Source organism: Hypanus sabinus, unplaced genomic scaffold (genome assembly GCF_030144855.1).
Source record: "Hypanus sabinus isolate sHypSab1 unplaced genomic scaffold, sHypSab1.hap1 scaffold_852, whole genome shotgun sequence".
Lineage (NCBI taxonomy): Eukaryota > Metazoa > Chordata > Chondrichthyes > Myliobatiformes > Dasyatidae > Hypanus > Hypanus sabinus.
In genome coordinates, this window is record NW_026781705.1 from 84,696 (window position 1) to 152,500 (window position 67,805).

Below are 67,805 nucleotides of genomic sequence, written 5' to 3' on the forward strand. Positions count from 1 at the left end.
CAGGGAAGTTATGGTAGGGTTTGGGAGCGAGGAAAGTTTGCCTGTCGACCTCTGTTTTGAGACTGGCGATGAAGATCTACCGCAGAACACTTATCTGAAGTATGTGTCCGAGATGCGAAGGGAGCTGAAAAAGGCTGATGAATTAGCTGAGGTCTCGGCTCCCAGGCAGAATCAAAGAAATAACAGGAGGTATGATCAAAAAGTTAGGTTCTCCTCACGCATGCATGCAGAATGAGTACTCATAAATATCTGGGGCGACCTGGGAAGCATAAGTTGTTTGGCCGCTGGGAGTTGCGCCCTATGTAATGGAGACTGGGGTGTCAAACGTACCAGTGTTATGCACGATACCAGAGCATGGGAATGGATTCTGAAACGGAACATCTGGGGCAAGAGTTGCCTCAACTGGACCCTACACTTAGTAAGAGGACTCTGCGGCAACGTGGAGAGATTGAATGTCTCAGAGGATGAGGAAAAGGGGTTGTGGTATCTGCTGCCTTTCGCCAAGTCCCCAAAATGTGAGGAGGAGATTCCTAATCTTTCCCACACTGAGGCAGGTGACCTGGTCGGGGGTGGAGGTTGTGACATTAGCAGTGCTCAGACAGGCTTGCAGCTGGACCAGGAAGGGGGTGTGGGCTCCACAGTAACTGGGGATGAAACTGAGCAGGGGGATCCGGTTTGCAGGAAGGCACGAGTGATAGACTGGGGGAAGCCTCGTCATGTACACCAGAGGTATCCCTAGGAGTGTATGAAACTGAAGGATTAGTTGATGGAACAAAGGGGTCTCAAAGAATCAGGAGACCCCCCCAGGTAGGCTTGTCTATGTAGCATCAGGGGAACAGAGTGCTACGAATATCCCACGAGGGAGATATGTCACTACCCTTTACAAGTGGACTGGAGTTGCTGACATCAGGAAATTCTACTGAAAACGGTGTTATTATTCTGAGATGACAAGTTACTTCCAAGTCATGAGGACATGACTATTTTGGTGGGGGGAGATTGTAATGCCACGGTTCTTACTTTTACTGTTATGCTGTATGTCTTTCATATTGGCTGTTCTGTAAAAGCAGCTTGTTTTCAGCTTGTTTGGCTTGTGGTTGAACATAAGAGATGAGGGGACATGTGCGCCATCCGATTCGGATGGTTGAGTTAAGGAGATGATTCTCTGGTGAGGGACACTAAGGTTGGGCTTGGGTTTTGTTCTGCGGGGGATGGGGAGAGAAGACGCTGCAGAGAACCGGTCGAAGCATAGGATCCGGTGGGAGAGCCGCTTGTTCGAGATGGGTTGCGAGCGACGTGCGGAAGGTGGTGTGAGCTTTCAGCTTGACCGAGGACCCAGCGCGTGAGTGACAGAGAAGTTCCAGATGAGCTCCAACTTGTGCACATTTGACTGCTTAATTTGGATTGGGCAGTTTCCGTTTGTTACTCTTTACTAACCTTCCAGTTAAGTCGAGATTCATAAGCATAATTCCTTTAATCGTATGCAGCGTGCAGTCTGTTATTTGTAACCGGATAGAAAATTACACAGCATCCACACAACCCGGGGTCGGAGGTGGGTTCGAGCCGTCTCAATCTCACCGGTTCGGCGGGAATTGAGTGTGCTCTCCTTAGACTTCCGCAGCCAAGGAAACGGTGGCGTTTCACCCGTATATCAGTGCATGTGGCCAGACACATGAAGATCAGAACTTAACCGGAACAGGGAATTAAAGTGGCAGGAACTGAAACGTCGACGATAAGCAGGAGCGGTTCCTCACCCGCCTGTCGTTTGTCCAAACCACAGGCGGCGTTTCTTTAAACGTTCCATCGAGTACACAGAAATAACAGATGTACCACTCCATTACTGTTTCCTCTGGACGGAGTGACAAAAAACTGTGTGAACATGGAACATCGATATTTACAGCACATTACAGGCCCTTCGGCCCACAGCAGAGAGACCTACTCTAGAGACTGCCAAGAATTTCGCCAGCGCTCAGCCCGCTATTTTGCTCAGCTCCATGTTCCTGGATCACAGTGGACGGGCCTCATCCAGGACCAGGACTTAATGGTGGCGAGGGCCGAATCGTTCAGAAAATCAGGGAGAAATGTTCCCTTAAAAATGCTGAAAGTCGTGGAGTGGCAGAGAATATAAAAAGAGTTGTGAAGGTTGGTGGAATCTTGCTGACTAATAGAAATTGAAGAGCATGAAGACCAGGCCAATAACACCGTGCTGAATTCGGAAGGGGTGTGGGGAGCACATGCAGAGGAAATAATTGAGATGCAGAAAGGAATTTCTTTCCATTGGCAGAGGGACGGAACTTCAGAGAAACCCGCGTGGAGAAGATTCCAATATTGGAAAAGTACAGCGGAGACATGGAAACTGTGAGAATGGAATACAGCTTCAAACGAGGAGTATGACGGTGGGGAATGGATGTAGGAGGCGGGGCTGAGGAGAACCACAGAGTGAATACAATGGACAGAAATGAACTGACTCATACTTCCAAACTGAAGACAGGATACAAAAGAAAGGACACAGAGAGAATTTTCCCCAGGTGAGGGGTTAGGAAACGGGATGATTTAGAACTGTGACGGGAAGAATACCCTTCAGCAAATGTCGAGTCCGTTTGCAACGTTTTAACCGAGGTTCCGCGGAGGCTCAGTCTTTGAAATACTTCATAATATTCATTTGTTTATATAAATCGATTTGGTTAGATGCGGAAACAGAAAAAAAAAACTTCTTCGTGGGAAAATATTAGCCGTGATAATGTCTCATTAAGGAATCGCTTCTGCTTGTATTTCATATGTCCATCCGGATTTCCGCGAATTTTCCCAGTGTGATCCCTGTTCCCCAGTTATTACCCAGGAGACTATGCTCTATTTGCCCCGTTTCGTACTCCTGGAATGCATCATTTACGTGTCCTTTATCACTTGGCTTGCAGAATTTCAGTGGGTGAGTTTTTGTCGGGAAGCGGATCTCGCCCAGCTTTTCACTGAGCCAATGCCCAAAAATGGAAGGAAAAGACAGGCCACTGAGCGGACGGGTGTTACTGCGCAATTCTCACCTCAGGCAGCTGAAGGATGGATGTCCGCGGTGGAGGGAGGCCCATGCGGGAATGACTGAAAGAGCGCTGAACTCTGGGATCATGGGACTGATCTGGACGGGACTTTGGAGTGATTTCCATACAAGTGCATAAATTCTGAACCCAGCGTTCTCGATTAAGCTGTGCCATTAGTCATGTAAACATCTGTCTTCAATTTATCCCCCAAACTCCTTTTACAGTTTGTGGCTCTTAAATTCATTTTTCTCCCTTCTTCACCGATTCCACATCGCTCCCATTATCACTTCATTTCTTGAATATTGAGATCAGTTCTCTTTATATCAGTGTGGGAATATCATGCGGGAAAATTCCGGTTAACAAAATTGATGTATATACAGCCCGGATGGTTGTCCATCTAAGCGAATAATGAGTTAGTGTTGTCGTGTGACAGGGCCGTCATGTCTCAGAAATATGACTGTGATTTTAAAGGAATAATCTCGGCGATTTAACGAAGCAGGAAGGTAGAGGGAGTTTGGATGGGCTTCAGTAATGTTTCTCAGAAGGCTCCAATGGCAGATACAGAGACGCCAAGATGAGTTGGCAAACTAGTTACAATATTAGCGTGGTAAATGGATGCAAATGATAGTGTGCGTGTGTCTCTCTCTTCCCGGACGCCGGCAATAGGCGGCGAGTGTAGATTTGCTGCTGGATCCTTCATTGTTTGCAAAACAGTATGTGAAACAAAATGTGACTTAATGTACTTTGTGAAATAAGATTCTGGGACCTTTGTAGGGTCGCTTTTCGTTGTAACCTTGCAATGCTGGGTCATACCTCTCCGAATGCAGTGGGACAAGTGGACAGTACAAGGGGTTTTTGTTATACTTGCTTTGTCCAACAAGGCTTTGAGCGATGGTAGATCAAAATTCACCGGATTGTTTCTGGACTGTGGGGAAGGGAAAAAACTATAAGGAGAAGTTTGATTGATTGATATAGAAAATAAATTGAAGGGTTCTTTTATAAGTTTACACAATTATGAGGAGGTGTATATTGTACGGATAGCCAACAACTTTGGCTTTTCCTACGCCAGTAGCAGCTAAAACTACAGGCACATGCAGACACAGATCTGAATACATTTTGTTTTCGCCCAGTGCTGCGTGGTTATGTCTGCAGCAGATGTGATAAACAAATAATGGAAACGTGTCCGGATGGCGCTTGGTTAACGAAGGTAGCGAGGGATACCGGCTGTATTATGGCTCTGGGGATTAGCTTAGTTCTCCATCGTCGAGCTGGGGCAGAATCTGTGCAATATTCATCCCCCGCTACAATCTACAAGATGGTGGCTCTGTCACAGCGTTGACCGCAGTGGCTCTCCACTGTCAGTGTAAAAGTCACTGCGATTGCTCCAAATGAGCCCTGAGTGTCAACGCAGCTGCGAAGCGGAAGGAGTGAATGAAATCCCGGATACCGGGATTGTTGAGGACGTCACGCTGTCAAGGGCGCTCCTGCACGGAAATGGAGTTGAGTGTTATTTTATTCCAATTCAATTTAATAGCGAGACCCATTATACTTAAACGCATAAAACCGAGATGCACATCGCGACCCAATGACGGATCCCAAAGCGGAGAATTAGTTGTTGATGAACTTTTGACCTTTAGGAACATGTGCTTTGCTGTAACTGTGTTTTTTAATCAATATTAAAAACCAAGTCCAAGGGGGTTTTAACACCCGCCGCATTTCTTGTCTAAACTGAGCCTGGGTCGCTGTGTAAATGCAGGTGTTGGTGCAGGAGCTCAGGTACATGAGCATGCAGCCGGCTTCAGTGGCGACATAGGCGGCAGAGTCGGTGTAATCGCCGTGGTTATGCGCGGTTCCTGCGAGTCGGGTGGTCAGAAAGCTCACGGCGGCCGTCAGCCACAACAGAATGAATCTGCCGGACACACTGAAGAGTAAAATGATGGATTTCCGGCGGCCTTCCATCTCCGGATCTTTCTGCGCCTGACTGCTGTGAACCCGCAGTCCGCGGCTCACCTCACTGTCAGGCAGTTAAACAGAGAAAAAGGTATTATAACCGTTAAAATACTCTGCCGAAAGGAGAATGTGACTCCCACAAGAGACTTCATGAACCATGAGCTCGGCTGACAGCCCCATTGAATACCGTTAACTACATACACAGGTTTATACTGAAATAGACACGGGACGCTCTGTAAATGCATCAGGAACGGCACGGTTATAATGCCGGCAACAGCTGTCCTCACTGTGCAATATTTCGCTCGAAGCTTCCGACAGCAGATCGGGACAAAGCGATCGCCGGTGAACAGGACAGTGAACCAGACCGAGGTTTGCAGGCTGATCAACGTGAAGTACACGACGTCCTTACAAGCGGATGTGTAGGTCAGGAAGGAGAATGGAAACTGGCACATGACGACATGATACCCGATTACACAGAACGTCATCACCAGGAGATCTGCCATTGCCATGGCAACCATGTAGTGGGATATACATTTGGAAAGGCCGCAATTCCCTCGGGAGCGGACCGCCATTGTCAATAGGTTCGCTAGGGAAAGAATCACAAATCGTGAGTTACAAACAGGGAGAGGAGCAGTGTTTGCGAAGTCCAATGTGAAAATACTATTCCGACAGTGATCGGTAAAATTACTGGCGATATATGTTCCAAGCCGGAATATTTTAAAAAATATTTCAATAGAGACTGGAAACTCCTCATTCAGTGAAGTAAAACGGTTCGCAGCCGAACTGCGCATTTGCTCCGGGTTAAGTTGCTGATGACATGCTCTCGGTTTCACCTTGGCGATGTAACCGAGAGGGGCAGAACCTCTGCTCATTCGCCACCATAACCCAGAAAAGCAGAGATCACCACCTTCTCCCATACCTCCCTTGCGCCCTACATCCCCTACCCGTGGGATCGTCATTTCAATGTCTCTTACCCTCGAAACCACATTCAGGCACCAGCTGTCGGGAATGAGAGCCGGGACAGAGCTGAACCCGGCAGCTGCAGGAGGGCCGGCTGATGTGAACTCGACAGACTCCACTCAACGGAGCTGTCATGATTATTGAGCCAGTACTGCCCCGGACTAAGTGGGGTCGTGCTACTCTCGGTCACCAGGCCCAGGGTGAAACTGATGCACTCGTTCCCTGCGTTTAGACAATGAATGAGCACGGGGCCCGTTGAGCAGAAATGGACTTCACTGACTCGTCCAGTGTCGCCTGTACACAAACTGACGGAAACTCAATAGTTTCAGAAATGTCGATCAGTAAATAAGCTCCTCCTCTGGGATATATATCTGCCCTCTTGATCGCATTCGTTATCATCTTGCAGGTGAATTATTTCAAATCCCCAGCTGGACATGCTTGTGATAGCTATATTTAATATAATTCCCAACTGGTACAGGTAAGACATCTTATCAAAGGTTTGATCGAAAAGCCTAAAGTGGCGGGGCGCGGGGGAGTGGGGGGTGGGGGAGAGAGAGAGAGAGAGAGAGAGAGAGAGAGAGAGAGAAAGAGCAGAATTTATCTTGAAACTCCACTCTCAATTATGACAGACTGGAGGGTGCTGGTACAATCCACAATGATCCAACAATTCGTACTCTTCTTCAAAAATAAGTTATATCACAAGATTTATTTCAATCCGTAACTATGCGTGGTTGCCAATTTACTCCTGCCAGCGGGGAGGATTGGAGAGAGAGACAGAGAGAAAGAAAGGGAGTGCACAAACAGTAACAGCTATTGTCTTGCAAACCTTCCTTTACGATTTTGATCAGTCGATGCGTTGTTGTTGTGGCCATTCAAGTGAGACCCCTCCGTCCTTTAGCTGGACCGTTCTGTGATGGACTCGTCACCCAGGCAAGGGTGGACGCACACACAAGCCCCAACCGGCCTCGCTGTAAACACTGTGAGTTAAAATTTACCTATCCTTCGTCCGGTCTCCGATGTCCCACCCTGTCTCGTGGGTTTCTGATGCTCACTAGCTTGTCTCCTGGTGCGTCTGACGGGTGTCACCCCAGACCTCCCTTTTATCACCCACTCACGGGGTTTCAAGTGTCAATCAGTTTTGAATGACTTAGCCCATTAAACCAGCCCACTCCAGTTGTCCCCTGAGGGATTTCAATGAATTGCATAGTATCAAGTAAACAATCCTTCTCCAAAAGACAATAGCAGTAAATCAATGGCTCCTCTCCTCTTTTGTCAGTGGGAGACGTTCCACCTTGTGTAACTCTTATCTGTCTCTCTTTCTCTTTCTCTTTCATGAGCTGTTATCAGTAACAGCCGCCCTGGCAGGTTTTCTTTTGTCTCTCTTACTTCCTTGTCAGCAACATCGGAATCGTAGCGATTTGCGATTCTCCAAAGGGGGCAACTCTGCACCCTTCTGCCCATCAGAGTTGTTCATCCTACGTTACAATATATGTCACAAATCTCCACTTAGTATTGATCTGAGGTAAAACCTGTATAGAAAACAGCGGAAAGAAAAAAAAACAAAAAAATGAAAAAAAAACTATGTACAAGAAGGGAGTGATTTTTCTTTTAACAACATATTCATTGATTTCTAAGAATAAAACCTGGCCTATGAGACATTATGTAGTTAACCCATTTTACCTAGTATGAATCAAATTGTTTCAGCTTACGATAAAAAGATGCTGTTATTTTATCCATTTTGAAAATATCTATTGTAATTTCCATTCATGCATTTAAAGTTGGGCTCCCCTGTGATAACCATTTCCTAGTAAGAGTCTTTCTACCAGCCACCAACAGTATATTCATTAAATATTCATCTCTATTAAACCATTCTTGAGGTATAGACCCATATACCCAAAATTTATGGTCTTTCTCTCTAAGGGTCTTTCACATTTAACGATGTCTTGTAGGGCATTGCGTATCCCCCTCCAATAGTCTTTGATACGAGGACAGTCCCAAGAATATGATAAAGATTTGCATTTTGATTTCCACAATTTCACCAGCGAACAGGGAGGTTACTATCATAATGGAATTTCTAAGAGGGTATAATAAAATATCTTATCATGTGATTTCCATCCGAACTCCCTCCATTTCTGTGAACTGCTACTCTTCCATTGATAATAATGGACATATTATTGTCCATTCTTCCTCAGATATAATTATCCCTCATTCATTCTCCCATTCTGCTTTAATGTATGAAGACGACTGTGCTTTATTTCACAAAAACTTATACAAGTTTGAAATGATTCTGCTACCGTTAACTGAATTATATGCTTTTCTAAATAGCTCTATCAAGCATGTACTTGCCCCGGTTACATTTTTAAGCGTCCTATTAACATATTGTCGCATAAGTAAATATCGATAAAAATCTTGTTTTTCTAATGTGTTTCTCTTTAAGCGTTTCGAATCTGAACAGTGTTGCTTCTTTCATTATGTTGCAAGGAACTGTTATTCCTTTAGCTGCCCAGTCCTTAAACCTAGCATCCAGTTTATTTGGCGTAAAATCCGAGTCATATGCACACCATTTAATAATTGCAATATTTCCCTCTAGATTATATTTTTTGATAGTAGTTTTCTATATTTTAAGAGTCAATTTCACCCATGAGTTATCAATAGTATTTATGTACCTTTGCAGGTTGTTAGCAGCCAAAATTGCTTGTATGGGGATGGGAAGTACCCGCTCCTCAAAGTTTTTCCACTGAGCGTCATATGATGGTTTGCACCAAGATTTCACAGTTCTCAACTGTGCTACAAAATAATAATCTCTAAGAGAAGATAGGCTCCATCCCCTTTTCCTTTGTTAATTTCAAAGTTTTAAGAAAACCTTTAGGCCTTTTACCCTGCCAAATATTCCTTGATAACATCTCGTTCCATTCATTGAATTGATTTTGATTCATCTCTATTGGTAGTGTATGAAAGAGATATAACAGGCTGAGCAATATATTCATTGTAATAGACTCAATCCTTGAACTGAGACTAAAAAAATAGAAATCAGGTTCCATCTTGCCATATCTTCCTTAATTTGTTTTATATAAAGGCTAATAATTACATTCTGACAATTTTGCCAAATTTTTTGGCATAATGATGCCCAAATATTTGAAAGACTCTGTTTGCCATGCCCGAGGTATCGACTTTCAATTTCTTTTGGTGGGCTATAGTTATATGAAAGTAATTGGGTTTTAACTATGTTGATCTTCTATCCTGATAATTGATCATATTGTTCAAAGGATTGCATCAATTTAAGTAAAGAATATGTTGGTTGCCCTAGATAGATCAAAATGTCGTCAGCTTAACAAGCCAATTTATGCTCTGTCACTTTAATACTATTTCCCCTGATATCTTCATTTTGCCTGATGTATTGAGATAATGGTTCCAGACACAATGCGAAGAGTAGCGGTGACCATGCACAACCCTGTCTCGTGCCCCTTTCTAGAGTAATACTATTTGATAAATATCCATTGATTTTAATCCATGTCATACAGTTATGTCTTCAGCAGGACAGTAACATCTGGTGAGCTGTTATGTCCGCTTGGGACAATCCACGCCGACAAAAAAATAAAAACTAAAAACAATAATGTACAAAATACAGGACTGCACTTGATCAAGCTCAACGGTGAACAGCTGACTGCAGCGATCGCAGAATGGGTTGTACAAATCACCACCTGAATTTCGTACAGACGGGAAACTTCAAGCATGCATTCTTAGCAATGCATATTATTGAATAATTAGGGTACGCTCTGACATCATCTCTTTGGTCAGCTAATTGTGCAGAGGAAACAACGTCATCATCATGGCCAACGAAGGGCGCGGATTAGTAATGACGCGGTCAGCATGGCTAGAAATGATATCATCAACATCTCAGCTCAATGATGGTTTAAGAAGCAGTGATAGCCTCAGCGTGGCAAGTGGCAAGTGTTAATGAAAGCGCAGCGCAGACCATTCTGCTTATGTAAAGGGAGAATCTATATGAACAATAAACCAGGCCCCGTTCAAACATATCAACACTACTGTCAACGTGCCTGCTTTGTGTCAGATGACGTGCTAACCCAGTCCAGGTGGTGGCGCTGCAGTCGCACAGAGAGATGAGGGCGAGTGCGCCTCCTGGTGAGCTTGGGAGCATTCATCAGACTGTTTCACATCAATTCCCACTTACAGAGACATCTTTGTTCTGCTCTTTTTCTCTTATTACAGCAATATCTACAAATCTTTTGAAAATCTCTCAGAAAATATTGTCTTATTTTTCTTGCACATAAGCATGTAGATGGACGTTTCCCGTAAATCTGCAAGTGCCTGAATATAAAGGGTTAACGGCATCGCTTATTGCCTGCAATGAATCTGATTAGGATTGTACAGCAACTCTCCTTTGTTGTTGATACACAGCATGGTTCAAACAGCAGAAACATGAATATTTATTGGAAGCATTCTTAGGTCCCATTCTCCGCAGCCACTGAATACAAGGTGCATCTCTTTTCATAATTTATACTCTTTATCCAGTGAACGATGGCCGGATTTGTCTTCGTGCAGACAGACCAAATGAAAGAGCGTAAGAAGCCTTGCAAATAAATCAATGACACCAAACGTCATTTAGATTTACGGAAAGAAAACAAAATGTGCCGAGAAAGAAAACATTCGGATAGCTAGGTCGCAGGGTGCAGACGTTCTGGTCCCCGGGGTATTCAGAAAAACAGAACTAGGGGAGAAATTACAGCGCCGTTGACGATGACCTCTGGGTACGCACTCGCCACAGGAGTAGTTACAGAATGCTGGAGGGTGACAAATGTTGTTCCTTTGTTTAACGCTCCAGAATTCTGAGAGGAAGTACTTACTGAAACTTCGAGAAACCTCCACTGATATTTAATAAACCTCTATGATCGGCAGACTGTTTTGCCCTCAAAAGGAAGGGACTGAGAGCAAATGGAGATCATTGAGCCTGGTGGTCGATGGGCAGTCGTGTTGCGCGGGGTCTGTTCTGGGTACCCTGCCCTTTTTGGCTTTAATACAAAAGCTTTTTGCGAAAGTGGAAGGTTTGCTTTTCACGATTGTGGCTGACCCGAAGACTGTTCGTTTTATGATTAATGTAATTGGTTGTCGTAGCTTAGAGCGGACCATGAATAGGAAGTGAAGCTGGGCTGAGAAGTGGAAGTCGACGTTCAATCCGGAAAAGTGTGAAGCAGTGCGCCGTGGTGGGCCGAAATACAAGGAGAAGTCTGGGATTATTGACAGGATTCTTCGCGGTGAGGAGGTACATACGGGACTTGGTGACCACCTGCACGGATCAAAGTTACCGCGCAAGTTGATAATGAGGCTCAGCAGGTGTTAAACCTCCTCATTCTGGGGACGAGGTGATAATGCAACAGCACCACAAATTCTGTTTAGACCACACTGGCAGAAACGAGTTCAGTTCTGGCCCCACATTATTAAAGAATCCCAATAGATAGGCATTAACTTGGAATAGATGATTAGGAGGATTTGTTCTTGCTTAGCCAGACGGCGGCGAATCTTGTGCATACACTTCCCCTCTCGGCTGTGGAGGACAAGTTATAGATGCAGTATTTAAAGCAGAACTTGTCAGGTTCTTGGTTAGTCAGGGCTTCAAAGGTTTTGGGGAGAAGGAACGGAATGGTATTGCGAGCGATGTCAAGTCATCAATGATAGCATGTTGGAGCAGAATAGGCCGTATGGCCTCATATGATAGAAAGGGTTTGGAAGCCTTAAATAGGATGCAGAAAGTATTTACGAGGAGCAGGTCTTATCAGGGAAAAATGAGCGCCCTCGGTTTTTTCCACGATAAGTGTTATTGATAATTGAACAGCGAGCCATTATCGAGGGCGTTAGTGGATAATGTGAGGGATATAGTAGTAAGCTAATTGGAGGAAATTGGGGAGGGGATGTCAGAAGTACGATTTTTTGTTTACACAGAGAATGTTGCGGGCTTGGCACATGCTGATGTACGTGGCTGAAAGATTACGGGAGTTTCGGCGACACCTGCATGAAAGTAAAATAGAGGATTATACAGAGAAGTCGTTTGTTTTATATTGGAGTAGGTTCCAGTGACGGTGGGACCGGTGCAGAAGAGACGGACTAACGTCCCAGCGGGAAGGTATGTTGGTGCTGCATGCAAGGTAGGGGTGGGGTTGGAATTTTAATAACCAGGGGAATGGGAACCAGACTGCCAGATCACGGAGAACTCGCCTAGTGAGGCATTCCGGGTGGAACTGGGCGGAGTAATGGGAAAGCTCCGCCCACGTTAACGGGGCTACAATGCAGACCACACAACTGTCCGAAGGTTTTCGAGGAATAAATTAGCAGAGATTGCAAACTGTTGCAAGAAAAAAAAAAGGTGATATAACTTTCCAGATTTTGACTGGAAATTCTATAAGTAGAGTTTGTCAGATGTGTTCTGGATAGTTTAGTTAATAACTGTAAGACCCAAACGTGAGGGGGTGCGAGAGAGAGAGAGAGAGAGAGAGAGAGAGAGAGAGAGAGAGAGAGAGAGAGAGAGAGAGAGAGAGAGAGAGAGAGACAGACAGACAGACAGACAGACAGACAGACAGACAGACAGACAGACAGAGATATGTTGTTTACATTGACGCGATCAAATGCCCGTGTATACTGAACCCTTGTGTTCCCTATCGCCCAATGAAAGCACCTCTGTCAACCTCGGAATTATACAGCCTGCGACTCGTTCCTCACAACTCAACATGGATGCAAACTCCCAAGAGTTTCATGATCAGAAGCGGACGACTGCTTAATTCAGAAACGCTTCTTCCCCTTACAATTACATTATTCCTCCGAACAGGGACAGGTCCTATCGATGGCCTGAATGCTTTTCTCTCTGGCTGATTGTCAGACCAAATCCAATTTAAAAAATACAAAGCTAACCCAAGGCCTGCGTCACCATTCAAATGTCGGAACTATGCAAACTTAAATCCTTCTTCTCCAGTTCCCGGTAACCCATCTTTCGAATATTTATCAATTTCCACTCGGCCTCCAGCTCCGTCAGGGGCAGAGATTTCCAGACATTCACCTGCCACTGAGAGAAGACATTTCCATTTACCCACCTTCTCAAAGATGGAGCATTTATTTGGTAATTATGTCGCTTTGTTAGTGACTGTCCCACGTGCGGAAACAATTTAGTATTACACGGAGAGCAGTACAGTGAGGGATCAGATCGTTCGGCCCATCGTGCCTGTGCTGGCCTTGTGGCCAGACCCACCCACCTGCTCATGATCCATATGCCTGCACTTGCTGTGTGCTCATGCCTCTAAGCCACCAATAAGGCATCTGCTTCCATCACCCGCCGAGGGACTATTGCTCCAGCTACAATCCAATCACAGTGATAAAACTTTATCCGGCACATCTCCTTTTCACTCCCTGCGCTCACCTAATATTTAGCACTGTCCTTGTCCAGAACCTGTCATAGGAACTGTTTGAGAAAGATCAGAACGGTAGTCCTCCTAAATTCTGGGTAGACAAACCCTAGCTGTGTCGGTTGCAGTTGGGACCCGGATTACTGTTCAGGCCCTGCATTGGAGTGAGTGTTCAGACCCAGTATGTGGGTTAGTATTCGTCCCCTGCATTTGCGTTAGTATTCTGACCTGACATTCGCGCTGTGTTCAGATTCTGCATGAGTATCGCCTTCATAAGAATACCATACTTCCGCCTGGTGAATCGTCTTGCAATGTCTATGAACAGTATTTTAAATCAGAACAAGAATCAGGCACACTTTCATTGGCATATGTCGTGAGATTTGCTAGTTTGCAGAAGCAATGCACTGCATTCGTTAATTATTTAAGAAAAAGTATAAAATATCATGAATATATAAATTAAGTGAAACAGGCTGGAGACCATATGCCCTCGAGACCATATGCCCTCTGCACTTTCCCCTCGAACTTTCGCTGCTCTCTCCTTTTCATCAGCTACAATTCCTTTGCCATTCAGGCCAATATGTCGGTCACAATCGAAACTTGGTCTACAGGGCGCCAGATGATATGACTGGACTGTAGTAAAAAGGAGTAAATCCATTCAGCTTTCATTTCATTTTGCTGAGCCGGTGTGCCGTGTCAATGGAACCATCAACAGCTTAACTCCTGCCGAAAACAACGATTCAGTTAGAAACATAGAAAGACAGAAAACATAGAGCTCAATACAGGCTCTTCGTCCCACGAAGCAGTGCCGAGCATGTTCCTATCTTAGAACGACCTAGGCTTTACCTTTGGCCCTCTATTTTTCTAAGCTCCATGCAGCCATTCAGGAGTCTGTTTAAAATCTCTATTACTTCCGCCTCCAACACCGCCGCCGGCAGCCCATTCCACGTACTCACCACTCTCTGCATAAAAAAAACTTACCCCTGACATTTCCTCGGTACCTACCTTCCAATCATCTTAAAACTGTGCCCTCTCGTGCTAACCATTTCAGCCCTGGGGAAAAGCAGCTGACTATCCACACGATCAATGCCTCTCATCACCTTGTACACCTCTATCAGGTCACCTCTCATCCTCCAACATTCCAAGGAGAAAACGCCAATTTCACTCTACCTATTCTCATAAGGCATGCTCCCCAATCCAGGCAATATACAAATACATCTCCTCTTCACCCTTTCTATGGTTTCCACGTCCTTATTGCAGTGAGGCGACCAGAACTGAGCACAGTACTACACGTGGGGTCTGACCAGGGTCCAATATAGCTGCAACATTACCTCTCGGCTCTTAAATTCAACCCCACGACTGATGAAGGCCAATGCACCCTACGCCTTCTCAACCACAGAGTCAACCTGCGCATCTGCTTTGAGCGTCCTATGGACTCGGACCCCAATATCCCTCTGATCCTCCACGCAGCCAATAGTCTTACCATTAAAGCTACATTCTGCCATCATATTTGACCTACCAAAATGAACCACTTCACAGTTATCTGTGCTGAACTCCATCTGCCACTTCACAGCCCTGTTTTGCAACCTATCAACGTCCCATTGTTACCTCTGACAGCCCTCCACATCATCCACAACACACCCAACCTTTGTGTCATCAGCATATTTACTAACCCATCACTTCTTCATCCGGGTCATTATAAAAATCACAAAGGGTAGGGGTCCCAGAACAGATCGCTGAGGCACACCACAGGTCACTGACCTCTATGCCGAATATGACCCGTCTACAACCACTCTTTGCCTTCCGTGTGCAAGCCAGTTCTGGATCCACAAAGCAATGTTCCCTCGGATCCAATGCCTCCTTACTTTCTCAATAAACCTTGCATGACGTACCTTATCAAATGCCTTGCTGAAATCCATATACCCTACCTCTACTGCTCTACCTTCATCAAAGTGTTTCGTCACATCCTCACAAATTGCAATCAGACAAGTAAGGCACGACCTGCCTTTCACAAAGCAATGCTGACTATTCCTAACCGTATTACGTCTCTCCAAATGAAGTTCTTCTCCATCAACTTACCAAACACTGAAGTAAGACTCTCTGGCCTATAATTTCCTGGGCTATTCGACTTCCTTCCTTGAAAAAGGGAACAACATCCGCAACCTTCCAATCCTCCACAACCTCTCCCATCCTCATTGATAACGCAAAGATCATTGCCAGAGGCTCAGCAATAACCCTCTCGCTTCCCAGAGTCGTATATAGTACACCCCGTCTGGTCCCGGTGATTTATCCTACTTGATGCTTTCTAAATGCACATCTTCCTCCTTAATATCTACATTCTCAAAATTTTGAGTCCACTGAAATTCATCCCTAAATCGCCAAGATCCTCCTCCGTAGTGAATATTGAAGCAAAGCATTCATTAAGTACCTCTGCCATCTCCTCCGGTTCCACACGCCCTTTTCCACTGTCACACTTGATTGGTCCTATTCGCTCACATCTTATCCTCTTGCGCTTCACTTACTTGTAGAATGCCTTGGGGTTTTCCTTAATCCTGTCTGGCAAGGCCTCCTCATCGCTCCTCTGGCTCTCCTAATTCCATTCTAAAGCTCCTTCCTGCTCGCCTGATAATGTTCCAGATTCCTATCATTACCTCGTTTTTAGAACCTTTCGAAAGCGATTCCTTTCTTCTGCTTGACGAGGTTTACAACCGAATTTGTACACTACGGATCTTATACCCTACCATCCTTTCCCTGTCTCATCGGAACGTATCGGAAATAACCCCTGAGCATTTGCCACATTTCTTCCATACGTTTCCCTGAGAACAAATGTTTCGAATTTATGCTTCCAAGTTACTGCCTTATGGCCTCATATTTCCCCTTTTCTACTCGAACTCTCCACTGACAGAAAATGAGAGAAACACCCTTTTACTGGGCACCTCAGAAACACGGCTGGTTACCTCCTCGTTAACAAGACAATGGACTCAGCGTTGAGGAAGCCGCCTTTCGCCAGCTCCGTACGTCCTGCGTGAACATGACTTGGGACCCACCAGATCGGGAAAGCCGGTATGTTTCAACCAGCTGCACCCCAATTTCTGCCAATACAGTGTAAGTGCTGTCCCCTTGTAACTACCTGTAGTCAAGGAATAACAGATCGTCCGCTACATACAATTATAATAAAGTCAAATTTATGAATGTCAACTGAACGAAACAGTTATTCAAGAAGAAAAAAAACAAATAAATAAATAAAATAAAATTGTCCATTATAATTAAAGCAGTCAAATGTGCACAAAGTTTTAGCTCAGATCATCCAAACGCCGGCGGCGTCCTTGTACTCACGGCGCCGAAAGAACTTTCCGTCTAGGACCCCGTAGAGACGCGCATTCCTCTGGGATCGAGTCCTGCCGCTGCTTCCCTCGGCCTTCCTCTCTTTTCGTCTCCCGCCGAAGAAGCCCTCGTCTCGTTTAGTGTCCGTTACAAAACCTCCCCGCCCAGGTTTCTTAACAACTGTCCACCTACTGATTGACTGAGCAGACATTTCTGAGAGAGGTACCTGGAGGAATGAAGAGACAAGCAGCAAGCGCTGAGGACAACCCTGCCATCCCGAGAGAGCAGCACCTGTCTCTGTCACACTCGGAGACCGAGCCGCACTTCCCGGTCCCCGGGCCGGATCACTGCGGCCCGTCATCGGAAAAGGCGGAGCTGAATGGACCGCCGAGCGAGAACGTGTCGGGAAGAATGAGCGAGCCTAAAACATGGAAGAAGGACAAGGCCGTTCCGTCCTCTCTCCTCTTCTTTCCTCCTCTACCAGCTCACGTGACAAGTTTATGAATACTACTTCCATGCCAGATGGATAGACTGGTTGAGTGGTGCCGCACAGCAAGACAGCAAGAGGAAGGAATTGGTCGTGGACTTCACAAAGGAGAATTCAGGGGAACAGACACCCGTCCCCCTCGAAGTGGTGAGCAGCATTAAGCTACTCGGCGCGAGCATCTGAGAGAATCTCTGCTTGGACTCACATATTTATAATTTCACGGAGAAAGCCACATCAGCGGCTGCATGATATCAGGAGCTGGAAGTGATCTGGCGTGTCACGAAGGACGGTGACATTTCTACAGACGCAGGGTGGTGGACGGTGTCGCCAGAGATCGCTGAGGATAGTAGACACAATCACATCCGTCAGCGGCACTGGCCTCCACATCAAGGAGTCGAAGCACACTGCAGTACAAACGCAGGCCTTTCGGCCCAGATAGTCCGTGACAAACCATTAATCTGCATAGTCCCATCACCCTGGACCTGGAACATAGTGAGCCTCACTGCCTCCCATGCTTATTCATTAATTATTATTATTATTATTATTATTATTATTATTATTATTATTATTATTATTATTATTATTATTATTATTATTATTATTATTATTATTATTATTATTATTATTATTATTATGATTATTATTATTATTATTATTATTATTATTATTGTTATTATTATTATTATTATTATTATTATATTATTATTATTATTATTATTATCATCATTATTATTATTATTATTATTATTATTGTTATTATTATTATTATTATTATTATTATTATTATTATTATTATTATTATTATTATTATTATTATTATTATTATTATTATTATTATTATTATTATTATTATTATTATTATTTTTGCATTTGCACAGTGCGCTCTCTTTTGCGCACTGTTTGAACTCACCGTCGTCATGGCGCTTCACTGATTCTGTTATGGTTATTAGGACCGTAAGACCATAAGACAAAGGAGCAGAAGTCGGCCATTCTGCCGTCGAGTCTGCACCCCCGTTTCATCATGAGCTGATCCAATCTCCCCTCCTCCGCCTTCTCACGATAACCTTTGATGCCCTGATTACTCAGATATCTATCAATCTCTGCCTTAAATACTCTCAATGACTGGACCTCCACTGCCGCCCGTGGCAACGAATTCCACAGATTCACAACCCTCTGGCTAAAAAAAACAAGTAATTCGCATCTCTGTTCTGAGTGGGCGCCCTGCAATCCTCCAGTCATGTCCTCTCGCACTAGACTCCCCCACCATGGGAAACAACTTTGCCACATCCACTCTGTCCATGCCTTTCAGCATTCAAAATGTTTCCATGACGTCCCCCCTCATTCTTCTAAACTCCAAGGAGTACAGTCCAAGAGCGGTCAAACGTTCCTCATATGTTAACTCTCTCAGTCCTGGAATCATTCCAGTGAATCTTCTCTGAACCCTCTCCAATGTCAGCATATCCCTCCTTAAACAAGGAGCCCAAAACAGCACACAGTACTTCAAGTGAGGTCTTACCAGTGCCTTATGGAGCCTCATCACTTCCCTGCTCCTATATTCTATTCCTCTAGAAATGAATGCCAACATTGCATTCACCTTCTTCACCACCGACTCAACCTGGAGGTTAACCTTAAGGGTATCCTGCACGAGGACTCCCAAGTCCCGTTGCATCTCTGAACTTTGAATTCTCTCCCTATTTAAATAATAATCTGCCCGTTTACTTCTTCTACAAAAGCGCATGACCGTACACTTAGAAATGTTTCTATGAGGTCCTCATCCCCTCCTTATTCGTCCAAACTCCAAGAAGTATAGTCCAAACCCGCTCATTCCCGGAATCATTCCAGTGAATCTTCTCTGAACCCTCTCCAACGTCAGCCCATCCTTTCTTAAATAAGTCCAAAACTGCACACAGTATCCCATAGATTTTTTGAGAATCCCACAGGAAAATGTATCTCAAGGATATATATTTTAACATAAATATACTTTGATAAAATTCCTTGAAGATGATGGAGCCAGTGAAGCTGAGTGAAGTTATCCGCTCCAGACTCGTCACCACCTTTGATGCGACCTGCGGCAGTGTTGTCGTCAGCCAACGTCAACACGGCATTCGAGCCGCGCGAGGACGCGCAGTCATTAGCGTAAAGCAAGGAGAGCAAGGAAGAGGATTTAATTTAATGTAACAAAGAGAAGCAGCCATGATGAGATGTTACAGAGATCACCTAAGCATCCTGGTATCGTGTAGAAATCAGGATATGCGAGTAAAGATGTCGCACACCCTCCATTGGGGCGACTAAGAGAGTTCACGTGTGATTTTTTTTTAAATTGAGAGTTGAGAAGATAACTGAAGATGCAGTGTGCGCTATGGGCTTTCGCTTTGCACAGTTTCCAGAGAGGTGAGGTAATTAAATCCGGATTCTCACCTTGTATGGTAGAACTGTCCAGTTACAGACAAACGAGTGAACGTCCCTTTTAGCGGGGTCCTCCAGAAGCACAGCTCTTTAATAGGTCAATGGAATGAGCGGTGAGAAAACCACCTTTCGCCAACTCCGTACGTCGATGGTCCATATGTGTTGAGCCCCACCAGATCTGGAGAGCCGGGATGTTTCAACCAATCGCATCCCAATCTGTGTCCACTTGCAATTACGCGTCGGCAAGAGAAAACAGATTGGACAATGCAGAGAATTATAAGAAAGGTATATTCATGAAATTCTGCTTAACCATCGGGTTATTAAAGAAGAAAGAAAACGATAACAATAAGACGACCCATTATAATTAAATCATTCAAATGTGCTCGATGTTGTTGCTGAGACAGCATCAAGTCCGAGATCACATCTCATCCTGGACTCCATTGAGTCGTGCAGTCCTTGAGATCTTCCTGTCCAACTCGGGTGCCTTCCCCTGTCCATTAATGGTTTTCTGCATGTTTTTTTGAGGATGACACAATCCCATTCTGGCTGGAGTTCCACAGGGCTCGGTGTTCGGATCGCTGCTTATTACGATGCATGTCAATGATTTGGACTATGGGATTAATGGATTTGTGGCTAAATTTGCCATTGATACAAAGATCGGTGGAGTAACGGGTTGTGTTGAGGAAACAGACAGCCTGCAGAGAGAGTTTAGGGGAATGGGCAAAGAAGTGGGAAATGAAATGCATTTTTGGAAAGTGGTTTGGCATGCAACTTGGCGGAAGGATTAAACGGATAGACTGTTATTTAGATGGGGTGAGAATTCAAAATGCAGAGGTGCAAATGGACTTGGGCCTTCTTGTGCAGGATACAATAAAAGTTAATGTTGGCATTCATTTCTAGACGTATGTAATATGTAGGCCTCCGTTAGTCTCGATAGACCATGGATTTGCGCCTTGGAAAGTTTCCGGGGCGCAAGCCTGGGCAAAGTATTTTCTGTAATGGAATGCCGGCAGTTGCCCAAGCTGCAAGTCTCCCCTCTCCACGCCACCGATGTTGTCCAAAGGAAGGGCACTAGTGTAGACGTATAGAATATGGCAGTTGGGGTGAGATAAGGGAGATATATAGGGCGCTCGTGAGACCACACTTGGAGTATTGTGTGCAGTTTTGGGCTCCTTATTTTTGAAAAGATATACTGATACTGGAGAGGGTTCAGAGAGGATTCACGAGAATGATTCCATGAATGAAAGGGTTTCTGTATGAGGAATGTCTGGCAGCTCTTGGGATGTATTCCCTGGAGTTCAGGAGAATGAGGTGTGTGTGTGTGTGTGTGTGTGTGTGGTGGGGTGGGGGGGGGGGGTTTCTCATAGAAACGCTCCGAATGCTAAAAGTACCGAACAGGTTAGATATGGCGAAGTTACGTCCCATGGTAGGGGAGTCTAGGACAAGAGGGCAGGACTTCAGGATTGAAGAACGTCCACTTAGAACTCAGATGCAGAGAAATTATTTCAGTCAGAGGATGGTAAATCTGTGGAATTTGTTGCCAGGAGCATGCAGAGGCCAGGTCACTGGGTGTGTTTAAGGCAGAGATAGATAGGTTCTTGATTAGCCAGGGCATCAAAAGGTATGGGGTGAAGGCAAGGGAGTGAGGATGACTGGAAGAATTGGATCAGCCCATGGCAGAATGGCGGGTTAGACTCGATGGGCAGAATGGTCTACTTCTGCTTCTACATCGTACGGTCTTATGATCTGATTAAACTGCAACAGACCGATTGCTTAATAATTTGAATTCTACCTCCCTGACGCCTGATTTCATTGCATATTTCCTAAAAAAAAAATCTGCTGTGAATGAGCCCAAATGTGCGTCAGTTCAGGACAGTTTAAGAAACAGTTTATCCAACAAACAAAGCCTGTTGGGGTTGTCCATCATTGGGAGCATCGACTGGTTTCTGCTATTTACCGAAAGATATTATCACCCGATTCTCCACCCTGATGGCTTCGATGGTCACCTCATGGAAACGACAGACGTATCATCACAAAATAATGCATCCACCGTGTTTAAGGTTTTAGGCAGCAGAGTTAGTTTATAGTTGGCAGAAAGTGGTTGATCCTTTTTAATTTCAGCTTTTAACCCGAACCCATCTTCTGTTGTAGTCTCACTAAAAAGGCCTACTCGCATTTGAACTCTCGAAATCGCTGAAAAATTCTGCATACGTACTTCCATTAAACCTCCGCTCCAAACTTTACATGTTATACTGTTGTTGTTGTTCAATTGTCGCATTGACCAGGCCGGAAAATAAAGCAGATGCCGCTGACCAATCAGTAAACACCTTCCAAAAAGGCTAAACTGGTTAGAAGGGCCGAATGTCGACTGCTTGCCTCGTTGTACATATTTCATGAACGAATAACAGCAACGAGGTGAGTGTTATCATGGAAGTTAAAAATCCAACAACATCATCTTTTTCTGCCTGAAATCTGTTGTCAGCTTGTCGATTAGTTGTCTGTGTAGTTTGACCTCTGTTCAGAATTAAATATCAACTTCAGGTGTTTCTAATGCTCACAGGATGCCATTCAAAGTTCAATGCGATAAACTCCCCCAGGAAGCAAAGTCCAGCAGTGAAGTTGTAATCTGGTCTACTTCAGCAAACTTCAGCAAGATTATTTTTCTCTTATCGCCTGAGAAATAAACAGACGGGTTAATCTGTAACCAGGCACCATGCGATTCAGGGAAGGAGATGAAGGGCATGTGGAAAGGAGATGGGAGATTGATTTTTCAGCCAGAAGTACTGATAGAGGTGGACAATATGAGCCGAATGCCCACCTCTATGTTTTGTGGCCCTGTAGTTTAAAGGCTGATGATGCGATGTTGCACTTGTCATCGCAAAATACTTTAACCTGTGTGTTTTATTGGTTGTAAATCTTCTAGCAGGGAAACGTATTTTGGTATAGGAGAAAATAATTAGACACGGAGTATCACAGAAAAAGTTATGACCAGAATTCTTCACGGTCAGTTTGCCTGCAAAACAATTTCACGCCTTGGGAGATGGCGATACAGAGAGTTGAGAGATCAAGTTTGGAGTTGAGAACTTCAATGTCGTTAAAATATGGGATATTGCCATATTCGAAACAAGGGCAATGAACTGCGGCACAAATCAGCACAAAGGGGTATAAATCTCCAGCAATGTCTTTTATATTCCGCGCTTTATCAACGTTTTGCAAGTTGTTTCATTTGATCCTGTCGCCTCAGAAGTAAACAGACGGTTTAATGGATAACCAGACGCCGTACGATTCAGGGAGGGGGATGGGCATATGGAAGGGAAAATGGAAGATTCGTTTTTCTGCCACAAGTACTGACTGAGGTGGAAGTGTTTTAGAAGCACTTCGAAATTTGTCAGGATAAAGCGAATGGTTGGATGAACACATGGAATACCAGTTCCAAGAAGGTTCTGGAACTCGGTCTGGAAATTAGGATTCACGAGACAGTACTGTTACAACCGGCATGGACAATATGAGCCGACTGCCCCACCTCCACGTTGTGTGACCCTGTAGTTTGATGGCTGACCTCATGCGGTTCTGTGATGGCTCTCGCAAAGGACTTTAACCTGCGTGCTTTATTGGTTTAAAATCTACTGTATGGAAAAACATTTACTGACAGGAAAAAATAATCGGACAGAGAGCATCGCCGTAAAGGTAACGACCAGAACTCTTCACAATTAGTTGGCCGGCAATAAAATTTCTCGCCTTGGGAGATGCCGATGCAGAGAGTTAGGAAAACAAGTTTAGCGTTGAGAAACTTCAATATCGTCAAAATACGGAACTGCCCAGCACAGATTGGAGACTGTGTAAACAGTTTAGATAGATCGATCGATTAATAGGGTGAGATAGGTAGATTGAGAGAGAGAGAGAGAGAGAGAGAGAGAGAGAGAGAGAGAGAGAGAGAGAGAGAGAGAGAGATATTATATATGTTTGTGTGTACATATATGAATATATATATATACACATACACACACACACACACAGACACATATACAAATATATTTATATAATGAGCGCATTTGCGGTGAAAATAAACGAGGCTCGGCATATTTGTAACTGACTGATCGAATCACGATTCAATAGCAGAAGAGAATGACGGTAAAGTAGTGTCACATGGAGCGGCCGTTGCATGAGTGAAACGTTGTAGGAGTGGGACCTTGAGGCTTTGGCTCAAAGCCGGCGAGGAGGCGCAGGTAAGTAGCCGGTGGTTTGAACTAAAAAGTCGCTAAATTACAGCGAATTAAATAAAGAAAGGATGGTGCACGATCGCAAATCTGCTGTAGCTGCATGATGTGGGAGCTGGTGGACCCCGGTGTTGTTCCCGGTGACCACATCTGCTAAGTGTTGGCTGCTCGAGGAACTCGGGCTCAGAGTTGATGACCTGGAATCTGAGCTTCAAACACCGCGGCACATCGGGGAGGAGGGGGAGAGTTACCTGGATTCTCTGCTTCAGGAGCTGGTCACGCCCATGAGATTAGCTGCCTCAAATTAGGTCTGTGCTCAGGGAGAGGAGGTTGTGACTGCGAGTGAAGTGAGTAGTGGGACCTACGAGACAGTCTGGAGGAGCCTCAGCCCTTGGGCTTGTCCAACAGGTCTTGAGATACCTGCTCCCTGTGTGGATGAGAGTGGGGCCTATTGAAAGCATGAGCAACCTAACTGTGGCCCCGTAGATCAGGTGCCATTCAGGACGGGAGAGAACAGAAAGGCGGTGGTAATTGGGATAAGGTAGTAAGAGGAATAGAAAGAGATCCCTGTCGCGAGGGCGGGGCGTCGCGAAAGCTGTGCTGCCTGACTGGTGTCCGGGGGCGGGACACCTTTTCTGTCCAGCAACGGAATTTGCAGTCGGAGGGAAACGATCCAGAATGGCCGGGCCCATGTGGGTATTCCCGAAACACGTAGAACGAGGATGGAGGTTCTACTGAGTAAATTTGGGCAGCAAGGGACTAAATTAAAGAAACAGATACAAAAAGGTGGTAATCTCTGGACTGCTACCAGAGCCAGGTGGTAATCGCAGAAGGCCAAGAAGACTGGAGAGTTAAATGGGTGGCTCAAGGATTGATGTGGAAGGAGTGAGTGTGAATGCCTGGGGTAACTGGCACCGGTATTGGGAAGGAGGGAGATGTTCAAATGGAACGGGCTCCACTTGGAATCCGGCAAAAGAGAAAAGTTTGGACAAAGATATAGCGAACGCAAAAGATAAAATAAGAGAAACGTAGGAGTGGAGTGAAGACAAGTCAAGAGCGAAAGAGATAAAAGTTCGTAAGATTTCAAATGTGCAATGAGTGTAAGGACACTTTAACCGAATGCCCATCTTATTCTAAGCGGGGTCAGTGAACGTGCGGCATAAATAAGTACAGGGGGTAAAATTTAGTGGCCATTACAGAAACGTGGTTGTAGGGTGAAGAGGATTCCGAATTAAATTTCAAAGGATATCAGGTAATAAGGAAGGTTAGGCAAGAAGGTAAGGGAGATGGGGCAGAGCTCTTAATTAAAGATAATGAGATAAGATAGAATATCTAAGGAGCAGCAGGTTGAATCATTCTGCGTTGAGATTAGGAACAGTGAAGTGAAAATATTCCTGGTGGGAGTTGTCCATCGGCCACGGAATAATATCACGACAGTGGCGCAGGCAATTAACAGTGAAATATCTGAGGCATGTAAGAATGGAACAGCAGTGATCACGGCAGACTTTAACTTGCACACGGATTGGGTGACTCCAGTTGTTGGGGACAGAATTGAGGAGGACATCATGGAATACATCCGTGTTGCTTTTCCTGAACAGCATGTTCCTGAACCTACAAGGAAATGTGTTGTCTTAGATCTGGTTCCGTGCAAAGAGACAGGGAACATCATTGCTCTTGTGGTTAGGGATCCTCTTTGGAAAGAGTGATCACAGTCTGATTGAATTTCTCATACAAATGGAGGGTGCAATAATTCAATGTAATCCCAGTGTATTCTGCCTAAACAACAGAGACTATATTGCGACGAGGGAGGGTTCGGCCAGCGTACACTGGCAACACAGGCTATATATTTGGAACAGTTAATTATAAGCCTGTTAGTTTAACATCTGCAGTTAGGGAAGTGCTTTAATGTAAAAAAATAGCGAGCCGCTCGAAAGGAATGGATCCATCAGGCAGAGGCGGCATGGATTAAGCAAAGGCAGGTCCTGTTTGACACACTTACTGGGGTTGCTTGAGGATGTAACGAGCACAGTCGATTGAGGGGGACAGATGGGTGGTAGTTACTTGGATTTCCAGAAGGAGTTTGGTCTGGTGCCGGATAAAAGACTTGTCCATCAGGTAAGGATGCACAGAGTTGTGGGTGATTCATCAGCATGGATAGCGGATTGGTTAACAGAGAGTTGTGATATATGGGTGCTGCTCTGGTTAGCAATCAGTGGTGAGCGTTTTCCTTTCCTGCAGGGGTCGGTGCTGGATCCGACAACTATTTACGATATTCATTAACGATGTGGAAGAATGGACCAAGTGTACTGTATCTGGGTTTGCTGAGTGGGTGGAAAGCGGATCGCCCTGAAATAACACACACATACCATGAGGGAGATCTATAGACATGTTACAGACGACACCGGAATTGATCTCTGAACTCCGGATCGGCTCGAGCTGTAATAGAATACCACTGATTTGAACTGAATTGAATTGACTTGGCCTCATTACTTCCTTCGTATATATGAGGAGCAAAACATCCTGCGTTTTGTCGCCGTCTAAATATGCAATGTGTAATTTATAATAAATATTATCAAGTCAAGTCAAGTCAATTTTTATTGTTATTTCGACCATAACTGCTGGTACAGTACACAGTGAAAACGAGACAACGTTTTTTCAGCACCAGCTTCATGAACAATACAAAAACTACACTGAACTACATAAACCACGTATTACGACAGTCAATCTAACATACAAATACAGTTGTGTCAGCATGAGTTAATCAGTCTGATGGCCTGGTGGAAGAATCTGTCCCGGAGACCGTTGGTCCTGGCTTTTATGCTGCGGTACCGTTTCCCGGATGGTAGCAGCTGGAACAGTTTGTGGTTGGTGTGACTCGGGACGCCAATGATCCTTCGGCCCCTTTTCGCACACCTGTCCTCGTAACCAACATGACCTAGAGGGATGCTCACATCTACAGATGCACTGGGTTGTCCACATCACTCTCTGCCGAGTCCTGTGATTGAGGGAAATACAGTTCCCGTACCAGGCAGTGATGCAGCCACTCAGGATGCTCTCAATTGTGCCCCTGTAGAGAGTTCATGGAATTTGAGTGCACATACCAAACCTCTTCAACCGTCTGAGGTTAAAGAGGCACTGTTGTGTACAGCTGGTGTGTACAGACCACATGAGATCCTCGGTGATGTTTTGTCATTTCAAACAGACTAGCGGGAAGGACGGCAGAACAGCAGAGGCTGGAGTTTATGCGAGGTGAGGCACGTGCAAGACAGATGCATCCCAAAGCAGAATAAACTTACGAATGGAAAAAGGATGTGAACTGTGGCTGACAAGAGAAGTTTGAAAGGAAACTGGGGAAATAATATCAAATAAGCTTTTTTCAAGTATATAAACAGTAAAAGATAGGTGAGAGTGGATATAGGACCGATAGAAAATGATGCTGGAGAAATTTTAATTCTCTTCACTAAGGAAGATATCAGAAATATGCTGGACATTCAAGGGTGTCAGGGAAGAGAAGTATGCACAGTCATAATTACGACAGAGAAAGTACTCAGGAAGCTGAATAGTCTAAGGGGAGATAAATGTCCCGAAACAGATTGAATGCACCCCTGTGTTCTGACGGAAATAGCAGTGGAGATTGCGGATACATTAGCAATAATCTTTCAAAAGTTGACAGATTCTGGCCTGGTCCCGGAGGACTGGAAGATTGCAAATGTCACTCCGCTATTTAATAAGGAGGCAAGGAAACAAAAAAGGAAATTATAGACCTGTTAGCTTGACATCGGTGGTTGGGAAGTCGTTAGAGTCGATTGTCAAGGATGAGGTTACGGAGTACCTGGAGGCATATGAAAAAATAGGCAGAACTCAGCATGGTTTCCTTAAAGGAAAATGCTGCCTGACAAACCAATTGCAAATTTCTGAGGAAATTACAAGTAGGATAGACAAGGGAGATGCAGTGGATGTTGTGTGTTTGGATTTTCAGAAGGCCTTTGACAAGGTGCAGCGCATGAGGCTGCTAAACAAGATAAGAGCCCATAGAAGTTGCCTATGTGGATAAAGCTTTGGCTGATGTGCAGGAAACAGAGAGTGGGAATAAAGTGAATCCATTCTGGGTGACTGCCGGTTACCAGTGGTGTTCCACAGGGGTCCGTGTTGGGGCCGCTTCTTTTTTCGTTGTATACCAACGATTTGGATTATGGACTAGATGGCTTTGCGGCTAAGTTTGCTGATGATACAAAGATAGGTGGGGGGGCCGGTAGTGCTGAGGAAACAGAGAGTCTGCAGAGAGACTTGGATAGATTGGGGGAATGAGTAGAGAAATGACAAATGAAACACAACGTTGGAAAGTGTAGGGTCATGCGTTTTTGTAGAAAAAGTAAACGGGCAGATTATTATTTAAATGGGGAGACCTCACTTGGAATACTGTGTGCAGTTTTGGGCTCCTTATTTAAGAAAGGATGTGCTAGCGTGGGACAGGGTTCAGAGAAGATTCACTAGAATGATTCCGGGAATGAGCGGGTTTGGACTGTACTCCTTGGAGTTTGGAAGAATAAGGATGGGGGGGGGGACCTCATAGAAACATTTCTAATGTTGAAAGGCATGGACAGAGTGGATGCGGCAAAGTTGTTTCCCATGGTGGGTGAGTGTCGTATGAAAGGACATGACTTGAGGATTGCCGCGTGTACATTCAGAACAGAGATGCGATTTTTTTTTTAAGCCAGAGGGTGGTGAATTTGTGGAATTTGTTGCCACGGGCGGCAGTGGAGGCCAAGTCACTGGGTGTATTTAAGGCAGAGATTGATAGGTATCTGAGCAGCCAGGGCATCAAAGGTTATGGTGAGAAGTAGGGGGAGTGGGACGAAATGGGAGAATGGATCAGCAAATGATGAATTGGCGGAGCAGTCTCTATGGGAAGAATGGCCGTCTTCTGCTCCTTTGTCTTATGGTCAATGCAGCACATACTCAATTGATCTGGTTGCATGAATAGTCATGGTCCGGTCCGTTAAATCCGCACTCCGGTTCACGGTCCGGTCCATCGTTCCTTATTCCAGGTTTTCCGGTTTTCCCTTGTTTTCCTGGGTTCTCTGATTGAGGCACCTGATTCGCATTTTGGTCTGGCTACATAAATAGCTCCTGGATTCAGCTTCTTTTGCTGGACTGTTCGCTTCCCTTCACCTTCCTCCTGAAGCCTTTGCCAGAGGCCTCGCCTGCGTCCTCCCCTGTATCGCTGTCAAGTTCTGCCGCCGGAGCAAGACCAGAGCCTTGCTCTGTCTAGATAAGGAACTGTCTATCATTGTTTTCAACTGTCTCTGTGTCCAGGTCTTCGCTAGGTGGGTCCGGCCGTTGCCGCTGCCTTGTGTTGGGAACCGTCTCTATGTCCAATCCTTCGCTAGATCCAGTGCCTAGACGCTACCTCGTGTCGGGAACAGTCATTCTGTGTTCTGTCTACGATTCCCGGCCTTAAGTCCGGCTCCCATGGAGGGCTCCTGACTGTGTGTAGAGCCCAGGCCTCTAGTCCTGTTCCTAAGGAGGGGTCCCGGCTCTGTGTTCCTGTTCTCTCTGGACCAAGGCTCTCGTTCCCTGTTCTCTCTAGATTAAGGCTCCGTGTTCCTGCTCTCTCAAGACCCAGGCTCTGTGTTCCTGCTCTCTCAAGACCCAGGCTGTGTGTTCAGGTGTCCCAAGATCGACTCAAGGCTTCATGTTCTTGCCCTGTCCGTGTGCATCGTCCTGTGCAGGAGTTCTATGTCTGCTTCTGCAGCCAAGACTCGAAGAACGGAAGCCTCGCCTAGTCCTGCAGCCAAGCCTCAAAGGACCCAAGCCACTTCCAGTCCTGTAGCCATGTCATTTCCTCCACTAATTCCGGGGTCCGAACCCGAGTCAAGACCCAGGTTCTAGGTCCTTGTCCGGTCTCTGGCGCAGAGTCCAAGCCCAGGCTCCTAGCTCCCAGTTCCTTGTCCTGGTCCCGCATTGCTGTCCAAAGTCCTTGCCCAAGTCTGTGTTCCTGTCCCAGCTCCTAGTCTGTGTCCTTTCCCGTCGCTAACCTTAGTCCAGTCCAGTTCCGAGTACTTCTGTGTCTGTGCCTTGCATTTGGATCCGCTCCCAGCGCCTACCTTATGACAGAACAGTCCAGCAAAGCATAGCCCCAGCGACAGAGACACTGTCGTGTTACTCTCACCATCCTGGGTTCTCGCCTGTTGAATGACCCCCACTTGTCCGTGTCGTCAAAAGTTTGGGGAATATTTTTAGGTCGACAGGTGGCTCCCATGGGGGCTGGGGGGTGGGGGTGAGGTAATGTCATGGTCTGGTCCGTGAAGTCCGCATTCCGTTTCGCAGTCCGGCCCATCGTTCCTTCTTCCAGGTTTTATTTGTTCTGTTTGGCGCTCTAATTGAGGCAGCTGGTTCTCATTTTGGGCGGGATCCATAAACAGCTCCTGGATTCAGCTCCATTTGCTGGACTGTTCTCTTCCCTTCACCATCCTACTGAAGCCTCGCCTGCGTACTCGTTTGTATCGCTGTCAAGTTCTACCGCCGGAGCAAGAACGGAGCCTTGCGGTGTTTAGATAAGGAACTGTCTCTGTGTCCACGTCTTCGCCAGGTAGGTCCTGCCATTTGCAGGTACCGCATGTTGGGAACAGTCTGTTTTCACGCCCTAGTTGTTGCTCCCTGGGAGGGTCCTGACTTTGTGTAGAGCCCGGCCCCAAGTCCTGTTCCTAAGGTGGGGTCCCGGCTTTGTGTTCCATGTCCCTGTGTTCCATTCTCTATCAAGACCTAGGCTCTGTGTTCCTGGTCTCTCTAGACCAAGGCCCAGTGGTCCTGGTCTTCTAGACCAAGGTTCCGTCTTCCTTGTCTCTCTAGATCAGGGCTCAGTGTTCCTTGTCTCTCCAGACCAAGGCTCAGTGGTCCTGGTAACACTAGACCAAGGCTCCGTGTTCCTGCTCTCTCTAGACCAAGGCTCCGTGTTCCTGGTCTCTCTAGACCAAGGCACCGTGTTCCTGGTCTCTCTAGACCAAGGCACAGTGGTCCTGGTCTCTCTAGACCAAGGCTCCGTGTTCCTGGTAACACTAGACCAAGGCTCCGTGTTCCTGCTCTCTCTAGACCAAGGCTCCGTGTTCCTGGTCTCTCTAGACCAAGGCTCAGTGGTCCTGGTAACACTAGACCAAGGCACCGTGTTCCTGGTCTCTCTAGACCAAGGCTCCGTGTTCCTGGTCTCTGTAGACCAAGGCACAGTGGTCCTGGTCTCTCTAGACCAAGAGTCTGTGTTCCTTGTCTTTCTAGACCAGGGCTCAGTTGTCCTGCTTTCTCGGGACCAAGTCTCCGTGGTCGGGTATCCCGAGGCTTTGGGTTCTTGCCCTGTTCGTGTGCATCGCCATGTGCAGGAGTTCCATGTCTAGTCCTGCAGCCAAGCCTCACCTAGTCCTATAGCCAAACCTCGAAGAACCCACGCCATATTCAGTCCTCTAGCCACGTCATGTCCTCGCCTAGTTCCGGGGTCCGGGTTCGAGTCAGGACCAAGGTTCTGGCTCCTTGTCCAGTCTCTGTCTCGGAGTCCAAATCAAGGCTTCTAGTTCCCAGTTCCTTGTCTTCGTCCCACTTCCCTATCCAAATTCTGTGTTCCTTTCTCAATTCCTAGTCTGTGTCCTGTCCCGTCCCTAACTCTATTGCAGTTCAGTTCCTAGTACTTCAGTGTCTGTGTCTTGCATTTGGGTCCGCTCCCAGCGCCCACCTTATGACATGAATTGAAACGAACATAGAAACAATCGGAGCAAGGGTGAATTTATCAATGCCCACTGTACACGTTGATGCACCAGTCGCTTAGAATTAATCTGAATAACTGAATTGAAGGTGAGCCTGCTCCACAGTCAGAGAATTCGTCTTCTGCAATCTCAGGAGACATCCCCGTGTTTTCTTTTTCAATCACCTATCGATTCTGACATTTTGCAAATATTTCAGACGCCTGAAGCACGTCATCGGGATATAAATGTTCTACTCACGTGAATGGTCTAAGCCAGGATTTGATAATTCTTTGTGTATTGTTTACCACAATGCTTATTTTTCTCTACAATACTCATTGATAGAAAATGAAGAACAAATAAACAAGGTTGATTTGCTATTTATTTACCAAACGCTGACGCCAAATATGTATTTCGATACTGCGGGAAAAGCACTTCTCCCGCCCGTGCTCGTTTCGCCACCATCCAGCCCGAAAGAGCTTCTACCTTCGTGACACTCACTGAACGAGGGACAGGAATACGAGGAAAGTCGAGCAGTATTCAGTCAGCGAAACTGTCATGGCCCCAACTGGCAATTTCCCACCTCAGCAATTGGGCCTCAATCGCCTTGTCTGATTCCCAATCATTCCCAGTTCCACTAATGGCACACGCCCGCACCCGTCAGTAAATGCAGGATGAAAACCCTGCAATCACAGCAAGGAGCTGCCCGTCTCCGACGCCACGCCTGTGTCCGGCACCGGCGGTCGTCCGCAGCCACGCCGCTGCAACAGAAACCTACTCTTTGCTCATGGGAAGCTCCTGGAAACACACGTCGATGATGTTGTTTGAGAGTTTATAGAGATTACGTCGCACCACAATGTTGGGAGGGCAGATGCTTGTGGCAGAGTGACGATGCCAAGTAAGGGATGTAGAAGTCCGGATTGAGGTGAGAGAACTAGGATACAAATGAGTCAAAATATTCAGGGATGTCTCCGTCGTCAAGCTGTGACGCGCAGAGGCATGGATAAGAATGGCAAAGAAATAGTCAGAGATGCTTTCCGTGAACATCCTCGACGGTTGTCTTTCTGATGTGTCCGTCCACGTTCCGACCATCACCAGTGACGTCACCTGCGGAGACAGTACACAGTCCATGTTGACTACGCAGGCAACCCAAGGGAGCTACTGTTGTGGAGGAGAAATACGAGTGGTGTTTTCTCAGTCCGTCTCAATCATCGTGACAAAGCAACTTTTCATACGATTTACATGCTTCATATCATCCCCCCGCCGCACGAAAACTTTTCTTTTGGTCATGAATATCTCGCTTCCCATCGCCGCCTGACTCTCGCCCAGCACTGTTACGTCATCAAAATGCGACGTGTACGCGGGAACAATCAGGACCCTCCACGACTCATAGTCTTGAACGTAATGGATATGTTGCATTTGCAGGTAACAGTTTGCGTCGACAGCCCAATATTTTGTTCACCTACCTCTTCCGATCACTGTAAGCAGATCGATCGCCCAGATTAATTGTCTGTAAACGTGAGGAAATCATCGTGATTAGCAAAAGAATATATTGTCAAAATCTGGACGTGGTAGAAGGGATCGGGAAGAATATTGGAAAGGACCTGCCCGTATTTAACAAACTGGCCCTGAATTAAACCGCGGAACAGCCGGGCCATGATGGAAGAGGATTTACTGAGACACACAGTTATTAGATATTGCAGGAGGAACCAGACGTGCATAAGAGTCAGGAGAAGATTTAGGCAATCCCGACATGGAGCCCGCTCCGCCATTCCATCATACCTGATTTACTTTCAGCCTCATCCCCATTCACCCGCCTTCACTGTAGAACATTCGGCGCTTCATAACTCAGGACTTTGGCCTCCACAATAAATAGCACAGATAGGCCACGCTCTGACTAATGATATGCCTCCTTATCTCACCATTCCAAAGGGAGTTCACTCTCCTCTCAAGCTGTGCTCTTTGGTCTGAGCCACTCCTAAGATGAGAGATATTTTCTCCACGCCACTCTGTACAGGGATGTGTCAAGGAAGGCTCTCTCCCAAACGACAGCGGGTAGAGGACAGAGTCATTAAACGCTCTTCATCCCTTTACGCTCTCACTCCTGAGACCCATCTCGTTTATTTCCTCTCGACCGTCTCCAAGACATCCCGTCCTTTCTTAGATGAGGGCTTCAAAACTTCTTAAAATTCTCGGAATGGGTTCTGACAAGAACCAAAGAACACGGAAAACAGGTCATTCGGCCCTTCCAGTCTGTGCCGAAACTTTATTCCGCTAGTCCCAGTGACCTGCACCCAGTCCATAAACCTCCAGATCTCTCCAATCAATGTACCTGTCCATTTATTCTTAAAACTTGAGTGAGCCCGCATTTACCACGTCCGTTGGCAGCTCGTTCCACACACCCACCACTCTCTGGGTGAAGATGTTCCCCCTAATGTTCCCCTAAAAGCCTTCCCCCTTCCATCCTGAAGCCATGTCCTTTCGTATTTATCTGCCCTAATCTAAGGGGAAACTTATTCAGATTTACTCTGCCTATACCCCTCATAATTTTGTAAACTATCAAATCTCCCCTCATTCTTCTATGCTCCAAGGAATGAAGTCCTAACCGGTTCAATCTTTCCCTGTAACTCATCTCCTGAAGACCCAGCAACATCCTGGTAAATCTCTGCACTCTTTGAATCTTACTGATATCCTTCCTGTAGTTGTGTGACCAGAACTCCGCACAATATTCCAAATTTGGCTTCACCAATGTCTTATCCAACCTCCGTATAGCATTCCAACTCCTATACTCAATACTTTGATTTATGAATCCCAGGATGCCAAAAGCCTTCTTTACAACCCTGTCCACCTGTGACGCCACTTTCATTGAATTATTCCCAGATCCCTTTGTTCCTCCGCTCTCTTCAGCGCCCTACCGTTTACTATGTAACTACCTTGATTTTTCCTTCCAAAATGCAACTCCTCACACATGTCTACATTAAATTCCATCTGCCATTTTCTGGCCCATTTTTCCAGTTGGTGCAGATCCCTCTGCAAGCTTTGAAAGCCTTCCTCGCTGTTCCCAACCCCTCCAGTCTTAGTGTCACCAGCAAACTTGCTGATCCATTTTATCACACTATTATCTAGATAATTGATATAAACAACAAACAACAATGGTCCCAGCACAAATCCCTGAGGCACACCATTATTCACAGGCCTCCAGTCTGAGAAGCAATCATCCACTACCACTCTCTGTCTTCCACACAGCCAATTTCAAATCCAGTTTACAACCGCTCCATGGATGCCTAGTATCTGAACCTTCTGAACTAACCTCCCATGGGGAACTTTGTCAAATGCCTTACTAGAGTCCATGTAGACGGCATCCACAGGTTTTTCGTCATCTACTTTCTTGGTAACCTCCTCTAAAAACTCTACGGGATTCGTTAAACTCGATCTACAACGCGCAAAGCCATGCTGACTATCCTTAATCAGCCCTTGGCAGTCCAAATCCTTGTATATCCGATATCTCAGAACACCTTCCAATAATTTACCTGCTACTGATGTCAGGTTCACCAGCCTGCAATTACCTGGTTTACTTTTGGAGCCTTTTTTGTACAAGGGAACAACATGAGCTACCCTCCACTCCTGCGATACGCGACCGAGGCTAAGGATATTTTAAATAATTCTGCCAGGGCCCCTGTAATTTCTACACTAGTCTCCCTCAAGTAACACGTCAGGCCCGGAGGATTTATCCTTCTTTATTCGCTGTAAGGAAGCAAGCAATTCTTCCTCTTTAATCTCTATGTTTCCCCTCTTTCCATGTACGCTATGCCAGTTATGCATTTAAAATGACTTTAAAATCCTGCGAATCCCATCGTTTCATTTTTGTGCTCCGTACCTGTCAAAATCAATCATAACATTGCAATTTCCTTCCTTCCTTCCCACTAATTCAACAGAAAAGATAGACATTCAGGGATCCTGCACTACAACACCAAAGTCGATTTACACGTCCGATTTATAAATTCGATCTCTTTTGTAAAATAGGCTGCCGCTTCACACTTCCTGTCAAAGTGCACGAACAAATTCCTCCATATACTAGATTTTATTTGTCTTTGTTTGTCTGTCGCCCTCATTGTTCTGACTCGATGCTTCCTGAGTCCTGAACACTGCCGACAACTACCTTTGTATCGTCCCCAGTCCTGGCCACTTCGTTGTCAAGATTATTGGCTGCAAACGTGGAAAGCGGCGGCCGAGCGCCGACTCCCACAGAACAGCACTGGTCAACGGCAGCCCATTGGAAACATCTCCCATTCAGTCCGCCTCTTTCCTTCCTCCCACTCGGCGAAACCTCTGTTTTCCGCCATGTAACACCACGCGCTCTGACATTCAGTGGCCCGATGTGCGGTAACTTGTGAAAGGCCTTCTAGAAGTCCAGGCGCACAGCACCCTCGGACTCTTTGTTGTCGCTTGCGCATGTTATTTCCTCCAAGAATTCCAACAGCATTGCCAGGCAAGATTTTCCCAGGGGCAAACATGGCTGCCTGCGACCCGCTTTGTCTCCTGCCTCCCAGTGTCCGGAAACCTCTTCGTTCATCGTGTAATCTGAAGCCACCCTGTCATTTGAGCCCCTTTCTTCATGAAGAGCAGACTGATATTTGCAACTTCCCAGTCCCCAAGATCAGTTCAACGACAACGTGAAACTTTGAATATCAGTGCTAATTCATCCACTACATCTTCAGCGGCCCATTTCGGAATCCTGAGGTGTAGGTCATCTCGTCCATTTAGTCCCGGTGACTGATCTACCTTTTTCCCTTTCAGCTTCCCATCAATCTTCCCCTTATTATAGTGACTGCCATCACTTCCGGGTCCTGACACTGACATATTACTGCTGTGCTCAACAGTGCAGACTATCGGATGTCTCACTTCAGGGTCTGTTTCTTACTCAATGAAGTGGAAACAGTTACTTCAAAAAAGAGATTGACGCAAATATTCCTCTTACCATATAAGTGTGGAATTCACCCTGTACATTGTTATTTGCGCTCTGCGAAGAGAAAAAGGCGATTTTTTTATCGTGCCTTTAAACAAGTGAACAATAATTGTTTTCTGACTCTGCACATATATGCCCCGAGGGTATCAATGTACACATTCGTTGCTGCTTGTATCTGATTGGCATCGTTACCCGTTCGATGCACCGCGTGTTTCTGAGTCAGTGTGAGTGCAAAGCATATAATGTCTCTGACATCAGGAATGCTTCCGAATGTCACTCAATCATTCGTCAATATTCAGTCACACAGGAGCATGATGAATTTTACTTGAGGAGGAATTCGCCTTCAGAACCATTCCTGCTGAGAAATTTGCCTGGATCAGAACGTTCACCAGGCGAATTCAGATCCATTCACCTTGAGAGATAAATCTGAATGAGAACGTGTACGTGGCCGATTGGGGATGTGGACCCGTGGCCTCAGGCTGTTTACCGAAAGCTGCTGTTTCTGTTAAACGCTCACAGAGATCACTGTTGATCACAGACAGAAATGTACAAACCTGACGCTGGCTTCACTCTGTGTGTGATTGTGGAGTCTCCGCCGTTACTCATATTGATCTGACATGATAAACGACTCTTTCGTGAAAGAGTAGGTATGATTTAGCATTGTACAGGAAATACGTATTGTGTGGAAAATTCCGCAGGTGCTGGAAGCCCAGAGTAACACGCACAAAATGCCGGAGGAATTCAGTGAGTCAGGCTGTATTAATAGAATTTACAGATCCGTTTACATTTTGTCCGAACCCTTCTACTGGGCTGGGAAGGGGGCAGGAAGACGCCTGAACAAAATGGTGGGGAGGTGGAGGAGGACAGGCTGGGAGCTGATAGGTGAGGCCTGATGAGTCGGAATGCGAAAGGCTGAAGAAAAAGTAATCAGATTGCAGAGGCGAGTGTGCCACAGGAGAATGGGAAGGAGGGGCACCAGCGGGAGTTGATGGGCAGATGAGGAGAACAGATAAGAGGCCAGAGTGGACAACAGAAGAAGAGGGAACTGAACAAAAGTACCTGTGGGATAAGCTCATCAGATCTGTGTCTACTTTGCGGAATATGATGTGCTGTTGATCAATTAACTGAACATGAGATCTGGGATCGATCATCCAGGACCTTATTAAATGCCCAATGAGAGCAGAATGGCCCAATGGGCTCTACCGGTCACATTACTTATGTTCTCACCTTCCCTTTGCAAACCAATGGCTGAATTCATGACCATCCTTACCTGTTCATTCCTCGGGAAATTCACATAGCTTGGGGATGCGTTCACGGCGTTTGTATCCAAGGTGCCTGTGGGGGATAAACAGATATGTCACAGCGGCGAAGAGCATCAGGAGCCGTTGTTGAACACAGCCGACGTCAATCCGACCAGAAACAAAGCTCCATTAACAGCATGAGCTTCCATACCACCAATCGCTAGAACCAGGAAGTCAGGGCCGATATTCATCAATATGAAGAGAAATTAAGTTGTATTCCATTCCTCCGCTGATAATGTAATCTTGAGCAGAAAATATCACCTTATTTAAATGGAAAATTCAGCGGCAAAGGTCGCATAATTCGTGGCCATTCGCGAGGTTAAAAACTTCCAGCTTTTGTGCACCATGAACTCACATATTTCAATCAAATGATTATATTTCCAAGGGCTCAGTAATAGAACCGTTGAAACGGAGTTCACTCACTATTTCTTCCGAAATTGCTGCTCGTCTCATATTGGGGTGGCGGTGAATTCTTGACCCTGAACAAACGGAAACAAAGGTCGAGACATGAATTCGTCAGGAGGTTACTTTCCTGCACTGACAATTCCATTTGTTATTGCTTGATACTGTTCCGGATATCGGATGCCCTATTCCAGTCCTTCTCGATCCCAACGACAGTGACCATAATGGGTTAAGTGGAGGTAAATTGCTTTGTCTTTTTTGACATCTGATGATGTTCACACAAATATTGATGAAGGCGAACCAATTCAGACAAACAACTTCGCCGTGAAGGCGGAATGCCGATTCCGTCCACAGATGGCCCCTGATCCCAGCTAAAGTCGATCTTTCCGAAATTCTCTAACAATAGTTAAAGGTAGAAAAGACATTCCAAGAAAAATGTGTTTACCTGCCAGTTTTCCTCGCGATCAACCATCCGCTGACTCCGCCGATCAGGCCCATGCCAAGTAAACCAAGTGCAATGCCCACGATCGCGCCAGTGGTGAGGGTAATTTTGTCATCTGCTTTTGTTGCTAACACAGGAAGCAAACAGAAATTTTACATTGCAGGAACATATCTCTTTTTTTTTTTAGAAACGATTGTTGATCCAAGCTCCGCAAAGTTGTGGTCCCTGGCCTCGACTTTGCATCAATTAATATCAATTATTACTTTATTCTGGTAGGCTATTTAGAAGGAGGAATGAAGGTAAGGCGTGAGGAGAGCGTGAGAGGGAAATGGTTTGGATCTTTGATCATCGGATTTACACGGACGAATGAGAGACTCATTCACTCACCTTGTGTGGTGACATGGACAGTGAGATAACTGTTCCTGTTGGTTACGCCGTTACTAACCCGACATGTATAACTCCCAGCGTTAACCGAGCTTACTGACGCAAGGGTGAGTTCCTGCCCTGTCTGCAGGAGATTGTTCCCGTTGTACCATGCATATTCACCCCAGGGGACTGACAGAGCAAAGCAAGTTAATGTCAGGTTTGACACAATATTGGACACAACTGGACGCTCCGGTACAATTCTGACCTGCTCTGGTCCATCTGTAAAATATAAAAAAATAAATAACCAAATAAATAAATAAATATTGATTAGAGTATTATCCTGGTGAATCTGATGTTCTGACCTTCTCTGTTCATCTATACAATGAAAATATATGTTAATAAATGGCACATCCGATACAAGTTAACGCGGTTGACTGACTGTGTACTTACAGTAAACTTGCACGTAGATCTCTCCAGCGCCACTGCTGAAAGAGTTGCTGGCGATGCACTTGTACGTCCCAGCGTCGTTTCTGTTCACTCTGATTATAGTCAGATTCGCCTTGTCGGGAGATGTAAATATTCTGCCGTTTTCCTTGATGGGTTGGTTGTCCTTGAACCATGTCCGTGTCTGAACAGTGCCCGACGCGTCACAACTCAGTGCGACGGTATCGAGGTTTTCCAGGGGAGTGGAAGCATTGGCCACCACAGCAACTCCAGCCACTGTCCCTGTAAATACAATTAAAATGCCCTTGCTTTCATCTACAAAGTGTACATAATATTTGGATGCCGCCAACTTAATGTCGTCGTAAGTCCTCGCTGTTATCCCTGTGTGTTTCGATATCAATTCAGATTCCAGTTTACTGCCGTTACCCAAGGGGTCTGTGAGAAATATATTCCCCATCCAGAGGTTACCCAATGTTAATTTTTCCTGCATCAAGAATGTACATTACACATCGAAGCTGAATAAAACGGAATTGCACTTGGCTACAGTTTAATTGTCCCGTCGAGCTGGTGAAAATAAGCTATTCGAGCCATGTGCTGTTGAGGTCAGAGCCAGCATGATTTCGTACTTAATACGTGGTTAAGGAGTTAGCGTAAGATGGAGGACATGCCAATTATGATCACTGGTCTCTCCTCCAGGGAAGTTGCGAGCGGGACCGGAGGGACGGTTTGCTCCTGAACTGCAGAGGCATCAATGTCCTTGCGGGAAGGTTTATTGTTGCTGATCGGTAGAGTCTAAACTGGAGATACGGGGGTGTGGGGTTGATGAGAATCAGACTGTTGAAGGGTCCGTGGAGATGCTGTGGAGACAGATATCGGTAAGACGTCGGCTGCTCTGGATTAGGGGGTAGGACATATAGGACAGAGTTAAGGAAAAACCTCTTCTCCCAGAGAGTTGAGGGGGACTGGAATGCACTGCCTCGGAAGGCAGGGGACGACAATTCTCTGGATGCTTTCAAGCAGGATCGAGATAGGTATCTTATGGAGAGGGGAATCAAGGGATATGGGGACAAGGCAGGAACCGGGTACTGATAGTAGATAATCAGCCATGATCTCAGAATGGCGGTGCAGGATCGAAGGGCCGAAAGGTCTACTTCTGCACCTATTGTCTGTTGTCTATAAAGGAGAATAGGTGCACATAAGCAATGTGTCCCCTCCTCTTCGTAGCTGTGGGCATTTGTCAGAGGGTTAGCGGGACTGCGGCGGTTTCAGCTTAGAGCCGTCCCTCGCTTCCAGGGAACGGAATTATTTTCAAAGTTTCTAAACGGACTTAGACAGTGCTGGAATTTCAATGGTCCATTTCCAAGCATTTGTCCGAAAAAAAAAAAAACACTCATTTGCACTCACTGTTCCAAATACAGGTCAAATTCCATTGCGTTGACGTAGAATCAAAGCAAGATTATAAATCTGAAGAGATAAATTAGTTTTGAATGGATAGAGTTGAAGTGATAGTCAGAACTCCGTGGAGTCCAAAGGGCAGACGCGATATCAATGCACCCCGGCCAGTCTAGTCGAATGATATTGCAAGTCCTGCTTTGTGCTTACGAGTTGTCCACCCACCCAAATCTCAGGTACATCACGATTGCCTTTGAACTGTGGTGACTGGAAAAGCTCAAAACGCATTGCTCTGTGACATGCAGGATAAACCAGTTTGTCCGGCACAATTCTTACACCTGAAGTCCAGAAGTGAACCGACTCTGTGGGAACGACATCGTCGCCGGAATTCGACTCCGATTTGAGGTTGGAAGTTCAAAATTGCAATTTGAATTCACCAGCGCCCGAGAGAGGTCTGCATCCGTCTCCCGATCAACTGCTCAGTTAATTCGGTACTCGCCTATAGTGGTTTATTTCTAGGGTACCGTTCACTAATATAATCCCACTCACTCGGAACCCCGTATTCAGCAGGACTTGTAATATCGTGTGTAACTACCGGAGACACTGGACACTTACTGTAGACATCGAGATACAACGGGTCGCTTGTGATTTCATTAATCAGGTTGCTTGCTCTACAGGTGAAATTTCCGTCTGACCGGAGCACTCCAGAAACAGTGAGTGTGCTGTTATCGGCACTCAGCTCAAACCTGCCACCGGGAGTTATCACGCTGTTATCCTCAAGCCACAGGTAAGAGACATCCGTGCCTCTTGCGGAGCAGGTTAGTCTGACGGTGTCGCTGTACTCAATCAGCATGGTGGCGTTAGATGTTACAGTGACATTGGAAACAGGTTCTGTTAAAACAGAGGGGATCGGTTAGTGCACAGCTCAGGAATATAATCCGGAAGTTTATGGATTCCGTTCCGTATCTGAAAATAAGGTCAAACATTTATTATTCCATAATAAGGAAACATTTAACAATAATCCCACTTGTTGGACATAAGGTTTGAGATGAAGACACTGGACCTGAGACACGTCATTTCGTCCTTCATTCTCCGCCCAGTCAGAGACGGTAATTTGGAATTCTAACCCTTCAGGCCTATCCATGACGTCACAGACTGCGAGAAGGGTCCGTGGAGATGCTGTGCAGACAGATATCGGTAAGACGTCGGCTGCTCTGGATTGGGTACTGTGCAATGAGTCGGAATTGAATTAAAAGGACAAAGAACGTCGGGCTGAGTGATCTCATGAAATGATTGAATTCATCCTGAAAGTTGAGAAGGAGAAGCTGAAGTCGGATGCACCAGTGTTTCACTGGGTGAAAGGGTATTAGAAAAGCACCAGAGAGGGGTTGGGCAGGTTTAATTGAATGGGAACACTGCCAGGGACACTGAATAGAGTGGTATCCTTTCAGAAGGGAGGCGAAATGAATTTATATCGATAGAACGTGGCGAATCTGGCAATTATGTTCCAGAGGCAGCTGTAGAGGGAGTATCGTTATGTAAGTTTAACGCCGAGGATGATAGATTCTCGATTGGTCAGGGGATGAGGAATATGCGGAAACGGCTGTGATCGGGACTGCGAGGAATATTGGATCAGCCATGATGAAATGGCGGAGCGGACTCCATTGGCCAAATGGTCTAAATCTCCTTCCTGAGCCTTTCAGTCTTGTGCTCTCAACTGCAGCAAGTGAACATTTGTAATTTAATTCGCAAGTGAAAACAATTCCGCTTTCCATTTTCATCAATACTCTTATTCATCAACATGCAACGTTGTGGATTGATATCGTTAGTCAGTATTCTAATCGGGTTCAGGCATTTAGTTGAATTACACGGTCCTGTCTCCACCAACAACATTAATTATAGGACCTCAACAAGGGAGGAACGGACTACCTACCGAACACATTGATTTGCGTAGTTGAGGCATTGATCCTTTTTGTGACCCTGTTATAGGCCTCACACGTATACTCTCCAGTGTGGCTCACAGAGATGCTGTCGAGGACGACCTCCTGCCCACTTTGCAGATGGGCACCGTTCAGTTGCCAATTCAATTCAGCGCTTGGGCGGGACTCGGAGAAACATGTTAATCGTACGGTGCTTCCGGCAACGTGAAAAGGGGAGTCCGGCTGAGTGATGATATGTGGAAGGTCCGGTCCGTCTGAAACAAACACACAAAACGGTTTGCAACAAATCACACAGGAAGCGCAGAGAGGAGGAGCAGCCCATCACCAGTGGAAGTGTCCTACACACCGGCGAGTGCATTCGTCTGGAAGCCTCCCGCGGTAAATAGCGCAGGAGAGCGGATCGTTTAGTTACTTCTCCAGGGGTGTGGTTTGTGGGAAAGAATTAAGGAAACCTTTCCTGAACAATATACCCAGCGTCTCTCCCCGGCAAGGCAGCTTGGAGTGTGGATGCAATAACTAATGTGATCAGGGCTCGGGCAGAATGTCACGTGGGGCTTACACCATACTGTGACGTCACTGACCTTGTGTGGAAACAAAGGAACTCACCAATGACAGCTTTTATGTTCGGGCCCATTTTCAGATTCAATATTCTCTGTTCAGTCTCTATCTGTGAAGACAGTCGCCGGAACACCACTGCACAATGTGATGTTTATCCCGACCTAAAAGCTATAACCTCCCACATCAACAGGTGCACAGAAGCAATGTGTCCCCGCCTACTCGTAGCTGTGGGCATTTGTCAGAGGGTTAGCGGGGCCGTAAAGGTCTGCGGGCGGTTTCAGCTCTGAACCTCACTTCGCTTCCAGGGAATGGAATTTGTTATCAAAGTTTCTCAACGGCCTTAGACAGCGCTGGAATTTCAATGGTCCATTTCAAACCATTTGTCTGAAAAAAAAACCAATTTGCACCCATTGTTCCAAATACGGGTCAGATTCAATTGCATTGACCCAGAATCAAAGCAAGATTAGAATTCTGAAGAGACAAATTTGTTTTGAATGGATAGAGTTGAAGTGATAGTCAGAACTCCGTGGAGACCAAAAGGCAGACGCGATATCAATGCACCCCGGCCAGTCTAGTCGAATGATATTGCAAGTCCTGCTTTGTGCTTACGAGATGTCCACCCACCCAAATCTCAGGTACATCACAATTGCCTTTGAACTGTGGTGACTGGAAAAGCTCAAAACGCATTGCTCTGTGTGAAGAGACATGCAGGACAGACCAGTTTGTCCTGAAGTCCGGAAGTGAACCGACTCTGTGGGAACGACATCGTCGCCGGAATTCGACTCGGAGTTCAAGGTGGAAGTTCCAAATTTCAATTTGAATTCACCAGCACCCGAGAGAGGCGCGGATCCGTCTCCCGATCAACTGCTCAGTTAATTCGGTACTCGCCTATAGTGGTTTATTTCTAGGGTACCGTTCACTGATATAATCCCACTCACTCGGAACCCCGTATTCAGCAGGACTTGTAATATCGTGTGTAACTACAGGAGACTCGGGGCACTTACAGTGGACATCGAGATACAACGGGTTGCTTGTGATTTCGTTAATCAAGTTGCTTGCTCTACAGGTGAAATTTCCGTCTGACCGGAGCACTCCAGAAACAGTGAGTGTGCTGTGATCGGCACTCAGCTCAAACCTGCCACCGGGAATGATCACGCTGTTATCCTCAAGCCACAGGTAAGAGACATCCGTGCCTGTTGCGGAGCAGGTTAGTCTGACGGTGTCGCTGTACTCAATCAGCATGGTGGCGTTAGATGTTGCAGTGACATTGGAAACAGGTTCTGTTAAAACAGAGGCGATCGGTTAGTGCACAGCTCAGGAATTTAATCTGGAATTTTATGGATTCCGTTCCGTATCTGAAACTGAGATCAAACCTTTATTATTCCATAATAAATATACATTAAACAATAATTCCACTTGATGGACATAAGTTTGAGATGAAAACACTGGACCTGAGACATATCATTTCATCCTTCATTCTCCGCCCACTCAGAGACGGTAATTTGGAATTGTCCCCATTCAGGCCTATCCATATCGTCATCGATCATATCAGAGGCCCTTCGGCCGATTTCCTTCATGCTGACAAAGATCTCTCCCTGAACTATTTTCATTTGCCTAAGACTGGACCATGTACAAACTGTTATCTTCTTCTACTGTCTAAATGATTTCTAAAACATCACATTTATAGGCACCACCTGCACTCCCTGTGGCAGTTCCTGACCATAAAACCACAGAATCATAGAACACCACTGCACAGTATAGGCCGTTCAGCCCTCCATGTTGTGCTGACCCATATAATCCATAAAGTATTACTAAACCCACACTACCCCATAACCCTCTATTTTTTCTTTCATCCATGTGCCTGTCCAACAGGGTCTTAAATACCCCTAATATTGTAGCCTCCACCGGCATCCCTGGCAAGTTATTACAGGCACTCACAACCTTCTGTGTAAAAAACTTACCCCTGATGTGGGGATTTATCCACTTAGTTGAACTTCGGGAGAGTCAATACTACCAGCTTCATTTTGAGTTCTCTGGCAGTTTATTTTTTAAGCTATTAAATAATCAAGAATCATAATTTACTTCAGCCTCCTGATCCTTACATTTTATCTCCTGGGTAAAATTATTGCCATCTGATAACTTAAAGAGGTCTGATAGTCAGGCGCTTGTCCGTCCTTTTACTGGAACAAGCGGACTGTCTATTGTGGACTGTGAAGCTGGTGATTCAGGCCTTCCACATGGAGCTGTGGGTTCCCTAAAGTCAGCTGTTTCCAACAACTCTCCCCGGTTCCCGTCTAATGGAGTCGTAATTTACACTGATCAAATTTAATTTTCCCCGCAATGTCGGCAGCGAAACTCATTCATTGCTATCTTAAAAATGAAAGAATTGTGATCATTGTGAGATCTTGAAGCAGATGTACGTTACGGGGAAATGTTCCAAAGGTTGGACATTGGGTAATTGTGTTCCATTTATCACAACGAGGGTTAAGTACAAGCTGTGAACCCCAGGCCGGAGAGCGTGCTTTCAGTTACAGGAACAGTATTTTGGGATTCCTAAGACCATAAGACTGAGGAGAAGCAGTCGGCCATTCGGCCCATCGGGTGTGCTCTGCCATTTCACGAACTGATCCAAACTCCCATTTAGTCCCATTCCCCCACCTTCCCACCAAACCCTTTGATGCCCGAGCTACTCAGATAGATTCACCACCCTCTGGCTAAAAAAAAATCGCATCTCTGTTCTGAATGGGCGTCCTGCAGGAGACGAGGTCTGCCAACATTCTGATAGTCTAGGCTTGATCGCGAATGGTCAGTGTGGTAATCTGCGCGTCTGAAAAAACATTTGGATTTGCTGGGGGTCGGTTTAGCTGGAACAATGGATTTTGCCTACATGATCTTCAGTAAGGCCTTTAAAAAGGTTCCACATGACAAGTTCACCTGAGTTAGCGGACAACGATACACGATAAGAGGGGGAGATTTAAAAGGGGTCAAAAGGCGCGAAACACAGAAGGTAATAAGTACCTGGAACGAGCGGCCTGAGGAAGTGTCGAGGTGGACACAATTGCTACATTTAAGGCGAACATGGATAAACATTTGGAACGGAATGGTTTGGAGTGTTATTGACAGAACGGAGCAACTGCGAATATCAAGCAGATGCACGGGTCGGCATCGACGTGATGGGCCGAAGGGAATATTTCCTCGCTGTTTCAGCCTGTGACTCCATGGTGTTTCGAAATGTCACATTTCAAAAACAGACCCCAGAGAAATATCAAATAAATGGATCTGGCGAAGGCAGAAGAAGGAAATAATTCACTTCAGGCAAGGGTCACTTGGCAATGAGAAAGGTGACGCATAATCACTGGTAGGCACAGAGGAGAATTGCTGACAACAATTTGTAATATCACCCAGATAAGCTATCGTTACTGAAATGATGTAAAGTTCAGTTTCGGTGTCCATGTTATGGAGCCAATGGATATTGCTATCTCACATAACCGAACAAATATAAAGTGGGGTTCATCTTAAAAGCATGTATTGCAAACCCAAAGCTGCAGTAACGCGGATCAGAATACCTCAGTCAGCAGCGGACTTCACCTCACCAGATGCTGATAATTCAAATAAAAACGAAGTCTCTGTTTTAGACACACAACTCCGACACTTTCCGACCAACTCTCGGGATAATACATACTGTACCGAAGAAGAAATAGTTCCGTGTAGTTGAGCTGGATCGTATGATTACTTTGTTAAACGCCTCACGAGGATCAATGCCGCTGTCACTCAGCGATAAGTCAACAGGTATGAGGCGTTGCCCAAATTATTAATTGATGAACCAGTAAAATACCAGAGGGGTCAGAAACAGCCAAACAGGGAAAAATTGTGTCTGACCCCGTCCCGTACGCAGCATATTCTGATTTGATGGATATAGTTGTTTTCTCGCTGCGTCTCACGCAAATGCAAAGACTGCTTGCAGAACAGGGGTGAGAATAGAAACAGTAGCTGCAATTTCCTCATATCATAAAATGCCGGAGTAACTCAGCGGGCCAGGTAGAATCTACGGAAAATTGTACTGTCTAACAAATATTTTACTGTCCATCTTTAACACTGTCCAGATTTCCACCAAACTTCCTGTCAACCATAATCTTCCTAACCCACCCGCATCCCCTCTTCATCGAGCTCATATACATAATACCGCAGGCCGGTATGTCAGAAGAGAGTGCACGGGAGAGCACTGTGAACAGACTTCCAGAAAGCACCCGCTCCACCGGCAACTCACCTCTGACCCCTGTGCACAAGCCCAGTCCAGAGGTCAAGGTTCAAAGTACATTTCATATGAATGCGCGACCGGACTGCCCCTCGGAAACTCCATTTCGCTGGAAGTGCCAGAACACCGTAAAAATACCGGGTCGCACAGGCGGTTCAAAAGGGAAATTGCAGGGTGATGTCTGCAATGATCGTGCTCCAGAGTGAGGGTCTTTAAAAGCGTAGTTAGTTTATTTTGTTTTTGGCCGCCATCAGCAAGCTGCCTCGCTACAGCGGCACCATCTATAAACGCGGTCAAGTCGCCAAGTTTTCATGTTTTCCTCTTCTGGAGAGGAGGAGAGCTGTCGTCATTGGAGACTCTATAGTCAGGGGGGCAGACAGGAGATTTTGTGGTCGTGAGAAGGAAACCCTTCACCGGCACCATCTATAAACGCGGTCAAGTCGCCAAGTTTTCATGTTTTCCTCTTCCGGAGAGGAGGAGAGCTGTCGTCATTGGAGACTCTAAAGTCAGGGGGGCAGACAGGAGATTTTGTGGTCGTGAGAAGGAAACCCTTCACCGGCACCATCTATAAACGCGGTCAAGTCGCCAAGTTTTCATGTTTTCCTCTTCCGGAGAGGAGGAGAGCTGTCGTCATTGGAGACTCTAAAGTCAGGGGGGCAGACAGGAGATTTTGTGGACGTGAGAAGGAAACACGCATGGCTTGTTGCCTCCCGGGTGCCAGTGTCCCGGATGTGTCTGACCGGGTACATGACATCCTGGTACGAGAGGGAAAGCAACCAGAAGTCGTGATACATGTTGGGACCAACGACATAGGCAGGAAGAGGGAAGAGGTCCTGAAGGGTGAGTTTCGGGAACAAGGCAGAAGGCTAAAGAACAGGACCTCAAGGTTGGCGTTCTCAGGATTGCTGTCAGTGCTACGTGATGGTGATGGTAAGAATTGGGGGAGATGGCAGTTGAATGCGTGGCTGAGGAGTCGGCGCATGGGGCAGGATTTTAGATTTTTGGACAATTCCGGGTCTCTTCTGGGGAAGTTGGGACCTGCACAGATTGGAAGGGTTGCCCCTGAACTCAAGGGCGAGCACTATCCTTGCGGGTAGGTTTGCTAGCATGGTTCGGGAGGATTTAAACTAATTTGCAAAGGGAATGGGACCCGGAGCGATAGAGCAGTGAAAGAAGTGCATGGAGTAAAGACAGATCGAACATGTAGAGAGGTTTTGAGGAAAGAGCATCAGAATAAAGGGTATAAAGGTGGAAAGGTAGAAGGGCTAAAGCGTGCGTACTTTAATGCAAGAAGCATCAGGAACGAAGGTGATAAACTGAGAGTTTGGATACATACATGAAAGTATGATGTAGCAGCCATCAGGGAGATTTGGCTGGGTGCAGGGAAGGAATGGATTCTCGATATTCCTGGATTTCAGTGCTTTAAAAGGATAGAGAGGGGGGAAAGGGGAGGAGGGGTGGCATTACTGGTCAGAGATACTATTACAGCTGCAGAAAGCGTGGGCAATGTAGCAGGATCCTCTTTTGAGTCAGTATGCGTGGAAGGCAGGAACAGGAAGGGAGCAGTTACTCTACTGTGGCTATTTTATAGCCCCCGCCCCCACCCCACGGTAGCAACAGGGATACCGAGGAGCAGATTGAGAGGCAGATTTTGGAAAGGGCCAAAAAATAACAGTGTTGTTATCATGGGCGTCTTTAATTTCCCTAATATTGATTGACACTTGATTAGTTCCAAGGGTTTAGATCGGGCAGAGTTTGTTAAGTGTGTCCAGGATGGATTCCTGTCACAATATGTTGAAAGACCTACTAGGGGGACTGCCATACTAGATCTAATATTAGGTAACGAACCGGGTCAGGTCACAGATCTGTCAGTGGGTGAGCATCTGGGGGACAGTGATCACCGCTCCCTGATCTTTAGCATTATGATGGAAATGGATCGAATCAGTGAGGATAGGAAAATTTTTCATTGGGGAAGGGCAAATTATAAGGCTAGAAATTGCGTGTGTGAATTGGGATGATGTTTTTGCAGGGAAATGTACTATGGACATGTGGTCGATGTTTAAGGATCTCTTGCAGGAAGTCACGGATAAATTTGTCCCAGTGAGGAAGATAAAGAATGGTAGGGTGAAGGAACCATGTGTGATAAGTGAAGTGGAAATCTAGTCAGGTGGAAGAAGGCAGCATACACGCGGTTTAGGAAGCAAGGATCAGATGGGTCTATTGAGGAATATAGGGTAGCAAGAAAGGAGCTTAAGAAGGGGCTGCGAAGAGCAAGAAGGGGGCATGAGAAGGCCTTGGCGAGTAGGGTAAAGGAAAACCCCAAGGCATTCTTCAATTATGTGAAGAACAAAAGGATGACAGGTGTGAAGGTAGGACCAATTAGAGTTAAAAGTAGGAAGATGTGCCTGGAGGCTGTGGAAGTGAGCGAGGTTCTCAATGAATACTTCTGTTCGGTATTCAGCAATGAGAGGGAACTTGGTGACGGTGAGGACAATATGAGTGAGGTTGATGTTCTGCAGCCAATTGATATTAAGGGAGAGGTGGTGTTGGAGTTGTTAAAATACTTTAGGACGGATAAGTCCCTGGGTCCTGACGGTATATTCCCCAGGCTGCTCCACGAGGCAAGGGAAGAGATTGCTGAAACTCTGGCTAGAATCGTTATGTCCTCGTTGTCCACGGGAATCGTACCGGAGGATTGGAGGGAGGCGAATGTTGTCCCCTTGTTCAAAAAAGGTAGTAGGGATAGTCCAGGTAATTATAGACCAGTGAGCCTCACGTCTGTGGTGGGAAAGCTGTTGGAAAAGGTTCTTAGAGATATGATCTATGGTCATCTGGAGAATCATGGTCTGATCAGGGACAGTCAGCATGGTTTTGTGAAGGGCAGGTCGTGCCTAACAAACATTATAGAGTTCTTTGTGGAGGTGACCAGGCATATAGATGAGGGTAGTGCAGTGGATGTGATCTACATGGACTTTAGTAATGCAATTGACAAGGTTCCGCACGGTAGGCTCATTCAGAAAGTCAGAAGGCATGGGATCTAGGGAGGTTTAGCCCGGTGGATTCAGAATTGGCTTGCCTGCAGAAGGCAGAGAGTCATGGTGGAGGGAGTACATTCGGATTGGAGGGTTGTGACTAGTGGTGTCCCACAACGATCTGTTCTTGGACCTCTACATTTTGTGATTTTTATTAATGACCTGGATGTGGGGTTAGAAGGGTGGTCTGGCAAGTTTGCAGACGACAGAAATGTTGGTGATGTTGTAGATAGTGTAGAAGATTGTCAAAGATTGCAAGAGACATTGATAGGATGCAGAAGTGGGCTGAGAAGTGGCAGATGGGAGTTCAACCCGGAGAAGTGTGATGTGGTACACTTTGGAAGGACAAACTCCAAAGCAGAGTAGAAAGTAAATTGCAGTTTACTTGGTAGTGTGGAGGAGCAGAGGGATCTGGGGGTACATGTCCACAGATCCCTGAAAGTTGACTCACAGGTAGATAGGGTATTTAAGATAGCTTATGGGTTGTTTGCTTTCATAAGTCGAGGGATAGATTTTAAGAGACGTGATGTAATGATGCAGCTCTACAAAACTTTAGTTAGGCCACATTTAGAGTACTGAGTCCATTTCTGTTCGCCTCAGTATAGGAAGCATGTGGAAGCATTTGAAAGGGAACAGAGGAGATTTACCAGGACGCTGCCTGGTTTAGAGAGTATGGATTATGATCAGAGATTAAGGGAGCTCGTGATTTATTCTTTGGAGAGAAGGCGGATGAGAGGAGACATGATAGAGGTGTACAAGATATTAAGAGGAATAGACAGAGTGGACTGCCAACGCCTCTTCTCCAGTCACCACTGCTCAGTAAACGTGGACATGGCTTCAGGTTAAGGAACAGACTGCCACCGTTGATTGACGGACTAGTGGTGTGCCTCAGGAATCTGTATTGGTTCCAATGTTGTTTGTCATATACATTAATGATCTGGATGATGGGGTGGTAAATTGGATTAATAAGTATGCAGATGAAACTAAGATAGGTGGCGTTGTCGATAATGAAGTAGGTTTTCAAAGCTTGCAGAGAGATTTATGCCAGTTAGAAGAGTGGCTGAAAGATGGCAGATGGAGTGTATTGCTGATAAGTGTGAGGTGCTACATTTTGGTAGGAATAATCCAAATAGGACATACATGATAAATGGTAGGGCATTGAGGAATGAAGTAGAACAGAGTGATTTAGGAATAACGGGGCACAGCTCCCTGAGGGTGGAATCTCATGTGAATAGGGTGGTGAAGAAAGCTTTTGGTATGCTGGCCTTTATAAGTCAGAGCATTGAGTAAAGGATACAGACTGCTCTGCGAAACATATTCAGAGGAATCGGGCATCAGACCTCTGGAATGTCTGACCTGATGTGGGAGCGTTCATCCACAGGTTAGATGGGCAAAGTTTTTTAATGCGTAAATTATAGTTTGTTTACTGAATAATGCACTGCAAGCTGCAGTAAAAAAGAAAACAAGTAATTTTACGACCAATGCTGGTGATATTAAAACTGATTTTGATTCTGAAAGTAGAGGGGCAGATTCCGGCCATTTGGTCTATTGCGCCTGCGCCGCCATTTCGTCATGGCTGCTCCGAATCTCGTGCCTTCCCCCCGTATCTCCTGATGCCCTGAGGTGTCCAGAAACTGTTAACCTCTGTGTTAAATATACATAAAGACGTAGCCTCCACCGCCGCTTGTGGCAAACACTTCCAAGTATTCACCGCCTCTTCTGAAGAAACACCTTTTCAGCTCCGTTCTAAAAGGAAGCCTCTCTATTTTTAGCTGTGTCATCTTGTCATTGACTTTCCCACCACAGGAAACATCCTCTCCACATCCACGCTATCTGTGTCCTCTGGTCCTAGACACCCCACTATAGGAAACATCCTCTCCACATCCACTCTATCTGTGTCCCCTGGTCCTAGACTCCCCCACTACAGGAAATATCCTCTCCACATCCACCCTATTTGTGTCCTCTGGTCCTAGACTCCCGCACTACAGGAAACATCCTCTCCAAATCCACTATATCTGTGTCCTCTGGTCCTAGACTCCCCCACTATAGGAAACATCCTCTCCACATCCACTCTATCTGTGTCCTCTGGTCCTAGACTCCCCCACGATAGGAATCATCCTCTCCACATCCACTCTATCTGTGTCCTCTGGTCCTAGACTCCCCCACTATAGGAAACATCCTCTCCACATCCACTCTATCTGTGTCCTCTGGTCCTAGACTCCCCCACTATAGGAAACATCCTCTTCACATCGACTGTATCTGTGTCCTCTGGTCCTAGACTCCCCCACTAAAGGAAACATCCTCTCCACATCCACTCTATTTGTGTCCTCTGGTCCTAGACTCCCGCACTACAGGAAACATCCTCTCCACATCCACTCTATCTGTGTCCTCTGGTCCTAGACTCCCCCAATATAGGAAACATCCTCTCCACATCCACTCTATCTGTGTCCCCTGGTCCTAGACTCCCCCACTATAGGAAACATCCTCTCCACATCCACTCGATCTGTGTCCTCTGGTCCTAGACTCCCGCACTACAGGAAACATCCTCTCCACATCCACTCTATCTGTGTCCTCTGGTCCTAGACTCCCCCACTATAGGAAACATCCTCTCCACATCCACTCTATCTGTGTCCCCTGGTCCTAGACTCCCCCACTATAGGAAACATCCTCTCAACATCCACTCGATCTGTGTCCTCTGGTCCGAGACTCCCCCACTACAGGAAACATCCTCTCCACATCCACGCTATCTGTGTCCTCTGGTCCTAGACTCCCCCACTATAGGAAACATCCTCTCCACATCCACTCGATCTGTGTCCTCTGGTCCGAGACTCCCCCACTACAGGAAACATCCTCTCCACATCCACGCTATCTGTGTCCTCTGGTCCTAGACTCCCCCACTAAAGGAAACATCCTCTCCACATCCACTCTATTTGTGTCCTCTGGTCCTAGACTCCCGCACTACAGGAAACATCCTCTCCACATCCACTCTATCTGTGTCCTCTGGTCCTAGACTCCCCCACTATAGGAAACATCCTCTCCACATCCACTCTATCTGTGTCCCCTGGTCCTAGACTCCCCCACTATAGGAAACATCCTCTCCACATCCACTCGATCTGTGTCCTCTGGTCCGAGACTCCCCCACTACAGGAAACATCCTCTCCACATCCACGCTATCTGTATCCTCTGGTCCTAGACTCTCCCACTACAGGAAACATCCTCTCCACATCCACTCTATCTGAGTCCTCTGGTCCTAGACTCCCCCACTATAGTAAACATCCTCTCCACATCCACTCTATCTGTGTCCTCAGGTCCTGGACTCCCCCACTATAGGAAACATCCTCTCCACATCCACTCTGTCTGTGTCCTCTGGTCCTAGACTCCCCCACTACAGGAAACATCCTCTCCACATCCACTGTATCTGTGTCCTCTGGTCCTGGACTCCCCCACTGTAGGAAACATCCTCTCCACATCCACTCTATCTGTGTTGTCTGGTCCTAGACTCCCCCACTATAGGAATCATCCTCTACACATCCACTCTCTCTGTGTCCTCTGGTCCTAGACACCCCCACTACAGGAAACATCCACTCCACATCCACTCTGTCTGTGTCCTCTGGTCCTAGAGCAGAGGGAGAAAGCAGAGTACTATCGACCTGTCAGCCTGATATCGGTGGTGGGGAAGATGCTAGAGTCCATTATTAAGGATGAAATAGTGGCATATCTAGATAGCAGTGATAGGATTGGGCCGAGCCAACATGGATTTACCAAGGGTAATTCATGCTTGACTAATCTGTTGTAGTTTTTCGAGGATGTAACCAGGAAGTTAGACGGGGGAGATCCAGTGGATGTAGTGTACCTCGATTTTCAGAAGGCATTTGATAAGGTCCCACATAGGATATTGGTGGGTAAAATCAAAGCTCATGGCATTTGGGGGAAGACATTGACATGGGTAGAAAACTAGTTTGCAGATAGAAAGCAAAGGGTAGCAGTGAATGGGTATTTCTCGGAGTGGCAGATGGTGACAAGTCGGGTGCCACAGGGCTCGGTATTGGGACCACAATTGTTTCCGATTTACGTCAACGATTTAGATGAAGGCAATGAGAATAACATCAGCACGTTTGCTGATGATACTAAGCTGGGTGGCAGTGTGACATGTGATGAGGATGTTAGGAGCATTCAGGGTGACTTGGATAGGCTGGGTGAGTGGGCAGATACTTGGCAGATGGCATTTAATGTGAATAAGTGTGAGGTTATCCACTTTGGGGGTAAGAACAGGAAGGCAGATTATTATCTGAACGGTGTAAAGTTGGGTAAGGGAGAAATACAAAGAGATCTCGGAGTCCTTGTTCATCCGTCACTGAAGGTGAGTGAGCAAGTGCAGCAGACAGTGAAGAAGGCTAATATAATGTTGGTCTTTATTACAAAGGGAATTGAGTACAATAGCAAGGAAATCCTCTTGCATTTGTACAGGGCCTTGGAGAGACCACACCTGGAGTATTGTGTGCAGTTTTGGTCTCTTGGCTTAAGGAAGGATATCCTGGCTGCAGAGGAAGTGCAGCGTAGATGCACAAGGTTAAATCCTGGGATGTCAGGACTGTCTTACGCAGAGAGACTGGGCTTGTACACGCTGGAATTAAGGAGATTGAGAGGGCATCTGATTGCAACATATACGATTATTAAGGGATTGGACAAGATAGAGGCAGGAAATATGTTCCAGATGCTGGGAGAGTCCAGTACCAGAGGGCATGGTTTAAGAATTAGGGGTAGGCCATTTAGGACAGATTTAAGGAAAAACTTCTTCTCCCAGAGAGTTGTGGGGGTCTGGAATGTATTGCCTCGGAAGGCAGTGGAGTCCAATTCTCTGGATGCTTTCAAGAAGGAGCAAGATAAGTATTTTATGGAGAGGGGAATCAAGGGATATGGGGACCAGGCAGGAACCGGGTGTTAATAGTCGATGATGAGCCATAGTCTCAAAATGGCGGTGCAGGCTGGAAGGGCCGAATGGACTACTTCTACACCTATTATCTATTGTGTATTGTTTATTGTCTATAGACTCCCCCACTACAAGAAACATCCTCTCCACATCCACGCTATCTGTGTTCTCTGGCCCTAGACTCCCCCAATATAGGAAGCATCCTCTCCATATCCACTCTATTTGTGTGTTCTGGTCCTAGACTCCCCCACTGCAGGCAACATTCTGCCCACATCCACTCTATCTGTGTCCTCTGGTCCTAGACTCCCCCACGATAGGAAACATCCTCTCCACATCCACTCTATCTGTGTCCTCTGGTCCCAGACACCCCCACTATAGGAAACATCCACTCCACTCCACACTATCTGTGTCCTCTGGTCGTAGACTCCCTCACTACAGGAAACATCCAGTCCACATCCACTCTATCTCTGTCCTCTAGTCCTACTCTCCCCCACTATAGGAAACATCTTCTCCACATCCACTCTATCTGCGTCCTCTGGTCTTTGATTCTCCCATCAAAGGAAAGCTCTTCTGCACATCCACTATATTAAAGCCTTTCAGCATTCGACAGGTTTCAATGACGTCACCCTTTACTCTTCTGGATTCCAGTGAATACAGGCCCAGAGACATCAGAGGCACATCCTATGACAAGTCGTTCAATCCCGGAATCATTTCCGTGAACCCTCTTTGAACCCTCTCCAAAACAGCTCACAATACTACAGTGAGGATTCACCAGTTCTTCATAAATTTTCAATATTATATGCTTACTTTCATATTCTTGTCCTCTTGAAATGAACGCTAACCTCGCATTTACCTTCCTCACAACAGACTCAACCTCTAAATTAACCTTCAGACAATCCTGCACAAAGGACTGCCAAGTCCCTTTGCACATCATTCCTTTTTGTTGTTTTTTCCCCATTTAAAATATAATCAGTGTTTGAAACATGGGCTAATACAGTGATACTGGCGGTAAACTTTCAGACGATGTGCTGCTCACGGTCATCCTAACGTTATTACTAACTGTTTTGCTTTTCATTAACAGCGAATAATAAGCATGTTCCCCTCTTGCCGTGCACTCCAATCTAACTGTGTCATTGTGTTCTACCGAGTCAGTGTCATACGATGTGGTGTTGGGCCTGGATACGGCTTCTGTAAAAATACCACAGATCATGAATCACGTGAAACGTACTGTGCTGAAATGATGCCTCCAAGGAGATATATTCTGTTTAAAACTAAATACTACAGACGCACAGATCAGAGATAAGACTACAGAATGTTGTCAATATTCTGGTCGACTCACTACAGGAAGGATGTGGAAGCCATAGAAAGGGTGCAGGGGGGATTTAGAGGTTGGATTGGGGAGCATACCTTATGAAAACATGGTTGAGCGAACTCGACCGTTTCTTCTTGGAGCGACGAAGTATGAGAGGTGATCTGGTAGGGGTGGACAAGATGATGAGAGGCATTGATCGTGTGGATAGTCAGAGGCTTTTTCCCAGGGCTGACATGGTTGCCACAAGAGGACACAGGTTTAAAGTGCTGGGCAGTAGGTTCAGAGGAGATGTCAGGGATAAGTGCTTTACTCAGAGAGTGGTGAGTGCGTGGAACGGGCTGCCGGCAACGGTGGTGGAGTCGGATACGATAGGGTCTTTTAAGAGACTTTTTGATAGGTACATGGAGCTAAGAAAAATAGAGGGCTATGGGTAAGGCTAGGTAGTCCTAAGGTCAGGACATGTTGGGCACAACTTTGTGGGCAGTAGAGACTGTATTGTGCTGTAGGTTTTCTATTTTCAATGTCTCCTCTCTTGAGGATTTGATTTCAAATTTTGACCAACAATATCACGCCCCCCTCCTTGCCTACCTGCCTGTCCTTTCGAAACAATGTGTATCCATGGACATTAAGCTCCCACCTATAGTCTTCTTTCGGCCATGATTGAGCGATGCCAACAACATCATACCTGCCAATCTGTAACTGTGCTGCAAGCTCATCTTCCTTAGTACGTGTACTGCACGCACTCAAATATCACACCTCCAGTCCTGTATTTGCCCTTTTCGATTTTTCCCACCCTTCAGATTGTAACTCATCCTGTTGGCTGCAATTTTGCCCTGTCAGCAGGTTCCCCTCACAACACACTGCCTCTGTTTGCAAACCAGCTACCTCATCTTCATCGCCATTGTCCGCCTTTCCTTCGATACTTCTTGCATTGAAATACAGTCAGCTCAGGAGCAATCCGGTTCCCATTCGTGACGCAGAATTTAAAAGGATAGCAAGTACAGAACTCAAATCGTTATATCTCAATGTACAGAGTATTAAAAAAATAAGGAGCGCACGCCCCTCAGCATCAGCGGCTCCACAGTGGTTAGAGTGGAAAACATCCAATTTCTTGGGGTGCAGATATCGGACAATCTCACCCAGTCCAGGAACACCACTGGGATTGTGAAAGGAGCCCAGCAGAGATTGAACTTTCTGAGGAAGCTTAAACAAGCACCACTCCCCACTAACATCTTAACTACATTCTACAGAGGCGTGGTTGAGAGTGTGCTGACCTTTTGCATCACAGCCTGGGACTCCAGCTGCAGTGCTGCCGACAAAAAACCCTTGCAGGGGGTGGTTAGGGGAGCAGAGAAGGTTATTGGGGTCTCCCTACCTTCTTCCAAGACCTCTTTCAACGTCGATGCCTCCAGAAGACACGGTACATCATTAACAACCCCTCACACCCTCTCCATGAACTGTTTGTTCTTCTGCCATCAGGTAAACGTTACAGGAGCATCAAAACTAAAACCACAAGGCGACTAAACAGCTTCCTCCCACAGGCAGTCAGACTGCTAAATAGCTGCTCTACCTGACTCTGCTTTTGCACACTTTTAATTTGCACTGGACACTAATAACTTGATTTTAACCGGCATGTGGCTGTTGTGTTTTACTATTTATTGTTGCGTTTGTTATGTTTAGCACAACTTTATGGGCCGAAGGGTAAATAGAGTAAAATACAGCACGGACAAGTGCGAGCCGCCTGCAAGCAGAAATGGCGAGACACAGCCACGCACAACAGTGAGATCTGAACAGTCCGAGAGCAGGTCTGGCAGAGTTCACTGGAGTCCAGGTTCTGCGACCACCGTAAAGGTTGTATTGTATTCTCTCACCACAGGAATAAAATGAAAGTTATAGTCCGAGATCGCATGACTCTGTCTCACTTACCAGTGACACGCAGAGTGACGGTCGCTGAGGTTTGGGAGCCACTAATTGGAACCATATTCACACGGTATTCCCCGCTGTCCGACACGTTCACCGACTTCAGCAGAAGCGACCCGTTGGAGGTGAATAACTCAGCCCGAGATCTGTAGACATTGTCAATGGTCCCGGTCTGACCGATCCACTGGGCGACTGTTAGCCCATTAAAATTCCAGCTTCCACTGCTGACGCTGGACGACGGCCGGACTGAAAAAAGCGCCTCACCTCCAGCGGTGACATTTATCTGGCTGTGCTCAATGATAATAGTAAACTGCTGGGACTCACCTGAGAAAGAGAAAATCATATGAGGGAAAAACGACAGACGCGGATAGACTTGGGAACTGCACTTAACTCAATCTGTACAGATACCAGGGATCTGTTCTTAGATCAGTAAGGTAGATAATCAAAATCTCATCTTCATTCATTTAACTTCCCGTCGTTCTGTTGATTATACCAGCACCAGTGGTTGGAGAGAGCGATCCTCACCCGCCGTTATGTGGAGACAAAGAACGAGAGCTGCGAAGGGCAGTCCCGACATCCCGAGAGAGCAGCGCCGATCTCTGTTACACTCGGAGACTGAGCCGCACTTCCTGGTTTGCGGGTCAGATATCTGGATTCTGACGTCACAAGCGGCAGCGCTGATTGGATCAGAGAGTCTGTACTTTGCTCAAATGAATATCAAATCCTGTGTGCTGTTCTACAACTATCTGCTGCAGTGTGGAATCCGATAATGGTCTCAAAGAGAGTTTCTCTCACCCACCGACATGAAGAGAAAGAGAGAGAGTAAAGTGAACTTCATCCACGCGATCCCGAGAGAGCGGCGCCTGTCTCTGTTACATTCGGAGACTGAGCCTCATTTCCTGGTCTCCAGGAGAGATCCCGGGAGCCCGTTATCTGAAAAGCCGGAGCTGACTGGAGCGCAGAGCGAGAAGGCGGAGAATGAACCAACTTAAAACGCTGGAGTAGCAGAAGGCTATTCGGCTCTCGATACGCTGGTGTCGTCCTCTAAAAGATCATGTGGAATTTCCCTCAAAACTATTTTCCTCCGGGATAGGTAGACTGGCTGAGTGTTGTCGTCGCAATAATCTTGCACACAGAGACAGCAGGACCAAGGAAGTGACTGTGAACGCCGCGAAGGAGAAGTCGGGAGATCACACACCAGTCCTCATTGAAGGGTCGGCGGTGGTGAGGGTGAGTGGGTTTAACTCCTTCTGAGAGAATCTCTGATTGGCCTCTCATAGTTACACATTCACAAAGAAAGGTACGTCAGCGTCTGTATTCCATCAAGTGATAGAAGCATAGAAACAGAGAATGCCGACAGCACAATAAAGCCCTTTCGACCCACATTGCTTGAAGAGATTTGGTATGGGTATGTCACCAAAAACTGAGAAATGTTCGCACATGCAAGGCGGAGAGTATTCTGACTGTTCCCATCACCGTCTGGTGTGCAGACTGCAATGCACAGGATCGACACAGATTGCAGAGGCTTGTGAACAACAATCACATTCATCACAGTGCAAGCCTCTTCATACTCGAGAAAATCTTCAAAAGGTGGTTCCTCAGGAATACCGGGTCCATAGTTAAGGGCGATCACCGTCAGTACCATCAGTACCATTCATTACCATCAGTACCTTAGCGACCTCAGAATTCCTTTTGTATTTGTTAGTTCATTTACTTTTTCATTAGTTAATTAGTTTATTCGTTCATTCGTCTGTTTATTGACCTAAATATTTTATACAGTTTATGCATATGTAACTTATTAATGTACTGAGGACGCGTTGCGCCACCTGGCGGTTATGACAGTAATGATGGGACTTCTCGGAATTGGCCAGCCACATTGAGAAATATGCTCCATTGTTGGAACGGCCATTGCTGGAGTGGTGAATTGTTAGAGCGGTCCGGCTTTTGTGAAACAGGCTTAGGCGAGAACACGCCTGGACAAACACAGCCGCATGCTCGAAGTAAGGAGTGATGTTTCAAGTAAGTTCTTTTTTTTTTGTAATTACATAGCTAGTGTGCTGAGGATAGATGCGGAGTCAGTGCCATGTACCTTGTGTGAGATTTAGAGAATTCCGCTCAGTTCCAGGTGCAGTACTTGCTTTGCTGGGAGTTTATCTTCGACGAGTCCTAACTGTTCATGTGGAGGTCGTATGATCGCTGGTGCATGTAGAGAATTCCCGTGATTTCTGTGCTTAATTGGCAGAAGACGCCGACGATAACACCTCAGAAAATGTACATCTAAAAGAGACGAGGTGCAAGATCAGACTCAAGGTTTGACCTTTCTGACCTTGTCTCCGCATTCCGACACTGCCCCCTTGTGGTGACACTGTGCCACCTGCTTTCGGTGCTGTTGCTCTTCCTACTTTGCCAATGGATGTACGGCCGTCACTGTATTGCCACCGGCGTCAGTTATCACTGTGTCCAGTTGTGCCTCTTCTTCCCAGACGATATCTTACTGCAGGCCGTCATTACACTTCACTCGACATATCTGCAGCGGTTTGCCGAGATACTTGATGAGAAGCCGAAACTCGGTAGGCTCCTGCGGGTTTAAAAGTGTTGGCGCGCTTTCCTCGCAATTATATTTATACGCGGTCTCCAGGACTGGTTCTCGGAGAGAGTCCTACCCAGAAATTTAAAGTTACTGGCCCTCTCACCTTTGATCCTCGGCTGATTACTGGCGCATGGACCTCTGGTTTCTCAAAGGCCGAACATTTATCTGATGATTACGTCACTTTGCTCTTGACTCCCCTCGGGTGAAAAAAATAGAGCAGGACAGTGCAGGAGCAGAGCCTTCTGTCATCGATAAAAAAGTTGAAGTCACTTGTGACGAACAAGAGAATTCTTCAAAGGCGAACATAGACAAATGATAACAAACCCATTCAGGATAATGAAAGGAAGTCTCAGTATTCAGAAAAAAGCTAATCTGAACATAACCCGTGTTCACAGAAATGACATAAATGACCTATAAACTACGATTTTAGTAGTGACAGCGCTGTTGACACACTTTTCTATTCTGTCTACTTTAGTCGTCAAGGGGAAAACCTGTTTATCAGGATCAGGGAAGGTGGAACAGTGTTACAGATAAACTAAAGGTTCTTAAGGGGTTTAATAATAAGTTAAGGTCCCGGATTTCTTTATGTCAAATCTGCATTTAAGTCTAAAACGAATAACGTCCCAAGCTTGCCAGAGCATTTTAACGCTTCAGTTAAAATAATGGAGGACCGTGCCGGTTTATCTGCTTCTGTCACCGAGGGACGTTCTGTGCCCATGCTTGTAAGCAGGATTGCCCACCTCTTCTCTTCACACCGGCAGCTTCATTTAGAATCACCACCGACTGTTCAGGGAAGCTCCCGAGGTTTTGAGAATTAAATCTGTTTCTCAGTGTGCAGATCTCCGAGCAGGGCGGGCGTGACTTCGCGAAGTTAAGGAATCGATCCCTTTGTGAATGAAATTCAGCCGCTGGGCATACTGAACAAACCAATCTTAAATCAAACTAAATTAAGCAGGCAGGGAAAAAAGAGGCGGACGAAATAAAACGTGTCCTCTCCATGATTCCGTAGACTTGTATCCGGGAACTCCTTTTCATGAATTCCAATCCCTGTGACATTCAGGCTAATATGTCGGTCTCTATGGTAACTTGGTCTTCAGAGACCCTGCTGATATAATCGGACTGCAGTAGAAAGGAATAATTCCATTCCTCTTTCAGTTCTATTGGCAGAGCCCGTGTCTTGTGCCAATGTAAACATCAACTATTGCACTCTCAGAAAAACAACAATACAATTGTATTCCCCTGTGACGCTAAGGGCCCAATTCAGATAAAACATGATTCGTAAACATCTAACCGAGACAATATCTCGATTTTCAGGAAAACCTAGTCTGAACATAATCGGTCTGAACAGAAATGACACAGGAAATTATAGAGCTGCTGTCAATATTCATTGCAGCAGCGACAGTGCAGACATGTTCCTGCAAGTTAGTTGCAGGTACGCAGGTAGCTCATTACATTAGTTTACATTCAATATTACCGATCACAGAAACAGCATACAATCTCTATTTATGTTGCAGATGGACCAGACAACATCGGGATTAAGCCGCAGGCTCCGGTTTTCACAGACACTCTCACAAGTCTGAAATTAACTTATTCTGTCCAGTCAGTTCCCAATGTTGCCGATAGATGGCGCAACAGAGCGCATTATCAGCAGGAAGGGCAGGGAAACAACATCGACTCAGTTATCAACATGTTTTTCTGTAAAGATCAGCTTGCCGCGTAAAGAAAAGCTTCTGCTGAGTTTGCACTTTAATCGAACCCTTAATCATCCAAGCAATTTTATTTTGTAACTTTGCAATTTTCATGCTGTGCTCTTCTATCGACGTTGGTCACCAGAGGAAAAAAAACATATGTAGCGAATATGGAGCAGAGATGCAGATATCATGGAGGGCCTGAAGGGATTTATTTCGAGGTCAATCTGCCGGAAATCATTATTCATTTAAGTGTAAGGCGAATAATATTTCATGTTTCCCAGAGGACGGAGAACTAAAAAGCAGGTAGAACTCTACGGTTAAAATTATGGCGAAAGGTTTGACGGCAACTGCATCACCTCTCTCTCTCTCTCTCTCTCTCTCTCTCTCTCTCTCTCTCTCTCCCACTCCCCAAAGGTACACCAGCGACTGTCTCGACCTGAACCAAACTGAACTGAACTGAATTCTGCGCTATCGTAAGAAAATTCATTTACCCCTAGACTTAGAAAGATCTTGGTTTTGATTCCTATTTCCACACTTCTGTATACATCATTGCTAACCTCTTTCATATATTTGCATTTTATAGTGCTGTATTACTTAGTTTACTAATAAGCACTATTAATAACAGTAATACCAGACTATAACGTATAATTCCATTTCTTCTGGTTCGGTAACTCGGTCACGGGGTGCGTGACAAATTGGAGCCTCAGTCCGGGATTTCAACGTCAAATTGGGGGGTGTTTGAATTGATTGGGGTAAATTCCTTATTTAATTTGGTGTGGAAAAGCAGCAGGAATGGAGTTTGAGGTTAATTAGATTGTGGCGGATCCAGCCGCTGAGGGGCAGGACTAGGCGAAGAGGGATGTACTGGTGGGAATTGTTGGGAAGTTAAAGATGAAGGTGACCACTCGCATGAAGAGGGCCCAGGTTCAACAGTTGATACCACAACATGATGTGGGCGAGGGCACATTCGATGTGGAGGCGCTGAGAAAGTTTGCTGAGGGGAAAGCGCATACTGAGGCTGAGGTTCAACAGTTGATACCACAACATGGTGTGGGCGAGGGCACATTCGATGTGGAGGCGCTGAGAACGTTTGCTGAGGGGAAAGCGCTTACTGAGGCTGAGGTTCAACAGTTGACAGCACAACATGGTGTGGGCGAGGGCACATTCGATGTGGAGACGCTGAGAACGTTTGCTGAGGGGAAAGCGCTTACTGAGGCTGAGGTTCAACAGTTGATACCACAACATGGTCTGGGCGAGGGCACATTCGATGAGGAGGCTCTGAGAACGTTTGCTGAGGGGAAAGCGCTTACTGAGGCTGAGGTTCAACAGTTGATACCACAACATGATGTGGGCGAGGGCACATTCGATGTGGAGGCGCTGAGAACGTTTGCTGAGGGGAAAGCGCTGACTGAGGCTGAGGTTCAACAGTTGATACCACAACATGGTGTGGGCGAGGGCACATTCGATGAGGAGGCGCTGAGAACGTTTGCTGAGGGGAAAGCGCTTACTGAGGCTGAGGTTCAACAGTTGATACCACAACATGGTGTGGGCGAGGGCACAATCGATGTGGAGGCTCTGAGAACGTTTGCTGAGGGGAAAGCGCTTACTGAGGCTGAGGTTCAGCTTCAGGCAGACAAAATGAAGTATGAATATGAGTTCCGAGTAAAACAGCTGAAGGTAGAAAGGCCGAGAGAAGATAGCGCAAAGCAAAGAGAAGAGGCAGAAAGACAGAGAGAGAGAGGGAGAAAGAGGAAAAGGGAAGAGCCGGCGGGACATCCACAAGGGGAAAAGATAGAGGCAGGTGGAGCTGGATAGGGGGCCACGTGATAGACCCAGTTCGGGGTTCAAGGTTAGCCAGGAGGTTGCGTTGGATCCCCCATTCAAGGAGATTGTTGTCGGAAGGTATTAGGGAAAGTCGCTGTGAATCAGAACCGGTCGAAGGAGAAGTGGCCTGTTCTGTTACAGAGTGTTCTTAAGGGGAAGGCTCAGCAAGCCTATTCGGCGTTGTCCGTAGATGAGGGAAAAGATTATGGTGGAGTAAAAGGGGCTGTACTGAGGAGTTACGAGTTGGTGCCAGAGGCAGACCGACAGAAGTTCCAGAGTTTGAGAAAGCCGTGGGACCGCACGTATTTAGAGTTTGCCCGTGAGATGCAAATATGTTGTGATCGCCGGTGCGCCTCGAAAGGGGTCAATGGAGATTTTGTTAAACTGAAACAGCTGATGCTGATTGAGCAGTTTAAAAGCTGCGTCCCTGAGGGTATGAGGACGTTCTTGGACGAGAAGGAGGCAGAAACTCTGCCCGCGACTGCCCGGTGAGCAGACGAGTCTGCCTTAACCCACAAGGTAAGATTTCCTCCAAGTAAGAGCCACCGGAGGGGGAGTAGGGATGGTGGAGAAAGCCCGCCGGCGAAGTCCGAGAATAAGCCGGGGACTAGTGGAAAGCGTAAGGAGGAGGAAAAGCAGACTGGACGGAAGTTTCCCAGCTTCACGTGTTATAATTGTGGGAAAGCTGGTCACATCGCATCTGAGCGTCCAGCTCCAAAGAAAGAGACAGGAAGGGGAGAGGCGACAACCACAACGGCCTCTATTAAGCCGGCTGAAATGCCGCTGAAGGAGGAGGAGCAAAGCCGATTTCAGGGGGGACGGGAGAAGTTTCTTTTGACCGGGTTGGTATCTGTGAAGGAGGGGTCAACCCCAGAGCCAGTGAGAATCCGGAGAGACCCCGGGGCTTTTCAGTCCCTCATCCTAAGCAGTGTGTTGGACTTCAGTGCTGAGACCCAGACCGGTGACGTGGTGACGGAAGGGGGTGGAAAAGGGACCGAGGCGGTGCCGTTGTGTAAAATATGTATGAAGTGTGAGTTGGTATCCAGACCAGTCACGATCGGGGTGCGGTCCGCACTCCCGATACGTGATGTGGATGTCTGACTCGGGAATGACCTGGCGGGGGGTGGGGGGGGACGTGTTCCCAACAGTTCAGCTCACGAGTCAGCCTGTGAGTGCCGAGGACCCGCCCACAGATTCTGGAGATCATCACGCCTGCGCAGTAACCAGGAGCATGGCCAGAAGGAGTGTTGAGAGAAAACCCTGATGTAGCTGAGGCGGACGAGGATTTAGCTGAGACGTTTTCACCGTCCCTGTATCAGAAGAGGTTAGACGACAGTGAGGCTGAGGAGATAAACGGGGACGCTACTGATTTACCATTATCGAGGAAAGATTTTGTGGAAGAACAGAGGAAAGATGAGAAACTGATGTGGCAGCTAGGAAAGGTCCAGTGTTGGACGCTGATGATTTATGCAGCTTGAAGAAGCTGTTTGCAGTTGAAGAATTTAAGGAGTGTATTTCCGATGATGTAAAGGATTCCGAGATGTAAAGGATGCCGCTACATTGCAGGAGTCTGCTGGGTTAACAGACGAGGTTGTTTTAACCCGCAAGGTTTAATTTACTCCGGATCGGAGTTTCCCAGAGAGTAGCTGGGAGGATCAGAGGAACCTGGAATTTGAGACTGGGACTGGTATTGAAAGCCTAGAAAATGCAGATGTCCCGTTTGCCTGTGTTCAAGTGGTTGAGGTACCTGAGGATTCACAGGGTACTGAACCTTGTGTTAAAACTCAGGAAAGGTTTGAGGTGTCTGACTTGATTAAAAAGGAATGCAGTCCTTTTGGGTCAGATGGATTCGGTTCAGTGAGTAAAGGGTTAACCCTGGCACCGTTGGAAAGTGAGGATTCTGAGTCACAGTTATTGTAAGGTGTTCTAAAATTTAGTGATGAGATGAAAGCTGATGATGTGAATATTATTGAAGGAAAAGGGAAAAGTATTGTTACTGGACTTTTGAATAAAGTACCTGTGAAGTCTGGATTGACTTGGCTGATAGAAACAGCTCTCTCAGATGTTGAGACAGTACATGCTGATTTGTTAAACTATATTTTGAAATTTAAAGATAAACAACTTGGTGACTTTGTTCCAGTATGTGATTTCGAGAGGCAAAACTTGAAGTGTTGTTCTGACCAAGAGGGATCACCTACTGGTATTATTATAAGAACTAACTGACTTAAAGATCTTGAAGATAAAATTAATGACTTGCTTAAAATTAATGAGCTGTTTGGCAGTTCAGCAAATGGGCTTAGTCTGCGAAACATTAGTGATAAGCTCGCACCTGTGCAGGGAGTCTGTGAAGGCCGAGTCCGAGCTGGCGAGCAAGCTGATCCCGTGAGGGTTAAGTGCTCGGCTTCGAAGTGGAAACGAGATAATGGTTGACAAAACTCCACTTTGAATAACAAGATCTGGTTTCGCAGGAATTTGACTTTTTTTGTGTGACACAGCATGTGAAGGATGAAGACAAAAATCATGGTAGATTTACTGAATGTTAAGGTTAAAAGGGAAATATAGATTAGTATCTGTATACACTTCTGTAATGTGCTGCATGACAGTCGCACATGTGTTAGTTTAAACTCTGTAATATCCGCCTCAGTTAAAAACTATTCCACTGTAGAAAAAGAATTACTGTCGCTTATCCTGGTGTTACAGCACTTTGAGCTTTACATTTGTCCGGCACAGAAGCCATTGATAGTTTATACTGATCACAACCCATTGGTATTTTTGACAAACATGAAGAATATGTATAGACGACTGCTAACTTGGCGTCTGATGTTACAAGAATTTAATATAAACTAAACTGAACTCTGCATAATCGTAAAACTATTCATTTACCCCGACTTTGAAAAAACTTGGTTTTTGTTTCCTATTTCCACACTTCTGTAT

General features: G+C 46.1%; 1 protein-coding gene across 1 annotated transcript; it reads right to left on the reverse strand.

Annotated features, from left to right (window-relative positions):
- Positions 1 to 39,404: 39,404 nt before the first annotated feature.
- LOC132390304 (carcinoembryonic antigen-related cell adhesion molecule 5-like) lies at positions 39,405 to 59,343 on the reverse strand. Its single transcript, XM_059962921.1, has 6 exons — positions 59,292 to 59,343; positions 58,773 to 59,090; positions 44,322 to 44,597; positions 42,753 to 43,013; positions 41,435 to 41,710; positions 39,405 to 39,862 (listed from the first exon to the last, which is right to left on the reverse strand). The coding sequence occupies exons 1-6, from the start codon at positions 59,341 to 59,343 to the stop codon at positions 39,405 to 39,407; spliced, it is 1,641 nt and encodes a 546-aa protein (XP_059818904.1).
- Positions 59,344 to 67,805: the final 8,462 nt, after the last annotated feature.

Excerpts from the sequence above, each read along its gene's own strand:
- LOC132390304 (XM_059962921.1), bottom strand. The coding sequence starts at position 59,343 with ATGTCGGGACTGCCCTTCGCAGCTCTCGTTCTTTGTCTCCACATAACG. Across the intron at positions 59,091-59,291 it reads TTGTCTCCACATAACGGCGG|GTGAGTCCCAGCAGTTTACT; the intron begins GTGAGGATCGCT and ends TCTCTTTCTCAG. Across the intron at positions 43,014-44,321 it reads GTTGTATCTCGATGTCCACT|ACGGACCGGACCTTCCACAT; the intron begins GTAAGTGCCCCG and ends TGTTTGTTTCAG.